Below are 72,089 nucleotides of genomic sequence, written 5' to 3' on the forward strand. Positions count from 1 at the left end.
CTTCTCCTGATTTCTGTACTCTGATGTCCTTTCGGATCAGGATAAGGTCGTTGGTGGCAAAGCTCCTCTTGATCACCTATTGATTGAATCATAGAGCCATCTTCTGCTTTAGGGCTTCCTCCTTAATCCGAGATCTTTCTCATGCTTGAGGGAGAAGGTCGAGCTCTTCTTTCTGTGCCTAGACATTGGCTTTTCCATTGTAGAATATGACCATAGGTGATTCTTCATCTACCTCTATAGGGATCATTGCTTATATCCCCTAAGTAAGTCAAAAAGGTGACTCCCCCGTTGTGGAGTGCGGGGTCGTCTGATATACCCACAGGACTTGAGGAAGCTCGTCAGCCTAAGCCCTCTTTGCGTCTTGTAGTCGGCTTTTCAACTCGGCCAGTATGACTTTATTGGCACTTGTCCGTTGGTAATAAACCCCATTTTTAGGGTTTATCTTGTGATGAATTTAGAGAATTTTATCAACTTTTGCTACATTTATTTAATGAAATAGCATGGTTATGTAAATTCTTCCTAATTTGTGCTTAAGAGTGAAAACATGCTTTATTTAGGCCTTTAATTAGCTAATTTTAATTCACTTTAATTCCATTCGATGCCTTTATATGTTTGTTGAGTTTGTTGAGTGATTTTAGATTCATAAGGCAAGGATTGGATGGAAGAAGTTATGAGAAAAGCATGCAACGTGGAGAATTCATGAAGAAATGAGGATTTGCTGAATTCATGGCGACGCGTACGTGTGAGGAGGAAATCTGCCAGGCGATGCGCATGGGTCACCCATGCGCACGCGTCACCCATGCGCACGCATGACATTGATCACGTGACCGCATTAAAGTGAATACGCTGGGGGCGATTTCTAAGTCATCCAGACCCAAATCCAACTCATTTTTGAAGCTATTTGATGCAAAATTCAAGAGGAAACAAGGGGGAGCAATTAGAGTAGCTTAGAACCATGTTATAGGATAGTTTTCTAGACATCTTCTCTCTAGAATCAAGGTAGATTTAGGTCAAACTCTCTTAGATTTAGGCTTTAATTCTTGCTTCATCTAATTTCTTTTACCTTTTCTTGTTCCTTTGCCTTAATTTCTTTAGTTTATCTTGTTAATTTCTCTTTTGAGCTACTTTTTATGTTGATGAACTTTTGTTAATTTCAATTTCCTTTAATGCAATTTGATGTTTTATGTTTGTTTGATGTTTATTTGAATTATTGTGGTTATTTTCTTGCATTAGGTAGTTGTAGATTTTATTATTATTGCAATTTATGATGCTTTTCTTTTATGCACACCAAGTGTTTGATAAAATGCTTGGCTTAAGTTTAGAGTAGATTTTGAGCATTATTGGCTTAGAAAGAGAAATTAGGTAATCTTGAGTCATTACTATCCAATTTAGATTGGTGATCTAGAGTGATTAGTTAATCTTGTTTCTATTAACATTACGTATAGATTGGGATTAACTAGGCTTATTTGACTTTCTCCTAATGTTAGAGATAACGAAATAGGATTAGCTCTTGTTAATTATTGTGTCATGATTAATGACTAGGATAGAAAACCTAGATTCTCAATACTTGCCATGAATGCCTCTTTGTTATTATTATCTTTAGTTGTATGATTTACTTTTATTGTCATTTAAATTTCTTTACTTTATTATCATTTAGGTTATTATCATCTTATCTGCAAACCACCCATGAATTTCATAACCAATAACACGCATACCTCATTGCAATTCCTTTCAGAGATGACCCGAGATCTAATACTCTCAGTTATTATTATTGGTTTGCACTTCTGACAAACACAATTAAACTTTGATTGAAGGTTGTCTGTCGATTTGGAACTATACTAGCAACGAAGTGATTTCTTTTATTGAGAAGAAATTCTAAACCGACATAAACCCTTACATCAGTTTGCCTGTGAGTGTTCTACCGATATAAACTAGTGTTTCATTTTAAGGTCGGCCACCAAGTTTCTGAAGGTCGAGTCTGTAAATTGAGTCCCATTATCTGTGATGATGGAGTGGGAGACTGGAAACCTTGTGACAATATTCTTATACAAGAATTTCCGACTTCTCTAGGCGGTGATTGATGAGCGGATAATTTATACGCTTTTTGGCTTTGTTTTTAGGTAGTTTTTAGTGTGTTTTAGTTACTTTTTAGTATATTTTTATTAGTTTTTATGCAAAAATCACATTTCTGGACTTTACTATGAGTTTGTGTATTTTTCTGTTATTTCAGGTATTTTTTTGCTGAAATTGAGGGACCTGAGCAAAAATCTGATTCAGAGGCTGAGAAAGGACTGCAGATGTTGTTGGATTCTGACCTCCCTGCACTCGAAGTGGATTTTCTGGAGCTACAGAAGCCCAATTCGCGTGTTCTTAATTGCGATGGAAAGTAGACATCTTGGGCTTTCCAGTAATATATAATAGTCAATACTTTGCCTGAGATCTAATGGCCCAAACTGGTGCCCAAACGCCCACCAAAGACCCTACCAGAACTAGAGTTAAATGCCCAAACTAGCATCCAAGCTGGCGTTTAACTCCAAGGATGGCCTATGCACGTGAAAGCTTCAATGCTCAACCTAAACACACACCAAGTGGATCCCGAAAGTGGATTTCTGCACTATCTGCACTTAGTTACTCATTTTTCTGTAAACCCTAGTAACTAGTTTAGTATATATAGCACTTTTTACTATTGTATTAGAGGTCTTTGAACCCTTTTATCGTTTATCATGCCATTATGAATGGCCAGCCTAGACCATTTGTTCTTATGTATTTTCCAACTGTGGAGTTTCTACACCTCATAGATTAAGGTGAGGAGCTCTGCTGTTCCTCATGAATTAATGCAATTACTATTGTTTTTCTTTCAATTCATGCCTACTTCTTCTCCAAGATATACTCTCGTACTTAATTCAGTTAAGTCAGAATGAAGGGGGTGACCCGTGACAATCACCCACTATCTTCGTTACTCGCTTAACCAAGATCCGCGTGTCTGACAACCACAAAGCGGTCTACATGATGCTCAACATAGTCATTGGACGACAGCCGAAGTATATTCCCTTGGGTCTCTTATCCACGGATTTGCATCGCCTCTCCTGACAACAGAGCATCCAAATTCGTGATTAGAACCTTCCTGGTATAGGCTAGAACCAATAGACAGCATTCCTGAGATCCGGAAAGTCTAAACCTTGTCTGTGGTATTCCGAGTAGGATCTGGAAAGGGATGACTGTGACGAGCTTCAAACTCACGACTGTTGAGCGCAGTGATAGTGCACAAAAGGATCAAGGGATCCTATTCTGGCACAAGTGAGAACCGACAGATGATTAGCCATGCGGTAGTTGTGATTGGAATTTTTCATCCGAGACGAGAAATCCGCAATTGATTAGCCGTACAGAAACCGTAGCCGGACCATTTTCACTAAGAGGATCATACAGCTTGCCATGGAAGGGAAGTCGCATGATTAGATGAAGACAATAGGAAAGCAGTGGTTCAGAAGCAACGAAGCATCTCCAAATGCTTATCTGAAATTCCCACCAATGAATTACATAAGTATCTCTATGTTAATTTCTGTTTTGTTTATCTTTTAATCATCAATATCTCATAAACATTTGAATCCGCCTGACTGAGATTTACAAGATGACCATAGCTTGCTTCAAGCCGGCAATCTTCGTGGGATCGACCCTTACTCACATAAGGTATTACTTGGACGACCCAGTGCACTTGCTGGTTAGTTGTGCGGAGTTGTGAAAAGTGTGATCACAATTTCATGCACCAGTGATAATTGTTAAGGGCTCTGCCTCGATCCATTTAGTGAAGTATTTAATCCCTACTATGAGATATTTGACTTGTCCTGGTGCTTGTCGGAATGGTCTGAGCAGGTCGAGACCCCATTTTGAAAATGCCCATAGTGAGGTAACGCAGATAAGCTCCTTAGGTGGCGCTACGTGGAAGTTGGCATGTTTCTAACAAGGTGGGCACTTCTTAAAAAATTTGGCTACTTCCCTTTGTAAGGCTGGCCAGAAGAAGCCAGCTCAAATCACCTTTTTGGCCAGTGACTGACCTTCTAAGTGATTTTTACATATGCCATTGTGTACGTCCTCTAAGACTTCCTTTGTATTAGAGGTCGAGACACATTTCAAGAGGAGTGTTGAAATCCATCTTTTGTATAGAATATTGTAAATTTTGTGCTTCTTTAATAAGCCTTCTGGCTTCTTTTTTATCCTCGGGAAGGACATCAAATCTGAGGTAGTTGACTATAGGAGTCATCCATCCTAAATTTTGGTTGGATATGGTTAATACCTCTTAATTGCTCTCCTCTGTTGATATTGATGGTGTCTACAGAGTCTCCTAGATGAAACTTCTATTGTTGCCCCCTGACTTGGTGTTGGCTAAATTGGAGAGGGCATCAGCTCGAGCATTGGATTCTTGGGCTATATGTCGGATTTCTCCTTCAAAAAAGTATGTCAATTACTCTCGCGCTTCATCCAAGTACTTCTTCATAGTGGGGTCTTTGGCTTGATATGTGTCGTTAATTTGCAAAGTTATTACTTGCGAATCACTGAACACTATCAACCTTTCTGCCCCCACTTCTTTGGCCAGCTTCAAGCCAGCAGGTAAGGCTTCGTACTCTGCTTGATTGTTAGAAGCAGGGAACTCAAACCTTAGGGAGAGTTCTATCGTTGTTCCTTGGTCGCTTTCTAAAATGACACTTGTCCCACTTCTGGCTTTGTTTGATGACCCATCAACGTATAGGCTCTATGTAGTTGGATCTCCTGGGCATTCGGTGTATTCAATGATAAAGTCGGCAAGATATTGTTATTTAATTGCTATCTGAGCTTCGTATTTTAGGTCAAACTCGGATAGTTCTACATCCCATTGTAGCATTCGTCCTGCCAAGTCCGTCTTTTGTAAAATATGTTTCATTGGTTGATTAGTACGAAATTTGATGGTATGAGCCTAGAGTAAGGTCGGAGTCTCCGAGATGTAAAGATAAGGGCATAAGCAAACTTTTCTATCTTTTGATAGTTTAACTCTACCTTTTGTAGGGCTTTGCTAATGAAATAGATAGGTTGCTACCCTTTTCATCTTCTCGAATGAGGGATGAGGCTGCAGCTCAGTTTCTAACTACCAGGTATAGCACGAGCTCTTCCCCCTTGAAAGGTCGGGTAAGTATGGGAGGCTATCCCAGAAATGCTTTGAAGTCTTGAAAGGATTGCTTGCATTCTAGGATCAACTCGAATTTCTTCTCTTTTCTTAATATTGAGTATAAGGGAAGTGATTTCAGAGCTGATCCGGCTAGGAATCTGGATAGAGCTACCAACCTTCTATTTAATTGTTAAACCTCTTTACACAAGTCGGGCTCTTCATGTTGAGTATGGCCTGGCATTCGTCCGGTTTTGCTTTTATTCCTCTTTGGGTTAGCATGAAGCCTAAGAACTTTCCTGCTTCTACTGCGAAGGTGTATTTGGAAGGGTTTAGCCTCATCTTCTACTTCCTTATTGTGGAGAACACCTTTGAGAGATTGGACTATAAGGTGGAGTTCTCTTTGGTTTTGACAAACATATCATCTACATACACCTCCATGAGTTTTCCTAAGTGAGAAGAAAATACTTTATTCATTAGTCGCTGGTATATAGCCCCCGCATTTTTTAACCCGAAAGGTATTACTATATAGCAATAGTTAACCTTCTGAGTTATGAACGAGGTCTTTTCCTGATCTGACTTGTACATCAAGATTTGGTTATATCCCAAGTAGGCATCCATAAAAGATAGGTATTGATATCCTAAGACTGAGTTGACTAGAACATCAATGCTCAGGAGAGGATAAGGATCTTTAGGACAAGCTTTGTTGAGGTCGGTGTAATCGACACACATCCTCCACTTTTCTTTTTGTTTCTTAACAAAAATAATGTTAGCTAGCCACAATAGGTATTTTACTTCCCTTATGAACCTTGCTTCCAGTAAGGCTTGTACTTGTTCCTCTGTGACCTGTATCCTTTCTAGTCCAAGCTTCTGACGCCTTTGTTGAACAGGTCGGGAACTCGAGTACACTGCGAGTTTATGGAACACAGGTCAGGATCTATGTTAGGTACGTCAGAGGCCTTCCAGGCAAAGATGTTAGAATTCTTCCTGAGTAATTCGACGAGCTGTTTCTTTAGGTTTTACTCCAGATTAGCACTGACATTTGTTGTTTTGTCAGGGTGGTCACTAATTTGCACTTCCTCTACCCTGCCTCTAGGTTGGGGGTGCAATTCTTCTCGAGTTCAGACTCCACCCAGTTCAGTCGTATTGGCCTCTTTGCTCTCAAGGCTACCTTTTAAATTAAGGCTTTTGTTGTAGCACTTACGTGTTAGCTTCTGGTCCCCTCTAATGGTGACAATTCCTTCTACTGTGGAGAACTTCATGCAGAGGTGGGGTGTTGAGACGACAGCTGCAAGTCGGTTCAAGGTTGTCCAACCTATTAAGGCATTGTACGCCAAATTTACATCAACCACAATGTAATCAATGCTTAGTGTCTTTGCACCCTTTCCAAAAGTGGTGTATAAGGAGATGTACCCAAGGGGTCGGATTGGCATATCCCCCAGTCTGAATAGGTTGTCTAGGTATGCCTTTAAATCCTTTTCTTCCAACCCGACCTTGTCGAAAGCGAGTTTGAACAGGATGTTTGCCGAGCTGTCTTGATCTATTAGGGTCCTATGGAGGTTGGCATTTCGGAGGATCATTGTTATCACCACGGGATTATCGTGCCCAGGTTTTATCCCTTGGGGTCTTCTTTAGTGAACGAGATAGTAGGCAAGTCGAGTATTCTGGTCTTCTCCCCGACTTGGTATACCTCTTTGAGATGCCTTTTCCATGATGATTTTGACATTCCTCCTCCTGTAAACCCCATTGATCATGTGTGTATGTGTCGTTCTGGGGTCTGAGGTAGACGCTCTTGTCATCCTTCTTCTTCATCCCTTCTTCTCTTTCTCAGGTTGCCCGATCTGTCTGCCAAGTATCTGTCTAGTCGGCCTTCTCTGACCAACTTTTCTATGACATTCTTCAAGTCGTAATATCCATTGGTGGGATGTTGATAGAGCTTATGGTACTCTGGTGCACGAAATTGTGATCAATACTTTTCACAAATCATATAATCCCCGGTAATGAATCCAAAAACTTGGTGTTCAATACCATGGCATAAACACAACTTTGCACAACTAACCAGCAAGTGTACTGGGTCGTCCAAGTAATAAACCTTACGCGAGTAAGGGTCGATCCCATAGAGATTGTTGGTATGAAGCAAGCTATGGTCACCTTGTAAATCTTAGTCAGGCAAACTCAAATGGATATAGGTGATATACGAATAAAACATAAAGATAAAGATAGAGATACTTATGCAGTTCATTGGTGGGAATTTCAAATAAGCGCATGAAGATGCTAGTCCCTTCCGTCTCTTTGCTTTCCTACTGTCTTCATCCAATCCTTCTTACTCCTTTCCATGGCAAGTTCAAGCAAGGGTTTCACCGTTGTCAATGGCTACCTCCCATCCTCTCAGTGGAAATGTTCAACGCACCCTGTCACGGCACGGCTATCCATCTGTCGGTTCTCGATCAGGCCGGAATAGAATCCGGTGATTCTTTTGCGTCTGTCACTAACGCCCCGCCTTCAGGAGTTTGAAGCACGTCACAGTCATTCAATCATTGAATCCTACTCAGAATACCACAGACAAGGTTAGACCTTCCGGATTCTCTTGAATGCCGCCATCAGTTCTAGCCTATACCATGAAAACTCTGATCTCACGGAATGGCTGGCTCGGTTGTCAGGCGAGCACTCGGTTGTCAGGCGATCAACCATGCATCGTGTATCAGGAATCCAAGAGATATTCACCTAATCGAAGGTAGAACGGAGGTGGTTGTCAGTCACACGTTCATAGGTGAGAATGATGATGAGTGTCACGGATCATCACATTCATCAAGTTGAAGAACAAGTGATATCTTAGAACAAGAACAAGCGGAATTGAATAGAAGAACAATAGTAATTGCATTAATTACTCGAGGTACAGCAGAGCTCCACACCTTAATCTATGGTGTGTAGAAACTCCACCGTTGAAAATACATAAGAACAAGGTCTAGGCATGGCCAAATGGCTAGCCTCCCAATGATCAAAAGATCTAAAGATCAAAAGATTCCAAAGATCAGAAGATGAAAATACAATAGTAAAAGGTCCTACTTATAGAGAACTAGTAGCCTAGGGTGTACAGAGATGAGTAAATAACATAAAAATCCACTTCCGGGCCCACTTGGTGTGTGCTTGGGCTGAGCAATGAAGTATTTTCGTGTAGAGACTCTTCTTGGAGTTAAACGCCAGCTTTTATGCCAGTTTGGGCGTTTAACTCCCACTTTAGTGCCAGTTCCGGCGTTTAACGCTGAGAATTCTGAGGGTGACTTTGACCGCCGGTTTGGGCCATCAAATCTTGGGCAAAGTATGGACTATCATATATTGCTGGAAAGCCCAGATGTCTACTTTCCAACGCCGTTGAGAGCGTGCCTATTGGGCTTCTGTAGCTCCAGAAAATCCACTTCGAGTGCAGGGAGGTCAGAATCCAACAGCATCTGCAGTCCTTTTTAGTCTCTGAATCAGATTTTTGCTCAGGTCCCTCAATTTCAGCCAGAAAATACCTAAAATCACAGAAAAACACACAAACTCATAGTAAAGTCCAGAAAAGTGAATTTTAACTAAAAACTAATAAAAATATACTAAAAACTAACTAGATCATACTAAAAACATACTAAAAACAATGCCAAAAAGCGTACAAATTATCCGCTCATCATACTCACAGTATTCTGTCCGACTTCTTGCCTTCTTATGTTTGATTGGGCAAGGAGGTAGAAGTTTTTTTGTGTGGCAGATCTCTCTGTAGACATCCACTAGAGAAACTCAAAGGGGAGTATAGTTGTGATATCTTAGGGGATTTTTCAAGTTTTGTTCGTTCTTCTTCTTGGGATCTTTTTCTTTTTTTCGAGTTTTTCTCTATGTTGATGTATTTTTCTGCCCTTTCTTGGACTTCATTCAGGGAAACTGGGTACCGCTTAGATATGGATTGAGAGAATGGCCCTTCTTTAAGGCCATTGACTAATCCCATGATCACGGCTTCAGTTGGCAGATTCTGAATCTCCAAGCATGCTTTGTTAAACCTTTTCATGTAGTCTCTAAGGGTTTCTCTGACCTATTGTTTAACTCCTAATAAGCTCAGGGCGTGCTTAGTTTTGTCATTTTGGATAGAAAACCTGGTCAGAAACTTCCTTGCCAGGTCATCGAAGCTGGTTATCGACCTGGAGGGCAAGTTATCAAACCACTTCATTGCCGTTTTAGTCAGGGTGGTCGTGAAGGCTTTGCAACGAATGGCATTAAAGGCGTCAATCAGATACATCCTGCTTTTGAAGTTGTTAAGATGGTGCCTCGGGTCGGTCGTCCAGTCATAGGGGTCCATGTCAAGAGTTTTAAACTTTCTGGGCACTTTGGCCCACATGATCTCATCTATGAACGGATCTTCCCTTCTTAGGGGCTCTCTTCCCGGTCTGATCGATTATTCTGACTATGAAAGTCAGCTTCTAGTTTTAGGAGCTTTTCTTCTAGCTCCCTTTGTCGTCTTACTTCTCTCCGCATTTTTCGCTCTGCTTCTCGTTGTCTTTCAGCCTCATGTTCCAACTGTTCTAGTCGCTCCCGTTGACCATCGACTAGGCCTAGTATGTCCGCTATTTGGGGAAGCTCCTTGTCTTCAGAATGGTGAATCTCTGAATGAATCCGCCTTGGACAGGGATTTCCTTATGGCCCTTTTCCATGGGGTTCATGCATTTGGTGTGGTAGAGGTAATATAAGAGCATTGCCCTCTAGTTGGGGCTCAGCTTCAAATTTAGACGCCGTATGGCCATCTTCATACTGGTTATCCACCATTGTTGTGGGGTGAATTCCAGGTCCCTGGCAATGGTACCAATATTTCGAGGGTTACCTGAAACGTTGATTTGGGTATGGACGTGAGGTCCAGATCCTTTTGTATGCCAGCATCCGACTTATTGATGTCGAGGTGCCGCCTGTCTGAGTTCCTCGTGAGGAGGTGGGGGTGATACCTCCAAGAAACTCCGATACTTAAGTTAGCAAGGGCTTTAGGCAAATTTTTAGTATATTAGACGTGAAGGTGTAACCACTTTTGTTGGAGTAGTTCTATCTTTTCTAATGGATAATTGTTCCCTTTTATTTTGGGAGTTTGTTGGGATTTATATTTTTAGCAATGTTTTGAAAACTGGACCGGACCGTCCGATTCGACTGGATTAACCAAAACCTGGTCGTCTAGCCTGTTCGGTTGATCTACAAAATCATTCTGCAAAAAATCGTTTAAAAAATGGTCAAACCGGCAGTTAACCGGTGAACTGGCCAAACCGATTGGGTTTTTTTTAAATCCGATTTTGTGACTTGCATTAAAAATTGTGTCATTTTGACGTTAGGAAGAAGAAAAAAATGCTAACTAACACCCAGTCCAAGTTCCCTTTCAACCCATTAGCACCCAGTACCAATTCCTTCACTAGGCAAACCCTATCAGAGCAAACACCATGATAAATCCCAATTTTATGGTTTATCTTGTGTTTAATTTAGGAGATTTTATCAACTTACCTCACATTATTCAATGAAATAGCATGGTTTTGTAATTCACCCTAAATTTGTGCTTAAGAGTGAAAACATGCTTTTTATGCCCTTAAATTGGTAATTTTAATTCACTTAAATTCCATTCGATGCCTTGATGTGTTTGTTGAGTAATTTCAAGCTCATAGGACAAGTATTGGATGGAAGAAGTGAAGAAAAAAGCATGCAAAGTGGAGAATTCATGGAAAAACAAGATTTGGAGTACTTAGAATGACGCACACGCGTGATAGACGCGCACGCGTGAGGAGGTACATCGTCGAAGGCGATGCGTACGAGTGAGAAGAAAATGCCAGACGACGCGTACGCGTGGCCCATGTATACACGTCACAGCAGGCACGTTACCTCATTAAAGTGAAAACGTTGGGGGCGATTTCTGAGCTTCCCAAACCCAAATCCAACTTATTTCAAAGACTATTTCATGCAAAATTCAAGATGGGTCAAAGGGAGAGCAATTAGTTTTAGGTTAGCATCATGTAGTTTAATTTTCTAGAGAGCGAAGCTCCCTCTTCTCTCTAGAATTAGGGTTCTTAGGTTAATTTTCATCTTAAATCTAGGTTTAATTCCTTATTTTAATCTTGTTTCCTTTACAATTTCTTGTTCCTACATCTTCATTCTCTTAGTTTGAAGTGTTAATTTCCCTTTTATGTCACTTTTATGTTTATGAATACTCTTGTTGGATTTAGATTTCCTTTAATGCAATTTGAGGTATTTCATGTTTAATGTTGTTTTCTTGAGTTGTTATTGTTGATTCCTTGTATTGGGTAGTTGTTAGATTTTATATTTTTTGCGATTTAATATGCTTTCCTTTTATGCCTTCCAAGTGTTTGACAAAATGCTTGGTTGGATGTTAGAGTAGCTTTTTTGAGCATTCTTGGTTTGGAAGGAGAAATTAGGTGCTCTTGAGTCATTAATACCCAATTTAGATTGGTGATCTAGAGTTGTTAGTTAATATTATTTCCATTCACTCTAATCTCTTGCTAATTTAATTAGTAAGTTGATTAGGACTTTTGGATTGAGATTAACTAGTCTTATTTGACTTTCTCTTGTCTGAAGTTAACATTATACCTTCTTCCATTGTTAGAGATGATGAAATAGGAAAAATTCTTGTTAATTATTGTTATGATTAGTGACTAGGATAGAAAGCCTATATTCTCAATTCTTGCTATGAATGTCTCTCTTTATTAATTGCTTTCTTTAGTTGCTTGCTTTACTTACTTGCCATTAATTTTCTTTCCTCTTTTACCAAATTAAACCCCCCTTGTTCCTCGATAGCCAATAGTTGATCACTTCATTGTAATTCCTTGTGAGACGACCCGAGATTTGAATACTTCGGTTAATTTTTATTGGGGTTTGTACTTATGACAACCAATCATTAAAATTTGATTTGAGAGTTATTAGTTGGTTTGGAGCTATGCTTATAATGAGGTTCTTATTTCTACAAGAGAAATTCTAGATCGACAATAATTCTCACTTTCAAATTTTTGGTGCCGTTGTCGGGGAATTGCAATGGTGTTATGTTATTGGCTATTGTATATATGTGAATATTGTGAATATGTTTGCCTTTTGCTTCTTTGTTAGTTGTTGCTAGTTGTAGGACTTTGCTTTCTTTGTTTCTTGTTAGTTTTTGTTCTTGTTTTCTCTTTCACTATGAATTCACACCACTTTGGCTATGAGTTCGGTTCAAACTATGTTGTAGAAAATGGAAGCTTTAATTAGGATTTGCATCAACGATTTGGAGATCAAAGGTGGGAGGAGCCTCAAGCTTATGGACAACCTTCATGGAAATAACCTCCTTTGGCTTCTTATAGGTACCATCCAACTCTTGATGCAAATCAATCTAATATGTGTGATGACCCTTATTGTGGTTGTCAAACACAATCATCATATGCATATAACCCAATCCCTCAACATAGTCCTCAACAACCATACTCACAAGCCTCATACCACTAGTCACCTCTATATGATCCTAACTCATATCCACCATACCAACCACCATATGAACCATATCTAGAGCCACCACCATTCCAACACCAATACTCCCATGAACCATAAATTCCATGTACACCACCTCAAGACTTTCATCAATATGAACCACCTTCCAACTATAATACCTTTCCCTCAAACAATGAACCCTCTCTTCTACCACCGCCCTCAATGGATGAAGATCTCCATGCCCTCATGCTAGAAAAAAGTGAGCTTAGCTCTTATATCCAAAGGCAACAAGAGGAGACAGAAAAGGAGTTCAAGAAGCTAGAAGCCAAGATTTCTACCATGGCAGAAGCCGTTAGCAACATGGTCTTATCCCACCAACGCTTACGCGATCAAGGCACTCCCATTGTTGAATGTGGAGAAGCAACCAAGGAGCATCGTGAGGGAGTGAACTTGAAGCTTCAAGGTGAAGAAGAGGAGTTGAGACAAGAAGTGCAACAAGAGGAGGATGTAGAGATTATTGAACAAGAGGAAGTAGTGGTTGAAAATTTAGAAGATGTTGAGTGCAAAGAGGAATCCCAAGTTGAAGAGCCTTCTTTCATGGTGTTTGAAGTTGGTGTTGAGGAAGATAGTGCACAACCTCCTAGGCATAATGTGAGTGAATAATTGAAAGAAATGAGGCATGCACCAAGTTCCCCTATCTATGATGATTCTGCATCAATATATGATCCTTTTGAGTTTGATGAATCCTTCCCCATTGAACTTGGAATTGACATTGAGGTAGATTTCACTAAACCTCCTATTTATGATTTAAGTGATGGGGAAGAGCTAGAAGAATTTGGTGAAGAAGAATGTCAACTTGAGGAAGCTTGGCAAGAGGTAGAGCTTGAAGAGCCTTGCTAATTAGTGGAAGCCTCTAGAAGAGGATGGATAGGAGTCGAACATGCTTTATCAAGACCGTTGGGAACTCCTCTACCTAAGTTGGCATCTAATCCTTCATTTGAGTGGGTAAAACTTCTAACTCTTAGCTTTATTATCCCACTTGAATTTGGTTTACTTGAAACGGATGGCCAACTTAGGGCGCTTTGTGGAATGAAGCATGAGAGAAGGATGTTTAGTGGTTGGCGTTGTAAATCTAGGCTCATTATGGTTGAAGCTTCAAGGAGTGGATACAAAGGTTGGTGTAGTTCTCAATTGAATACGTCTAGGAGGATAGTTTGGTGCCTTAGTGAGAATTCAGCTTTTCTACCACCCGGAGGGAATCATCGTGATCAACTTGAAGACAGGTGTCAAAATGAAGTATGGGATCCCGGATTACAAGATGTGGATCAACTTTGGGAGCTCATAGTTTGTGAAGAACTCCATTAAAGCTTGGAGCTATTAACTTTGAATGATGGATCTTATTGGAAGTCCAAACATTGGTGGATGTTCAAGGATGGATTCAAGCACAAGCCACCTTGATGAGAGCTCCCCATAAGTCCAACTTAAGGACAATAAACAAAAGGGCTAGGTGGGAGACACTCCACCATGGTAACATCTTTTCATTTTTCTCTTTTGTACATATTAGTAAAATTAATATGATTCATGTTTTATTTAGTTAGTTAAGTTTATTTGGGAGTCTAGTATGTTAAATAAGGTTTTATGGTGTTTTGGTAGCTGTTTGGATGTTTGAAATGCTTGGTTTGGTGCAAGAACCCTTGGAAAAATTTTGAAAAACATAGCACAATGCCACTCGTATGCGTCACCCACGCGTACGCGTGACCCCAAGAATTTCGACCACCCACGCGTACGCCTTACCCACGTGTATGCGTGGACCCAAAATTTTCACCTCCCATACAAATTCCAAGAGTTGCGCGCATTTTGGGCTAGAATTGTGCCTTTAGCACAAAACCCACCAACGCGTACACGTCGCCTCTCTGATTTGTCCATCATGCATACGCGTGATCCACGCGTAAGCGTTACACCCATTTTACCTCACCACACTTACTTTGTTTCACCCACTTCTTTTCTTCTCCTTTTTCCATTTCTTTCGTTCTTCTCCCTTCTTCTCTTTTCTTTCCACCCTTCAACCATCATCCAACACTACCAAGCACCATTTATCACCATTTCTTTTAGTTGGTTAATTAGTTAGTTATTTAGTTAGTTTAATTTTTGTTTAATTTCTGTTTTTCATTATAAGTGTTGGATTATTAATCTTGTTTGCTGTCTATTGCTGCTGATTACTGATAAGATGTTAGTTTAATATCATTTTTGTTAACATTCATTGTTGGATTCTTTGTTGAGGTTATATTTTGATACTTGGTTTTGAGTTTTTCATGTTTAACATTTGTGAATACCAAGTACATGTGACATTGCCTTCAAGCTTTCTAAATATTTTGAATTGCATGTTTTGGCCACCATGCATTCATCATCCATTGTTAAGCAATTGTACATTATCAATGCATTTTTTTAGGTGATGCTTGTTTATGATTGACCCTTATTCACATCACCGATTTCATGCATTGAGATTTTGGAATTGTGAAATTCGATCGTAGGCTTACCTAGTGACATATTTTTTAGCTTTGTAAAGCTTTGTGGACCATGCTTGCTATGTGATTGATTTTAATTCTTCTATCTTCTTTTTCCTAAGTTGCATAGCACCCATGTGTTCTACTTCTATATCACTTGGGTGTTGCAAACAACTTTAATATGTATCATTGTTTTATGTGTGAGCTTTACATTTCATTTGGTTCATTAAGTTTCCTTGCACATCAATCAACACACATGCATTATCCAATTTCACAATTGCTTGACCTTGCTTGAATGCTTTTATGTTTCTTCATTGCTTATTTGGTTGACTTGACCTACAAGTTTTCTTTAGAGTATCTCAAGTACACTAGAATGATTGAAGTGTATGCTTTCTTTTGTATACTTGTGACATAGTTTTTATGCTAGTGTGTGTGTGTTCTAAACTACACGCAATCTTAGAATTCACACACCTATTTTTCTTCAATTTCACACTAATTCACTCACTTCATTCTAGTGATCATCACCTCATCCCAACAATGTATGCTTCCCTACTTTTGCATTTAATTGTCTTCTTATCTTGTTTTTTATTCTCAGGAGGATGCATCATAAGCAAAAACGGAAGCGGAAGAAAGAACACACAGCACCGATTGACCTACCAGTTGAAGGTAGCAATTTGGAGAGTCGCCGTACCCCCTTGCTCATCTTTAAGTGCACTGAGGACGGTGTAAACTTTTAAGTGTGGGGAGGTCGTCCGACCAATCAGCATTTTTGGGTGACAAGTTTCTAATCCCAACACTTTTGCATTTCATTTTTAGGTCTTTTAGGATTTTTAGTTGCATCTTCTTATTTTGTATGTATGTATAATAAGCTTAGTCAAAATAATGAAATTTTCCAAGGAATTTGTCTATATTGATTTGAAAAAAAAAATTTAGAACTTGCTTGAATTACATATATCGTGGATCATGTTTTTGAGCTAAGAATGCAAGCATGTGAGTTTTGAGCCTAATTATGTGGTTACATCATATAACCACTTATTTCTATTCTTGTGTGCATTGTTCTCTTTCTATGATTGTAATCTTTGATTTGATTGATTCTATATGTTCATTCTTTTATGTATGAATGCACTTATATGATTGAGGCCATTGTTTCGATTAGCTCACTTACTCAAATAGCCTTACCTTTTATCTTCCATTGTTAGCCAACTTTGAGCCTATGAAAAACCCATTTGTTCTTAATTTTAGCACATTACAAGCCTTAAAGTGAAAAATAATAAATGTTTCTTATTTGGATCTTTGATTAGCTTAGTCTAGTGAGAGTGTTTATCATTCAATTGTGGGAGAATTGGGAACATTGGCTGGGATAAAAGAGTATTTTTGTATTTTTGTTAAAATTTTGAGAATTGGGTACATACTCATGTATTAATTGAATGTTAAACCATATGCATTGATGATCTTGTATATATATTTTAGTTGAAAAAAATGAGGAAAAGAAAAATAAAAAAAGAAAAGGAAAAAGAAAAAATAATATAAAAAGAAAAAGAAAAGCAATAAAAAGGGGTCAAAATATTCCAAAGTAAAGTTCAATAAAAATCAATGCATATGTGTGGTGATCAAAAAGAAATGCATGAGTGTGTGAAAAAGTAAAGAATGGATAGTTAGGTTTGTTTAGAATTGTATAGGTTGTCATATAGGTTAGGTGGAAAGTTTAAGTTAATCAAATATTCAAATTTCAAGCTCACTTGACCATATGCATCCTTACCTTGACCCTAGTCCCATTACAACCTATGGATAAGTCCTCATGATATTTGTATGCATGCATGAACTAATTGTTGATTGTTAGATGAAAAACAAATCTTGAAAAGCATGATTAGGGGAGAATTGAGTGAATCAACCCTATACACTTGAGTGACTAGAGCGGATACACATCCAGTGAGGGTTCGATTGCTCAATTACATATTTTCACCTATGATCATATCTTTTTGCAAGTTTGAAAAATCTTTTAAAAACTCAATTCAATTGTGGGTATGATTTGATTGCTATTGCTTTAACCCTTGAACTTATAGATGTATTGTTGGAAATTGATTTATTTTGACCAAGAAATTACATTCATTTAGATAGATTGCATGTAGGTAGATTGCATATAGTTTATTTGCATTGAATAAATGTTGATACCCTTTGTTTCCTTCTTGAGTTTAGCATGAGGACATGCTTAGTTTAAGTGTGGGGAGGTTTGATAAATCCCAATTTTGTGGTTTATCTTGTGCTTAATTTAGGGGATTTTATCAACTTATCTCACGTTTATTCAATGAAATAGCATGGTTTTGTAATTCTCCATAAATTTGTGCTTAAGAGTGAAAACATGCTTTTTATGCCCTTAAATTGGTAATTTTAATTCACTTTAATTCCATTCGATGTCTTGATGTGTTTGTTAAGTAATTTCAGGCTCATAAGGCAAGTATTGGATGGAAGAAGTGAAGAGAAAAGCATGCAAAGTGGAGAATTCATGGAAAAACAAGGATTTTGAGTGCTTAGAGCGACATGCACACATGACGGACGCGCACGGGTGAGGAGGTACATCGTCGAAGGCGACGCGTACGCGTGACATGACACATACTCGTGAGAAGAAAACCCAGACGATGTGTACGCGTGGCCCATGCGTATGCGTCACAACAGGCACGTGACCTCATTAAAGTGAAAACGTTGGGGGCGAATTCTGAGCTTCCCAGGCCCAAATCCAACTGATTCTAGAAACTATTTCATCAGAATTTAAGATGGGTCAAAGGGGGAGCAATTAGTTTTAGGTTAGCATCATGTAGTGTAGTTTTCTAGAGAGAGAAGCTCCCTCTTCTCTCTAGAATTAAGGTTCTTAGGTTAATTTCCATCTTAGATCTAGGTTTAATTCCTTATTTTCATCTTGTTTCCTTTACAATTTTTTGTTCCTACATCTTCATTCTCTTAGTTTGTAGTGTTAATTTCCCTTTTATGTCACTTTTATGTTTATGAATCCTCTTGTTGGATTTGGATTTCCTTTAATGCAATTTGAGGTATTTCATGTTTAATGTTGTTTTCTTGAGTTGTTATTGTTGATTCCTTGTATTGGGTAGTTGTTAGATTTTATATTTTTTGCAATTTAATATGATTTCTTTTTATGCCTTCTAAATGTTTGACAAAATGCTTAGTTAGATGTTAGAGTAGCTTTTTGGGCATTCTTGGCTTGGAAGGAGAAATTAGGTGCTCTTGAGTCATTAATACCCAATTTAGATTGGTGATCTAGAGTTGTTAGTTAATATTGTTTCCATTCACTCTAATCTCTTGCTAATTCAATTAGTAAGTTGATTAGGACTTTTGGATTGAGATTAACTAGTCTTATTTGACTTTCTCTCGTGTGAAGATAACATTATACCTTCTTCTATTGTTAGAGATTACAAAATAGGATAAATTCTTGTTAATTATTGTTATGATTAGTGACTAGGATAGAAAGCCTATATTCTCAATCCTTGCCATGAATGTCTCTCTTTATTAATTGCTTTCTTTAGTTGCTTGCTTTACTTACTTGCCATTAATTTTCTTGCCCCTTTTACCAAATCAAACCCCCCTTGTTCCTCCATAGCCAATAATTGATTACTTCATTGCAATTCCTTGTAAGACAACCCGAGGTTTGAATACTTCGGTTAATTTTCATTGGGGTTTATACTTGTGACAACCAATCATTAAAATTTGATTTGAGAGTTATTAGTTGGTTTGGAGCTATGCTTACAATGAAGTTCTTATTTCTACAAGATAAATTCTAGACCGACAATAATTCTCACTTTCACTGCCACTGTCAGCCCCTAGTATCACCAGCCACGGTCAGCCCCCCAGCCGCCGCCACTCTTTTCTTCATCACCTTCTCTGTGCTCGTCGCGAAGCCGCCGCTACTCTTCTCCTCCTCACCGTATATGTGCTCGTTGTGAAGCCCGCCTTTGTGATCGTCGGCGGCGGCAATGACAGAGGGTGCCATCAACGGTCTTGTTCTTGTCGCTATCCTGGATGTCTCTGCTTGGCTTCTCTCTCTTCAAGCTCGCTCTCTCTCCCTCTCAGATCTCACTCTGTCTCACGTGAAACACAAACGTCTCTGCTCACTTGTCCTCCTCGTCGTCACCTCCGTGTAACTACTCGGCCATCACCTCCTCGCGGACGTCTTTGTTACTCGGCTACCTTGTCTTCTCCAGTGAGCACTCCTCCATTGGTTCTTCAGTCCTAATTTTTTTCTGAAATTAATTATGATTAATCTATACTTCTGAGTTAATTATTCTTGTTAAGTTGTATGGTTTTTGATAAAAAATTTTCTAAGGTTTTTTTAAAATAATTTTGTTGATTGTTGATGGTAATTGTTAATTCTATGTTCTAAGTTTTCTGAGTTCTGTAATTATTAATTTTGTATTCTGAAGCTGTATGTATCATTGGATTGTTGCTGATGTGAATAGAAATTGTGTAAATTTGTGTTCAATAATGAGTTCTGAGTTTTTTGAGTTCTGTAATTGTTAATTTTGTATTCTAAAGCTGTATGTATCATTGGATTGTTGCTGATGTGAATAGAAATTGTATAAATCTGTGTTTAATAATCAACACTTGGTTATTGGCTATATGTAATTTGTGTAAGTTTAGATTCAATAATTAGAAATTTGTATAAGTAGTGTTTAAACTTAGTTTGTTCTTTTAGTGGTGGAATATAATGTGTTTGTTAATTATATGTCTTTTGATTGTCTGTAGTGGTAAATTTTAATGTTTGAATTTGTGAATTTTGAATTTTCAATGATAAATTATAGACATTTTAAATTTTAATATTTAAAATTTTGAATTTTGAATTTTATTAATTTTAAAGTCATTAAATTTAAATATTTAAAATTTTATAGTGAATTTTAATAATTTTATTTTATATTTATTTAAATCGGTTTAACCACGATTCGATCCCGATTGAACCATTAAACTATTGAACCAGTCCCTTGATCGGTTTAATGACCGGTCCAGTTCTCGTAACCTTAATTTTTAATGAAGATAAAGATTGTAAGCGAGAATTAGAGAGGCAGTTACTTGCTTTTAGACAAGTAGAAGTTAGCTCCTTTGTCAGTGTCCAATCTCTTTAAAATCATCCGGCATGTCGTAAAAACCACCCTTTTTGCTAAACTTATTGTTTTATTGACCCTACTTTATTTATTGAATTAATATATGAACAGGTCCTATTTAATTATCCTTACAGAAAATTAAGGATGGTGGATACGTGTTGGTATCATGGGTATTATCTTTAACATTTTAAAAGAAAATTAACACAAATCATATCACAATCTTTCAAGAATTTACAAAGTTTAACATAAGATAACACAGTTCAAAGTTCCAAACACAATTTAATATAATCCAATACAAATATTAAATATCTAACTTGAGGAAATGACAAACTTATAACTTTATATATAGATAGAGGTATTTTAGCTTTTAGCTTTTATTTTATATATAGATAGAAGTATTTTAGTAAATTCCTCCATTACGGGGATTTCGCGAGTCCCCGTTAAACAGATACCTCTATTTCCGTTCCGATTCCATTGCGGGTAATCCTCACGTGTATCCGCTTCCATGGGTATTTTTGTCGTCCCTATTTCACAGCAAGTATACTATTGGACGAAAAATAATACTACTTTATCACATGAACATGGACATGGACAGACTTTTTAAATTTGCAGAACTGTGTAAGTGATTATATTTGATATTAAAAATAATCAGGAGTACCTAAACTCAGATTCATTAAAAAATATTACATGCTCTAGATCATCATCATATGATTCATTCACTACCCTTAAATTAAAATGAAACAGATACACAACTTTAAGTAAATGTAAGAGAGAGAGGGAAAGGGAGAAACCATGAGTTTAACTAAACGTACATTTTCTGAAAATTTCAGAGCTCTCAAAACGGGGTAACAGTTCCACTTCTTGTTTCTGTAGGGCTGTACAATGCAGACCTGTTCCTTGGTCTGTTCTCCTCCAACTGCCTCACAACTTCTTCCATGCTCGGCCTAACTGCCGCCACCGGTGCGCAGCATCCCATCGCCAGCTTCAGTGCCTGCACCATGCCATCTTCCATCGGACTTCTTATTCCTTTCAAGAGCTCCACATCGAACACTTCCATTGTTGTCTCTTCCAAAACCGCCACTTTCACCATCGCAGGCAAGTCAACAAACTCTCCATTTCTTCCGTTTTTCCCTGGCTTCTTCCCAATCAAAATCTCCAGCAGCAGTATACCAAATGCATAAACATCAGTCCTGGAATTGCATTTCTTCATTTTTTGAAGTTCCGGAGCCTTGTAGCCGTCTGCTCGAGCAAGTGCTACCATTTCGTCGGCTATGGAAGGAACCATCAGCTTATCAAGGCCAAAATCAGTGACCCTCGCAACAAAGAAGTCGTCCACTAGCACATTTTTGGATCTTACGTTCGCATGAGTGATCGGTACATCAAGTCCTGTATGAAGATAGGCCAGCCCTCTCGCTATTCCCAATGCGATCTTGTGTCGCCTAGCCCAGTTCAGCACTGGTTTTCCTGCTTTAGTTTCTGTAGAAAAGCAAAATTACAGCAAAATGGTCAACACTCAATTCCAAGCAACAACATAACTATTGATATCACCAAAGCCCGTTTAAGTTTACTTCTTTTTTTTCATCTCAACTTTCACTTAAACTCCCATCTGATGTAGAAGAACTGGAATCATCAAGAATCATCCTGGCGATGACGAGAGTGATCCTACTGATAGGCATTATGAACTATCTTATTTGAGGTACAGGACATAGAATAAGCATAAACTATTTTATGATATTAATCCAGTTTATTAGGATATGACAAACATTACCTTAAGAAAATTGTTATTACAAGAATATTATTAGATCAAGAATGACATACAGAAGTCACAAAGTTATGCACAAGACATAAATACAGGCTCTTGATTCTCTCTATGTTTTAAGCTGAATAGAAAAGCTAGTAAATGATTTAACTGTCGTCCAAGTTAAAAGTCTTACATGTCATTGATTTGAGAAATTAACAGGATAATTTCTCTTCTCTTTTCAAGGCTGAGAAATCGTATGTAATTTTATTCTAGCACTGGAACACTCCGAAGGGTTATATATATATTTCAGTTTGAACCAATCCAATCAAATTAGATACAAACTATGAAAAAGATTTTAGTATGACGAGGATTTTAACTGTGTAAACTTGAGAGTGAAGTGGCAGTGCAATATGAAACATCATTTATGCAAGTGTTTATGTATATAGTCCTTACCATGAAGAAGCTCATGAAGGGTTCTAAGAGGAAAATAGTCATAAATAAGGAGCTTCTCGCCTCTCTTCCCCTGATAGAAGGCTCTCAAAGGAATCAAGTTCTCATGACGAATCTTGCCCAACTGCTTTATAACTGGCAAGCACGAGTTCCTATCCTTGCAGCTACCTTCCCTCAACAACCTCAAAGCAATGGTGCTCCCATCAGCAAGCTTCGCCTTATAAGCAGTCCCATAACATGTCTTCTCCATGACTTGTCCAGTCGCATTCAACACATCATCCAACGTCAAATTCTCGCCGCCGCTGAATATCATAAGCTTCCCTTCCCCCCCATCACCATCACCAGCCCCACCACCACCACCATTCTCATCATCTTCCTCTTCGTCATTCAACTCATCTTCACTCTCTCCGCTACCCTTCCTCTTCTTGTTCTGCATATAACCAATCAACAAAGAAGCCAAAACAACTGCACTAGTCATAAGACTAATAACTATGCCAGCAACTGCACCAGAACTCAGTGCAGAGTTTCTGGTGCAACTTCTCAAAGGTGGTCCACACAAGTCAGGACTATTCCCTTCAAACACATCAACCCCAAATTTGTTCTGCCCAAAAAATGGCAAAACCCCGCTGAAGTTATTATGAGAAAGGTTCAATTTTTCAAGCTTTAGCCCAAATAAGCTCTGAGGAATTGAACCAACAAACATATTGTTCCCTAAATCAAGCTGCTTCAACCCACCAAACTTCGTAACAAACTCAGGAAACTCCCCAGAGAACCTGTTATCACCCAAATCAAGAAACTGAAGACTCTTACAAGAAGAAGAGTTAGGCAATGCAGGTTCTGGAACATTCCCAGAGAAGGAGTTTCCATGAACCCTAAGAGAAACAAGTCTATCACAAAGATTCCAAATTGAAGCAGGAATCTGCCCAGTCAAAAGATTATCACCAAAATCAATGTCAGATAATGAGGTACTGTAACCAATTTCAAGAGGAACCGTTCCTTTCAAGGAGTTAATGTTAAGGTAGAGGCTTTGAAGCAATGGAAATTCACCAAGCTCTCTGGGGAGAGAACCAGATAGATTTGCAGAAGGAAGCTGAAGGGATTGTAAGTGAAGAGAAGGGTCTTTGTGGAGTGAGAGATTGGTCCATTGTGGTGATGAGAGATCAGTGCATGACAAAGGTGTGCCGCTGGAGAAGATCCATTTGAGACCTCTCCATTGACATAGTGGAACTGAAGAGTTCCATGAAGATAAGACAAGGTTTTCTTCTCCATTGGTGTTTCCTTGGAGTGAAGACTTGATTTTGAACAATAGGAGTTCAACATCAGTGGAAGAAACCACAGGTTGGGGAAGAGGCTCACTGGAAATGGAAACAACAAAAGTGACGAAAACCAAGAAGAAGAAGGAAAGAGAGAAAGCGTTCAGAACCGCCATGAGATAGGGAAAGGTGGGAGTGTGGGGATGGTGGCTGTGGGGAGTAACAAAGGAAAAAAAGAAAAGATTGAAAGAAAGAAAAACTCTCTCTTTTCTGGGAAAGCTGACACACTGTTTGACTATGATGAGTGGTGTAATAATGTGTAGTAACGAGCAAGCTCCCTTTTTTTTTTTTATTTCTTTTCTCTCACATTCTTCAGGGGAATTCAACGGCTATGATTATTCCAATTTCGTTTTCATTTCCCACACTAGCTCATGCAATCTATTTGCAACAAAATCAAAATTGTTGTAAAATAAATAACTAATGAAGATATAATAAATATAAAGTAAATAAATATAAATATAAAATTCTAGTATTAATGTTTATTAATATAATTATTATGATATAATAAAAGTAACTTATATATTACTAATATAAGTAGTATTGTATGTAAAGAGAGAGAAGAGTATCAAAAAAAGAGAGAGAATATTATATTGATTGTTTATTGTTATTATTGTTATATAAACTTAAGCGAGGCTTCACCTATTTATATAGGTGATAGACCTTAATTTTCAACTTTCATTAACTTCCAATATGCTTTGAAAAGTTATTCCTTCAATTTAGCAAAGGTTAGTCGCCCAATCTCATAAATGGGCATTCAATTTGTTGTTATCACAACACTCCCCATTGGATACCCATTTAGGATTATTACCTCGTTAAAACCTTACTAAAGAAAAACCCAACAGAAAAAAACCTTAGTGAAAGAAAAAGAGTACAATATCCTTTAGTGATAGGGACTGCCTCATTAAAAACCTTGTTAAGAAAAACCCAATGGGAAAAAACCTGATCAAGGAAAAAAGAGTACAGTCTCCCCCTCTTATCGACATCATTTAATGTCTCGAAACCGGTGCATCCCAATCTCATGTACCGATTTTTCAAAGGAAGATTTTGGGAGTGACTTTGTGAATAAATCTGCCAGATTGTCACTTGAGCGGATCTGTTGAACATCAATTGTCCCTTGATTTTGAAGATCATGAGTGAAGAAGAATTTGGGAGAAATATGCTTTGTTCTATCACCTATAATGTATCCACCTTTAAGTTGAGCAATGCATGCTGTATTATCTTCAAACAGAACAATTGGAGCTATCTTATGATCAATCATTCCACATGATGACAGAATATATTGGATCAAACTCTTGAGCCAAAAACACTCGCGACTAGCTTCATGTATCGCGAGTATTCCAGCATGATTAGAGGAGGTTGCAGCAATCGTCTGTTTTGTGGACCTTCATGATATAGCTATACCACCATATGTGAATAGGTATCCTATTTAAGATCTCCCTTTATGTGGATCAGATAAGTATCCGGCATTTGCATAGCCAACTAGTTGTGACTTGGATCCATAGGGATAAAACAATCCCATATCAACCATTCCATGAAGATATCAAAAGATTTGCTTGATTCCACTCCAATGTCTTTTGGTTGGAGATGAACTATACCTTGCTAGTAAGTTCACAGCAAATGATATATCGGGTCGTGTATTATTAGCAAGATACATTAGTGCTCCAATGGCACTAAGATATGGTACTTCAGGACCAAGGATATCTTCATTCTCTTCTTTAGAGCGGACTTGATCCTTTTTCACATCCAAAGATCTTACGATCATTGGGGTACTTAATGGATGTGACTTATCCATATAAAATCTCTTCAAGATCTTTTCTGTGTATATTATTTGATGAATAAAGATCCCATCTTTTGTATGCTCGATCTGCAGGCCGAGACAAAACTTAGTCTTTCCAAGATCTTTCATCTCAAACTCTTCTTTTAGAGTTTTTATAATTGTTGGAATCTCTTCAGGAGTCCCAATGATATTTAAATCATCAACGTACACAGCAATTATAATGAACCAGATGCAGTTTTCTTTATGAAAACACACGGGCATATATCATCATTCTTGAAACCATTTTTGGCCAGATACTTAGTAAGACGATTATACCACATTCGTCCAGATTGCTTTAGACCATATAAAGATCTTTACAATTTGACTGAGTATAACCCTTACAAATATTCATTGGATGGTTTAGATATCTTTAGTCCTTCAGGAACTTTCATATAGATATCCCGATCTAATGAGCCGTATAAATAGGTTGTCGCCACATCCATTAAATGCATATGCAATTTATGATATGCAGATAAACTGATCAAATAATACAATGTTATCGCATCCACTACAGGGGAATACGTTTCTTCATAATCTATACTAGGCCTTTGTGAAAAACCTTGTGCCACAAGTCGGGTAGTGTGCGTGAATTGTGATCATCAACAATGGCGCCAAAGACTTGGAGCTCTCAAACGTGAATCACACTTTTTCACAACTTTGCACAACTAACCAGCAAGTGTACCGGGTCGTCCAAGTAATACCTTACGTGAGTAAGGGTCGATCCCACGGAGATTGTTGGTATGAAGCAAGCTATGGTCATCTTGTAAATCTCAGTCAGGCGGATTTAAATGGTTATAATGGTTTTCGAATATAATGATAAATAAAGCATAAAATAAAGATAGAGATACTTATGTAATTCATTGGTGGGAATTTCAGATAAGTGTATGGAGATGCTTTGTCCCTTCTGAATCTCTGTTTTCCTATTGCCTTCCTCCAATCCTTCATACTCATTTCCATTGCAAGCTATATGTAGGGCGTCACCGTTGTCAATGGCTACTTCCCATCCTCTCAGTGAGAATGGTCCAAATGCTCTGTCACAGCACGGCTAATCAAATGTCGGTTCTCGATCATGTCAGAATAAAATCCAGTGATTCTTTTGCGTCTGTCACTACGCCCAACACTCGCGAGTTTGAAGCTCGTCACAGTCATTCAATCCTTGAATTCTACTCGGAATACCACAGACAAGGTTTAGACTTTCCGGATTCTCAAGAATGCTGCCAATGGATTCTAGCTTATACCACGAAGATTCTGATTAAGAAATCCAAGAGATATGCACTCGATCTAAGGTAGAACGGGAATGGTTGTCAGGCACGCGTTCATATGTGAGAATGATGATGAGTGTCACAGATCATCACATTCATCATGTTGAAGTGTAGCGAATATCTTAGAATGAGAATAAGCTGAATTGAATAGAAAATAGTAGTAATTTGCATTAATACTCGAGGTACAGCAGAGCTCCACACCTTAATCTATGCTGTGTAGAAACTCCATCATTGAAAATACATAAGTGATCAAGGTCTAGGCGTGGCCAAATGGCCAGCCTCCCCAAATAGCATGTGAAATCGAAAATAAAGGAAAAGACCCCTCGTACAATAGTAAAAAGTTCTATTTATACTAAACTAGTTACTAGGGTTTACAGAAATAATTCTAAATGCAGAAATCCACTTTTTGGGGCCCACTTTGATGTGTGTTTGGGCTGAGCTTGAGCTTTATACGTGCAGAGGCTTCTTTTGGAGTTAAACGCCAAGTTGTAACGTGTTTTTGGCGTTTAACAATGGTTTATTATGTGTTTTTGGCATTTTACTCCAGAATGAAGCATGAAACTAGCGTTAGATGCCAGTTTGTGTCATCTAAACTCGAACAAAGTATAAACTATTATATATTGCTGGAATTTTCTGGATGTCTACTTTCCAACGCAATTGAGAGCGTGCCATTTGGAGTTCTGTAGCTCCAGAAAATCCATTTCGAGTGCAGAGAGGTCAGAATCCAACAACATCAGCAGTCCTTTTTCAGCCTGAATCAGATTTTTGCTCAGGTCCCTCAATTTCAGCCAGAAAATATCTGAAATCACAGAAAAACACACAAACTCATAGTAAAGTCTAGAAATGTGAATTTTGCATAAAAACTAATGAAAACATCCCTAAAAGTAACTAGATCCTACTAAAAACTACCTAAAAACAATGCCAAAAAGCATATAAATTATCCGCTCATCATCGGACTTTGTAGCGCACAACTTCATTTTTCTCATTTTGTTTTCTCACAAATACCCATCGGTATCCAACAGGTTTTACATCTTCAGGTGTACGGACTACAGGTCCAAAGACTTCACGTTTCACAAGTGAGTCTAATTCAACCTTCATGGCTTCTTTCCATTTTGGCCAATCATTCCTTTGTGGACATTCTTCGACTGATCTTGGCTCAAGATCCTTATTTTCATGCATGATATTCAATGCCACATTATATGCAAATATTTCTTTGACAATTGTCTTTTTTCGGCCCCATTTCTCTCCTGTAAAGACATAATTTATCGAGATCTCGTCATTTTCACAATTTTCAGGTACCTGAACATCTTCTGGCATTAAAATTATATCAGAATTTTGGACAACTGCAGGTGTCTCTACTATGTCTTTTTCAACAGGAATATTATTTACCTCTTTTCTCTTTCGAGGATTTTTGTCTTTGGAACCGACAGGCCTGCCACGCTTCTGGCGTGAATTTGTTTCGGTGGCTACTTGTCCTACTGGGACATCAATTCGAATTAGGGAATTTTCTGCTGGTATATAAGATTTAGTTATCCTCTTTGTATCGGAAAATGCATCAGGCAATTCATTTGCTATTCTTTGTAAATGTATAATCTTTTGAACTTCCAATTCACATTGCCCTGATCGAGGATCTAAATGCATCAACGATGATGCATTCCAGTTAAGTTCCTTTTCAGGAAGCTTATTCTCTCCCCCTAATGTTGGAAATTGTGATTCATCAAAATGACAATCCGCAAACCGGGCTTTAAATACATCTCCAGTTTGTATTTCAAGATACCTCACTATAGAGGGAAAATCATATCCAACATATATCCCCAATTTTCTTTGGGGTCCCATTTTGGTGCAATTAGGTGGTGCAATGGGAACATATATTGCACACCCAAATTTTCTTAAATGGGAGACATTTGGCTGCTGGCCAAAAGCTAATTGCATAGGAGAGAACTGATGGTAACTCGTTGGCCTCAAATGAATAAGTGCTGCAGCATGTAAAATAGCATGCCCCCAAACCGATATTGGAAGATTTGTTCTCATAAGTAAGGGTCTAGCAATTAATTGGAGGCATTTAATAGGTAATTCTGCTAACCCATTTTGTGTGTGAACATGAGCTACTGGATGTTCAACACTTATACCATTAGCCATACAATAAGCATCAAAAGCTTGGGAAGTAAATTCACCAGCATTATCAAGACGAATTGCTTTGATTGGATTCTTTGGAAATTGTGCTTTTAATCGAATAATTTGAACCAGTAATCTCGCAAACGCCAGGTTGCGAGAAGATAATAAGCACACATATGACCATCTCAAAGATGCGTCTATTATGACAATAAAATATCTAAAAGATCCACATGGTGGATGAATAGGTCCACATATATCACCTTGAATCCTTTCTAGGAATTCAGGGGACTCAAATCCAATCTTTACTGGTGATGGCCTTAAATTAACTTTCTATGAGAACATGCAGCACAACAAAATTCACTAGTTTTAAGAATCTTCTGGTTCTTTAGTAAATGTCCATGAGAGTTTTCAATAATTCTCCTCATCATGGTTGTTCTTGGATGACCCAATCGGTCGTGCCAACTTATGAAATCATTTGGGCTAGTAAACTTCTGGTTTACAATGGCATATGATTCAATTGCACTAATCTTGGTATAATATAACCCAGATGAAAGTGAGGGTAATTTTTCTAATATAACTTTCTTATTTGAATCATGAGTTGTGATACATAAATATTCATGATTTCCCTCATTCATAGTCTCAATATGATATCCATTTCAACGAATATCTTTAAAGCTCAACAAGTTTCTTCGAGACTTGGTAGACAACAGTGCATTATTTATTATGAATTTTGTTCCTCCGGGAAATAAAATTATAGCTCTTTTGGAGCCTTCAATCACGTTGCCTGAGCCAATAATAGTATTAACACATTCTTCTTTTGGCACAAGATGGGTAAAATATATATCACTTTTGAGAATAGTGTGCGAACTTGCACTATCCGCAAGGCATACATCTTCATTACATATCCTTGCCATTCTCTTCAAAGACAAATAATAATAAAATGAGTAGTATGCATAGTTAAATTGAATACTTGATCGGAATTATTTTTTTAAGAAATACTGTACATAAAAATAATGTCATATACTAAAATTTTATTTTAAAACATGACATATTTAAGAATTTCAAAATTCATAAACATTAATATTTCATTATTTATATACATCATATTTGAAACTTAAATATATAGAAAATAAAACTTAACAATATTATTTATTTACATGAATGCTTAACAATATCACACATTAAACTATTCTATCATTGATCAAATGACTAATATTTCCTTCAGGATCCTCAAAGAAATCAGATACATCATAATGAGTGGTAGAATTTTCAGCATCATTTGAAACAAAATTCGACTCTTTTTCCTTGTCGTCCTTTTTCAAAGATGCCTGGTAAAGATCGACTAAGTGCCTTGGGTTACGACAGGTATGTGACCAATGGCCCTTTCCACCACAACGGAAACACTTATCCTCTGTTGATTTATTCTGCCCGATATTTCTTTCTTTATCCCACTTCTGGTGAGATCCTCTCTTTTGAATATAATTCTTTTTCCTTCCATAATTTTTCTTATTATTAAAACCTTGCCATTTACCTCTCCTGAGGTAATGATTTGCCGCATTTACTTCAGGAAATGGGGCGGCGCCAGCTGGACGTGCTTCACGATTTTTTAAAAGTAATTCGTTATTACGTTCAGAAACAAGAAGGCAAGAAATTAATTCAGAATATTTTTTAAATCCTTTTCTCGATACTGCTGCTGCAGGAGCACATTCGAGGCGTGGAAGGTTGAGAAAGTTTTCTCCAACATATCATGGTCAGTTATCTTTTCCTCACATAATTTTATTCGTGAGGTGATACGAAACATTGCAGAATTATATTCATTTATGGATTTAAAATCTTGTAAACGCAAGTGCGTCCATTCATATCGGGCTTGAGAAAGTATCACCGTTTTCTGATGATTATACATTTCTTCAAGGTCTTTCCAAAGATCTGCAGGATCTTTTAATGTGAGATATTCATTTTTCAATCTCTCGTCAAGATGACGACGAAGAAAAATCATGACTTTGGCTTTATCCTTCTGGGATGCATTATTTTCAGCCTTAATGATATCTCCAAGATCCATTGAATCAAGATGGGTTTCAGCATCTAATATCCATGATAAATAATTGTTTCTAAATATATCAAGAGCATTGAATTCAAGATGAGAGAGTTTCGACATAATAAAAATTTGTTACCTGAGTCTTCCTAAAAATTTGATAAGAGTCTCGTGCTAATAACGTGTTGTAAAATAAATAACTAATGAAGATATAATAAATATAAAGTAAATAAATATAAATATAAAACTCTAGTATTAATGTTCACTAATATAATTATTATGGTATAATAAAAGTAACTTATATATTACTAATATAAGTAGTATTGTATGTAAAGAGAGAGAAGAGTATCAAAGAAGGAGAGAGAATATTATATTGATTGTTTATTGTTATTATTGTTATATAAACTCAAGCGAGGCTTCACCTATTTATACAGGTAATAGGCCTGATGAGCGGATAATTTGTACGCTTTTTGGCATTGTTTTTAGTATGTTTTTAGTATGATCTAGTTAGTTTTTAGTATATTTTTATTATTTTTTAGTTAAAATTCACTTTTCTGGACTTTACTATGAGTTTGTGTGTTTTTCTGTGATTTCAGGTATTTTCTGGCTGAAATTGAGGGACCTGAGCAAAAATCTGATTCAGAGACTAAAAAGGACTGCAGATGCTGTTGAATTCTGACCTCCCTGCACTCGAAGTGAATTTTCTGGAGCTACAGAAGCCCAATTTGCGCGCTCCCAACGGCGTTGGAAAGTAGACATCCTGGGCTTTCCAGCAATATATGATAGTCCATACTTTGCCCAAGATTTGATGGCTTAAACCGGCGTTCAAAGTCACCCTCAGAATTCCCAGCGTTAAACGCCGGAACTGGCACAAGAATGGGAGTTAAACGCCCAAACTGGCACCAAAGCTGGCGTTTAACTCCAAGAGGAGTCTCTACACGAAAATGCTTCATTGCTCAGCCCAAGCACACACCAAGTGGGCCCGGAAGTGGATTTTTATGTCATTTACTCATCTCTGTAAACCTTAGGTTACTAGTTCTCTATAAGTAGGACCTTTTGCTATTGTATTTGGGGCTTCTAATCTTCGGATCTTTGGAATCTCTTTCTTTAGATCTTAGATCATTGGGAGGCTGGCCATTCGGCCATGCCTAGACCTTGTTCTTATGTATTTTCAACGGTGGAGTTTCTACACACCATAGATTAAGGTGTGGAGCTCTGCTGTACCTCGAGTATTAATGCAATTACTATTGTTCTTCTATTCAATTCCGCTTGTTCTTGTTCTAAGATATCACTTGTTCTTCAACTTGATGAATGTGATGAACCGTGACACTCATCATCATTCTCACCTATGAACGTGTGACTGACAACCACCTCCCTTCTACCTTCGATTGGGTGAATATCTCTTGGATTCCTGATACACGATGCATGGTTGATCGCCTGACAACCGAGCCAGCCATTCCGTGAGATCAGAGTCTTCGTGGTATAGGCTAGAACTGATGGCGACATTCAAGAGAATCCGGAAGGTCTAACCTTGTCTGTGGTATTCTGAGTAGGATTCAATGATTGAATGACTGTGACGTGCTTCAAACTCCTGAGGGCGGGGCGTTAGTGACAGACGGAAAAGAATCACTGGATTCTATTCCAGCCTGATCGAGAACCGACAGATGGATAGCCGTACCGTGACAGGGTGCGTTGAACATTTCCACTGAGAGGATGGGAGGTAGCCATTGACAACGGTGAAACCCTTGCTTGAGCTTGCCATGGAAAGGAGTAAGAAGGATTGGATGAAGACAGTAGGAAAGCAGAGAGACGGAAGGAACCAGCATCTTCATACTCTTATCTGAAATTCCTACCAATGAATTACATAAGTATCTCTATCTTTATCTTTATGTTTTATTCGTATATCACCATACCCACATGAGTTTGCCTGACTAAGATTTACAAGGTGACCATAGCTTGCTTCATACCAACAATCTCTGTGGGATCGACCCTTACTCGCGTAAGGTTTATTACTTGGACGACCCAGTACACTTGCTGGTTAGTTGTGCGAAGTTGTGTTTATGCCATGGTATTGAACACCAAGTTTTTGGATTCATTACCGGGGATTATTTGAGTTGTGAAAAGTATTGATCACAATTTCGCGCACCAAGTTTTTGGCGCCGTTGCCGGGTATTGTTGAGTTTGGACAACTGAAGGTTCATCTTGTTGCTTAGATTAGGTATTTTTTTTTCAGAATTCTTAAGAATGAATTCTAGAGTTTCATGATGATCTGTTGAAATCTGGCTGGCTTTGAAGCCATGTCTAATTTCATTGGACCGAGGTTTCAACTTATCGTCACAAGAGCTTGTTGATTTCTATCAATCTTGCTTTTGGAGCAGTGATCTGCTAAAGCTTGGCTGGCCTTTGGCCATGTCTAGTGTTTTGGACCGAAGCTTTCTTTGAAAGTTTGGCTGGCTGTAAAGCCATGTCTAATTCCTGGACCGGAGTCTTAGACTACCATTGCACTGATTCCTGGAATTCTCATTAAGAACTTTGATATTTTTGTTTTCTTTTCCACTTAATTTTCGAAAAAAAAACACATAAAAAATTTTACAAAATCATAAAATCCAAAAATATTTCTTGTTTGAGTCTAGTGTCTCATGTTAAGTTTGGTGTCAATTGCATGCATTCATTCATGTGTCTTAAGGATCTTCAAGTAATTCTTGATGATTTCTTACTTTGATCTTTAAATTCTCTTGACTTGAGTGTTTATGTGTCCCATATGCATTCTCATTAATGTCAGTAGTATACAAACTGGTAAGTTTGGGTCTTGCATGCATTGTTATTTGATTTTAGTTGCATTTTGATTATTCCTTACTATTAAAAATCCAAAAATATTTTTAATTTGTGTCTTTTCAAGTCAATAAAACAGAGAATTGAAGATTCAGAACATACAGCAGAGGAAATGCACAGAAAAAGCTGGGCGTTCAAAACGCCTAGTGAAGAAGGACAGACTGGCGTTTAAACGCCAGCCAGGGTACCTGGTTGGGCGTTTAACGCCCAAAAGGGTAGCATTTTGGGCGTTAAACGCCAGAATGTGCACCATTCTGGGCGTTTAACGCCAGGATGGCACAAGAGGGAAGATTTTGTTTTCAAATCAATTTTTTTTCAAGTTTTCCAAATTTTTCAAAATCAAATCTTTTTCAAATCAATCTTTTCAATCAAATCTTTTTAAAAATTAATTTCTTTCCATTTTTAAAGATACTTGCTATCAATTAATAATTTGATTCAACATTCCAAGTATGTTGCCTTTTCTGTTGAGAAAGGTTTAATGTTTGAATCATATCTTTTCTTGATAGCCAAGTCATTAATTTTCAAAATCAAATCTTTTTCAAATCATATCTTCTCAATCACATTTTTTAAAACTAATCATATCTTCTTAACCACATCTTTTTCAAAATAGTTTTCAATCAAATCTTTTTGATTTCTAATTTCAAAACCTTTGTCAAAAATCACTTGATTTCTTTCCCACTCTTATTTTCGAAAATCAATTAGTGTTTTTCAAAATATTTTCAAAATCTTTTACTTAATTTTCGAAAATTACTTCCCTTTCTTCTCACATCCTTCTATTATTGGACTAACACTATTCCTTAATGCACAATTCGAACTCCATCTTCTTTGATAAGTTCGAATTATTCTACTTCTGCCTTCTTTTTTTCTTTTCCTCTGACACCTCAAGGAATCTCTATACTGTGACATAGAGGATTCCACATTATCTTGTTCTCTTCTCTTTCTTATGAGCAGGAGCAAGGATAAAAGCATTCTTGTTGAGGCTGATCCTGAACCTGAAAGGACCTTGAAGAGAAGGCTAAGAGAAACCAAGGCACAAATCTCTGTAGAGGACCTAACAGAAATCTTCAAAGAAGAAGAACCCATGGCAGCCGAAAACAACAACAATGCCAACAATGCAAGGAAGGTGCTGGGTGACTTTACTGCACCTACTCCCGATTTCTATGGGAGAAGCATCTCTATCCCTGCCATTGGAGCAAACAACTTTGAGCTTAAGCCTCAATTAGTTTCTCTAATGCAACAGAATTGCAAGTTCCATGGACTTCCATTGGAAGATCCTCATCAGTTCTTAGCTGAATTCTTGCAAATCTGTGACACTGTTAAGACTAATGGGGTTGACCCTGAGGTCTACAGACTTATGCTATTCCCTTTTGCTGTAAGAGACAGAGCTAGGACATGGTTGGACTCTCAACCTAAAGAAAGCCTGGACTCTTGGGAAAAGCTAGTCAATGCCTTCTTGGCAAAGTTCTTTCCACCTCAAAAATTGAGTAAGCTTAGAGTGGAAGTCCAAACCTTCAGACAGAAGGAAGGAGAATCCCTCTATGAAGCTTGGGAAAGATACAAACAATTAATCAAAAAGTGTCCCTCTGACATGCTTTCTGAATGGAGCATCATAGGTATTTTCTATGATGGTCTTTCTGAACTGTCCAAGATGTCTTTGGATAGCTCTGCTGGAGGATCTCTTCATCTGAAGAAGACGCCTATAGAAGCTCAAGAGCTGATTGAAATGGTTGCAAATAACCAATTCATGTACACTTCTGAAAGGAATCCTGTGCACAATGGGACTAGTCAGAAGAAAGGAGTTCTTGAGATTGACACTCTGAATGCCATATTGGCTCAGAACAAAATATTGACTCAACAAGTCAATATGATTTCTCAAAGTCTGTCTGGAATGCAAAATGCACCAAGCAGTACTAAGGAAGCTTCATCTGAAGAAGAAGCTTATGATCCTGAGAACCCTTCAATGGAAGAGGTGAATTACATGGGAGAACCCTATGGAAACACCTATAATCCTTCATGGAGAAATCATCCAAATCTCTCATGGAAGGATCAACAGAGACCTCAACAAGGTTTCAACAACAATAATGGTGGAAGAAACAGGTTTAGCAATAGCAAGCCTTTTCCATCATCTTCTCAGCAACAGACAGAGAGTTCTAAGCAGAATACCTCTGACTTAGCAACCATGGTCTCTGATCTAATCAAAACCACTCAAAGTTTCATGACTGAAACAAGGTCCTCCATCAGAAACTTGGAGGCACAAGTGGGTCAGCTGAGCAAGAAAATTACTGAACTCCCTCCTAGTACTCTCCCAAGCAATACAGAAGAAAATCCAAAAGGAGAGTGCAAGGCCATCAACATGGCCGAATTTGGAGAGGAGGAAGAGGCAGTGAACGCCACTGAGGAAGACCTCAATGGACGTCCACTGACTTCCAATGAGTTCCCCAATGAGGAACCATGGGAATCTGAGGCTTAAAATGAGACCATAGAGATTCCATTGGACTTACTTCTGCCATTCATGAGCTCTGATGAGTATTCTTCCTCTGAAGAGGATGAGTATGTCACTGAAGAGCAAGTTGCTAAATACCTTGGAGCAATCATGAAGCTAAATGACAAGTTATTTGGAAATGAGACTTGGGAGGATGAACCCCCTTTGCTCACCAAAGAACTGGGTGACTTGTCTAGGCAGAAACTACCTCAAAAGAGACAGGATCCTGGGAAGTTTTCAATACCTTGTACCATAGGCACCATGACCTTCAAAAAGGCCTTGTGTGACTTAGGGTCAAGTGTAAACCTCATGCCTCTCTCTGTAATGGAGAAGCTAGGGATCTTTGAGGTGCAAGCTGCAAAAATCTCACTAGAGATGGTAGACAACTCAAGAAAACAAGCTTATGGACTTGTAGAGGATGTTCTGGTGAAAGTTGAAGACCATTACATCCCTGCTGATTTCATAGTCCTTGAGACTGGGAAGTGCATGGATGAATCCATCATCCTTGGCAGACCCTTCCTAGCCACAGCAAAGGCTGTGATTGATGTTGATAGATGAGAGTTGATCATTCAAGTGAATGAAGAATCCTTGGTGTTTAAGGCTCAAGGATATCCCTCTGTCACCATGGAGAGGAAGCATGAAGAGCTCCTCTCAACACAGAGCCAAACAGAGCCCCCACAGTCAAACTCTAAGTTTGGTGTTGGGAGGCCACAATCAAATTCTAAGTTTGGTGTTGAACCCCCACATTCAAACTCTAAGTTTGGTGTTGGGAGGTTCCAACATTGCTCTGAGTATCTGTGAGGCTCCATGAGAGTCCCCTGTCAAGCTACTGACATTAAAGAAGCGCTTGTTGGGAGGCAACCCAATGTTATGTTTTTATCTATTTTTCTTTGTTATTTTATATTTTTTGTAGGTTGATGATCATGAGAAGTCACAAAATCAATGAAAAAAGCAAAAACATAATGAAAAGCAGAAAGAAAAACAGCACACCCTGGAGGAGAATGTGCTGGCGTTTAAACGCCAGTAAGGCTAGCTGTTGGGCGTTTAACGCCCAGTCTGGCACCATTCTGGGCGTTTAACGCCAGAAAGGGGCACCAGACTGGCGTTAAACGCCAGAAAAGGGCAAGAAGCTGGCGTTAAACGCCAGAAATGGGCACCAGCCCGGTGTTTAACGCCAGAATTGGCTAAAAACGCAATTTTGCTTGCCTTTTGGTGCAGGGATGACTTTTCCTTGACACCTCAAGATCTGTGGACCCCACAGGATCCCCACCTACCCTACCACTCTCTCTCTCTTCTTCACCCATTCACCAATCACCTCAATACCTCTTCCCCAAAAAACCCTTCACCTATCAAATCCCATCTTTCTCTTCACCACTCACATCCATCCTTCATAAAACCCCACCATTCAAATTCAAACCACTTTCCCACCCAAACCCACCCATACATGGCCGAACATCACCCTTCCCCCTCTCCTATATAAACCCATCTTCACTCCTTCATTTTCACACAACCTAAACACTACTTCTCCCCCTTCTTGGCCAAACACAAAAGCCATTCCCTTCTTTCTCATTTCTTCTTCTTCTACTCTCTTCTTTCTTATTTTGCTCGAGGACGAGCAAACCCTTTAAGTTTGGTGTGGTAAAAGCATTGCTTTTTGTTTTTCCATAACCATTTATGGCATCCAAGGCCGGAGAAACCTCTAGAAAGAGGAAAGGGAAGGCAAAAGCTTCCATCTCCGAGTCATGGGAGATGAAGAGATTCATCTCAAGGGTACATCAAGACCACTTCTATGAAGTTGGGGCCTTGAAGAAGGTGATCCCCGAGGTCCCTTTTTCACTCAAAAAGAGTGAATATCCGGAGATCCGACATGAGATCCGAAGAAGAGGTTGGGAAGTTCTTACCAACCCCATTCAACAAGTCGGAATCTTAATGGTTCAAGAGTTCTATGCCAATGCATGGATCACCAAGAACCATGATCAAAGTATGAACCCGGATCCAAAGAATTACCTTACTATGGTTCGGGGGAAATACTTGGATTTTAGTCCGGAAAGTATAAGGTTGGCATTCAACTTGCCCATGATACAAGGAGATGAACATCCTTACACTAGAAGGGTTAACTTTGATCAAAGGTTGGACCAAGTCCTCACAGTCATATGTGAAGAGGGCGCCCAATGGAAGAGAGATTCAAGAGGGAAGCCGGTTCAATTGAGAAGGCATGACCTCAAACCCGTGGCTAGGGGATGGTTGGAGTTTATCCAACGCTCAATCATTCCCACTAGCAACCGGTCCGAAGTTACCATAGACCGGGCTATCAAGATTCATAGCATCATGATTGGAGAAGAAATAGAAGTTCATGAGGTTATATCTCAAGAGCTTTATAAGGTGGCAGACAAGTCCTCTACCTTGGCAAGGTTAGCCTTCCCTCATCTCATTTGTCACCTCTGTTATTCGGTTGGAGTTGACATAGAGGGAGACATCCCTATTGATGAGGACAAGCCCATCACTAAGAAGAGGATGGAGCACACAAGAGACCCCACTCATCATGAGATCCTTGAGATGCCTCAAGGGATGCACTTTCCTCCACAAAACTATTGGGAGCAACTAAACACCTCCCTAGGAGAATTGAGTTCCAACATGGGACAACTAAGGGTGGAGCATCAAGAACACTCCATCATCCTCCATGAAATTAGAGAAGATCAAAGAATCATGAGAGAGGAGCAACAAAGACAAGGAAGAGACATTGAGGAGCTCAAGCACTCCATAGGATCTTCAAGAGGAAGAAAGAGCCGCCATCACTAAGGTGGACCCGTTCTTTAATTTCCTTGTTCTTTATTTTTCTGTTTTTCGAATTTTTTTTAGTGCTTATGTTTATCTATGTTGTGTCTTGTGATCATTAGTGTCTTAGTGTCCATGCCTTAAAGTTATGAATGTCCTATGAATCCATCACCTTTCTTAAATGAAAAATGTTCTTAATTGAAAAAGAAAAGAATTGCATGAATTTTGAATTTTATAACAGTTTAATTATTTTGATGTGGTGGCAATATTTTTGTTCTCTGAATGTATGCTTAAACAGTGCATATGTCTTTTGAATTTGTGGTTCATGAATGTTGGCTCTTGAAAGAATGATGAAAAAGGAGACATGTTACTGAGAATCTGAAAAATCATAAAAATGATTCTTGAAGCAAGAAAAGGCAGTGAATACAAAAAAAAGGGAGAAAAACGAAAAAGAGGAGAAAAGAAAACGAAAAAAAAAGAGAGAAAAAAGAAAAAGAAAGAAATAAAGTTGTGATCCAAGGCAAAAAGAGTGTGCTTAAGAACCCTGGACACCTCTAGTTGGGGACTCTAGCAAAGCTAAGTCACAATCTGAAAAGGTTCACCCAATTATGTGTCTGTGGCATGTATGTATCCGGTGGTAATACTGGAAGACAGAGTGCTTTGGGCCACAGCCAAGACTCAATAAGTAGCTATGTTCAAGAATCATCATACTTTACTAGGAGAATCAATAACACTATCTGGATTCTGAGTTCCTAAAGAAGCCAATCATTCTGAATTTCAAAGGATAGAGTGAGATGCCAAAACTGTTCAGAGGCAAAAAGCTAAAAGCCCCGCTCATCTAATTAATACTGATCTTCATAGATGTTTTTGGAATTCATTGCATATTCTCTTCTTTTTATTTGATTTTCAGTTGCTTGAGGACAAGCAACAATTTAAGTTTGGTGTTGTGATGAGCGGATAATTTGTACGCTTTTTGGCATTGTTTTTAGTATGTTTTTAGTATCATCTAGTTAGTTTTTAGTATATTTTTATTAGTTTTTAGTTAAAATTCACTTTTCTGGACTTTACTATGAGTTTGTGTGTTTTTCTGTGATTTCAGATATTTTCTGGCTGAAATTGAGGGACCTGAGCAAAAATCTGATTCAGAGACTAAAAAGGACTGCAGATGCTGTTGGATTCTGACCTCCCTGCACTCGAAGTGGATTTTCTGGAGCTACAGATACCCAATTGGTGCGCTCTCAACGACGTTGGAAAGTAGACATCCTGGGCTTTCCAGCAATATATGATAGTCCATACTTTGCCCAAGATTTAATGGCCCAAACCGGCGTTCAAAGTCACCCTCAGAATTCCCAGCGTTAAACGCCGGAACTGGCACAAGAATGGGAGTTAAACGTCCAAACTGGCACCAAAGCTGGCGTTTAACTCCAAGAGGAGTCTCTACACAAAAATGCTTCATTGCTCAGCCCAAGCACACACCAAGTGGGCCCGGAAGTGGATTTTTATGTCATTTACTCATCTCTGTAAACCTTAGGTTACTAGTTCTCTATAAGTAGGACCTTTTGCTATTGTATTTGGGGCTTCTAATCTTCGGATCTTTGGAATCTCTTTCTTTAGATCTTAGATCATTGGGAGGCTGGCCATTCGGCCATGCCTAGACCTTGTTCTTATGTATTTTCAACGGTGGAGTTTCTACACACCATAGATTAAGGTGTGGAGCTCTGCTGTACCTCGAGTATTAATGCAATTACTATTGTTCTTCTATTCAATTCCGCTTGTTCTTGTTCTAAGATATCACTTGTTCTTCAACTTGATGAATGTGATGAACCGTGACACTCATCATCATTCTCACTATGAACGTGTGACTGACAACCACCTCCGTTCTACCTTCGATTGGGTGAATATCTCTTGGATTCCTGATACACGATGCATGGTTGATCGCCCGACAACCGAGTGCTCGCCTGACAACCGAGCCAGCCATTCCGTGAGATCAGAGTCTTCGTGGTATAGGCTAGAACTAATGGCGGCATTCAAGAGAATCCGGAAGGTCTAACCTTGTCTGTGGTATTCTGAGTAGGATTCAATGATTGAATGACTGTGACGTGCTTCAAACTCCTGAGGGCGGGGCGTTAGTGACAGACGCAAAAGAATCACTAGATTCTATTCCGGCCTGATCGAGAACCGACAGATGGATAGCCATGCCGTGACAGGGTGCGTTGAACATTTCCACTGAGAGGATGGGAGGTAGCCATTGACAACGGTGAAACCCTTGCTTGAGCTTGCCATGGAAAGGAGTAAGAAAGATTGGATGAAGACAGTAGGAAAGCAGAGAGACGGAAGGAACCAGCATCTTCATACTCTTATCTGAAATTCCTACCAATGAATTACATAAGTATCTCTATCTTTATCTTTATGTTTTATTCGTATATCACCATACCCACATGAGTTTGCCTGACTAAGATTTACAAGGTGACCATAGCTTGCTTCATACCAACAATCTCTGTGGGATCGACCCTTACTCGCGTAAGGTTTATTACTTGGACGACCCAGTACACTTGCTGGTTAGTTGTGCGAAGTTGTGTTTATGCCATGGTATTGAACACCAAGTTTTTGGATTCATTACCGGGGATTATTTGAGTTGTGAAAAGTATTGATCACAATTTCGCACACCAAGACCTTAATTTTCAACCTTCATTAATTACCAATATGCTTTAAAAAGCTATTCCTTCAGTTTAGAAAAGGTTAACCGCCCAATCTCATAAATGGGCATTCAATTTGTTGTTATCACAACAAAAATCATGCATTATGCTGCTCAAGTTTTAAAAAATATGTAATTTGTTTTTATTATTTTCGTGCATGTTAATTACATTGTTAAAAAAAATTTGCTTTTTATAAGATGTCAACAATATTTTGTGTTGGTATGATAAAAAATATAAAATTAATTATAAAAACAATGATAGTATTGTATTCAAAATACATTAAAATAAATAGAAGTAGAGTTGTTCTTCATTTTGAGAGGAATTTATTATATATATTGAGAGAGTTAAAAAATTTATAAATGAATATAATGAATGTATAAAATACAGCGTTATACAAAATTTGTTGACATTTTGTAAAAAATTTCACTTATTATAAAATGTCAATAATATTTTGTGGTGGTACAAATAAAAAATATATAATTAATTATAAAAAGAATGATAGTATTGTGTTGAAAACACATTGAAATAAATAGAAGTAGAGTTACTCTTTATTTTGAGAGAGATTTATTCTATATATTGAGTATTTTAGGGCATAAATTTCTCAATTTTTTCTATCTCTCCGCACACATTTTGTCTCTTTCTCCTCGCATCTGGTTTTTGTGGTGGCTCGATGGTAGCTCGATGGCGTCAGAACAACAATGGCAATGGGTGACTAGTGGGTGACTCAATGGTGGTAGAAGGGTCCAGCTCCGACTGCAACACTGTTTTCCTCCTCCACGTGCAATAGCTTCAGTCTCCCTCTCGCGCACGACATGACAGTACTAAAAGCTAACAGCGACAGCGATGGTCGAAGCTATAGCGACAAGCCCAGCAACGACGAGGCATGGCGGCGACGGCACAGGCAGGATGCGACGCTTCTCTCTCTTCTCGACCCTTGTTCGACGATGCGCTCCCTCTCCTCTAGGTGCAACATAACGGCGCGGCGACAATGATGTCCATCGTCGCCGTCCTTCCTCTTCTCTTTCCTCTCTTTTTCTTCCTCCTCTATTGGTTCTCCCTCTTTCTTCTCTCTTTTTCATGTGTGCGTGTGTGGTGTTGTGTGTGTCTGTGTGTGGTGTTGTGTGTGTCTGTTGAGTGGGAGAAAATGGTTGGTGGCTAGAGTTTGGGTAAAGGAGGAAAGTGTGTGTTTTAGTGTAGTGAAAATTAGAATTTTAGTAAAAATTAGGTATAAAAGTAGTTTGATAATTTCAATAAAATTAGGAGTAATATAATAATTAATAACTAATTTTAATTCAACACAATTATTTTTAAAAAAATTATTTATTCATAAATTTACAAATTATTTTTTAAAGAAATATTCTAATTCAAGAATTAGAGATAATTAAATCAATTTTCTTTAAAATCACAAATAAAATTCAAAATTTAAATATTTAAATTAAAGCATATAAAATCTTCATTATTTCTCTATTATTAAATCTTTAAATCAATAATAAAAAATATCTAATTAATATAAAAATCTCTAAAAATAATATCTTGAATAAATAAAATAAGTCATAAATAATTTATTATTTACTTTTTAAAAATCTAAAATCTTACAACATTATCGTTGTTTTAGTATGAAAAACATTGTCGAATTGTAAGCCATCCGCTGCTATTAGCTACAACGACGTATTATATGTCTTAACCATAATTTTTGAGAATTACACTACTTTCAACCTAATATTAAAAAGAAATAGTTTTTCATTATGCACCACCCTTTATAGAAAAATTTTGCTTCTTATATTATCAAAAAGGCTAACTGAAATAAAGTTTATATTTCAAATAAAAATAATTTGAAAAATATAAATAAAAGATAAAATGTTAAATTTTTTAAAATCTAAAACGATAATTAAATATTAAATTATTCAAAAATATTAAATATCAAATTTTGTTTAAATTTTTGCAAAAATAATAAAAATTAAAACCTTTTCATCTTTAAAAATTAATAATTTATACCAAAAATGTTTTAAAAATGAAAATAAAATGTTGAAATGGAATTTTGTTTTTGAATTTTTCATGAATTTTATAAATAATTTTTTAAATATTTTTATAAATATTCGAATCAAATGTATATAGTTTATTCATTCGAATACATTAAAATCTATTTGTTACTGAATAGAAAAATATTTTTTATTATTATTTTTGTCGTTTTTTAAATTTTTAAAAATTATTTATTATTTGTATCTTTAAAATTATTTTTTAAAAAAATACTAAGTGGACAAATTATTTTTGCAATTAAATTCATTCAAATTTTTTTTTGTGTCTTTTTTTCTTCTCTTCATTCTTTTTTAACTAAAATTTTTAGTAATTATTTTTCACATATAAGTCTTTTACACATACAAATTTATACAAATTATTTATATTTACACGCCCTGCACGTTCTTTTTTTTTCTCTTCTCCTCCTGACACTGTCTTTTTCTTCTTCTTTTCCTTTTTTTGTTATTTTTCTTTTTGTTATCATCGTCACCAATACCACCACCACCACCACCTCCTCCTCCTTCTCCTCTTCCTTTTCTCATTGGACTTTTTTCTCCTTTTTTTTCCTCCTTCTCCTCCATCATGTTCATCATCATGATCATCATCGTTATAGCATCGTCGTCTTCTTATACGTATCGTCATTATCGTTATTTTCGATATTGTTATCGTTATCGTAGAAATTTTGCCGTATTGATGATGTTGCCTGATCCAAAATTTTTGCTATAGAATTTTCTCAATTTATGTAGTTCTAGCATATTTTGGACTAAAACTAAGACATTTAGGTGTATTGTTTAAAAATTTTTGATGAATTTATATTGATAAATTCTGCATAATTTAAAACTCTTCATTTTCCTTCTCCTAATTTTCCGTTGCTTCTTCTTCTTTTTCTTTTTTTTTTTTATCATCATCACCACCTTTTTTTTCTTATTCATCTTTGCTTTCTTATTTTATCTTCTCATGTTCCTTCTTGTTTTACTCCTTTTTAACAAGAATAAAAACAAAAAAATCAAACAAAGAAGAAGAAGAAACACATAATACTGCAAAATTATTTAGAAGATGATGAACTTACATTCATTCAATGCAACTAAAAGAAAGAAAAAATAAGAAAAAAAGAAGAAAAAAATGCAGCATTAGAGAAAATATTTTTGTATAGTTGCAACAAATTTCGAGATAAAACTAAGACATTTAGGTGTATTGTTTAAGAATTTTTGGTGGATTTGTACTGATAAATTCTGCATAATTCAAAACTCTTCCTCTTCCTCCACCTCATCTTCTGCTGTTTCTTCTTCTTCTTCTTTTTATCATCATCACCATCTTCTTTTTTTTTCTTATTCATCTTTTCTTTCATGTTTTACCTTTTCAAATTTCTTCTTATTTTAATATTTCTTAACAAGAATAAAAACAAAAAATTAAACAAAGAAGAAGAATAAATACATATTGCTACAAAATTACCTGAAAGAGGATGAACCTACATTCATTCAACTAAAAGAAAGAAAGAAATAAGGAAAAAAAAAAAGAAGAAAAAAACTGCAGCACTAGAGAAAAATATTTTTGTGTAATTGAAGCGAATTTTGGGGTAAAACTAAGACATTTAGGTGTATTGTTTAAGATTTTTTGATGGATTTATATTGATAAAATATGTATAATTTAAAATTTTTCCTCTTTCTCCTCCTCATCTTCTGTTGCTTCTTCTTGTTTTTCTTTTATCATCATCACTATCTTCTTCTTCTTTTTTTATTCATCTTTCCTTTCTTGTTTTACCTTTTCAAATTTCTTCTTGTCTTACTATTTCTTAACAAGAATAAAAACAAAAAAATCAAATAAAGAAGAAGAAGAAATACATAATGCTGTAAAATTACTTGGAAGATGATAAACTTACATTCATTCAACTAAAAGAAATAAGAAAAAAAGAAGAAAAAAATTGCAGTTTTACAGAAAATATTTTTGTGTAGTTGTAGCAAATTTTGGGGTAAAACTAAAACATTTAAGTGTATTATTTAAGATTTTTTGATGGATTTATGCTGACAAATTAAATTTTATATAATTCAAAGTTCTTCCTCTTTTTCCTCTTCCTCATCTTCTGCTGCTTCTTCTTATTTTTCTTTTATCATCATCACCATCTTCTTCTTTTTTTTTCTTATTCATCTTTTCTTTCTTGTTTTACCTTCTCAAGTTTTTTCTTGTTTTACTCTTTTTTAATAAGAATAAAAAAAATCAAACAAAGAAGAAGAAGAAGAAATACATAATACTGCAAAATTACTTAGAAGATAATGAACCTACATTCATTCAACTAAAAGAAAGAAAGAAATAAAGAAAAAAAGAAGAAAAAAATGCAGCATTAGAGAAACATTTTTGTGTAATTGCAGCAAATTTCGAGATAAAACTAAGATATTTAAGTGTATTGTTTAAGAATTTTCGTTAAATTTGTACTGATAAAGTCTAAATAATTCAAAACTTTTTCTCTTTCTCCTCCTCATCTTCTGCTGTATTTTATTCATCTTTTTTTTTCTTGTTTTACCTTCTAAAAAATATACATAGTATTGCAAAATCAATAGAAAGTGGAGGAGGAAAAAAGTGCAACAACAACAGTAGCAATAAAAAAACGACGAAGAGGATGAAATATGCGAAGAAGAAGGAGGAATGCAAAGAAAAAGGAGAAAAAACGTAAAGAAAAAGGAAAAGAAAAAGGAGGAGAAGGAAGAACGCGAGATACAAACGAGATACAAACATTTGAGGAAGAATATCGTAATTTCACGTGCGCATTATGAAAATAAATTTTATTGGATTAGAGTTAACTTATATAAATTTATATGTCAAAAAAATTTATATGTATAACATGTCTCAATTTTTAGTTATAGAGTCTTAAATTATTGAACTGACTTAATTTAATTTAATTTTTAAAATAATTTGGCTACGTAATATTACCGTATTTGTTCAGCTATATAAATTCTAATGCTAATGCTGGATTTACGTTTAGGGTTATTTAATTTTAATTTATCATTAAGAAAGTTCGTCGTGTCTATCACTGTGTATGTGTTGCACTCATGCATGCTTTATTTTTGGCTTCATTATTCAAGTAGAAATAGTTTCACTGTCAAAAAACGTGAATCATGCTTGATCTTTAATATTTTATTATTATGAAGTATTGTATTAACCATGGTCTAAAAATCGAACCGGTTTAGTCGGTTCAATTGGAAAAATCAGGAATCGATCACCTAATTGATCTGGATAACGTCGAAAACCAACTGGCAAAGAACCGATAAAAAATCGGTCAAATCGGCGATTAACCGACAAATCGAAAGAACCATTCGATTTTTTGGCGGTTGTATGATTTGCAACTTGAGATGCCAAACGACGTCGTTTTGGCTTTAAAAAAAAAAAAAAAGAGAAAGGCATACGCGTTACCCACTAGGCCACTAACACTAATCTCCCCTTTCCCCTTTCCAAGTGCATTCAGCGGCCATTCACCCACCAAGGCCACCATTGCCACCAAGTTCCAGATTTCAGAAACCACCAAGCCACCCACAGCCATCCACAGCAGCCGCGACCATCACCGCGTTCTGCTTCTCGCTGAGCCCGCCTCTTCGTCGCCGAGCTTGCCGAGCCCGCCTCTTCATTCGCCACCCACAGCCATCCACAGAAGCCGTGACCACCACCGCGTTCTGCTTCTCACTGAGCCCGCCTCCTCGTCGCCGAACGTCGCCGAGCTCGCTGAGCCTGCCTCCTCATTCACCGGTAAAACTCTGTTCTTGTCTTCTTGATTTATTTGCTGCCTTCTGGGCTTCTGGGTTCTGATCTTGATTTATGAGCTCACCTGCTCAATGCTTGAACTTGCTTCCTTCTGAATTCTGATAATGATTTATGAGTTCTATGCTTCTTGATTTTGATTTTCTGAGGTTCTGATCTTGATTTATGAGTTCGCCTGTTCTATGCTGCCTTCTTGATTTTTGTTTTTGATTTTCTGAGGTTATTTTGATTGCTGTTTCATTATTTTTATGATTGTTGTTTTTGATTTTGAATATGTTTTGCTACTTCTGTTTGCTGCTTCATGATGAATATTTTTTGCTGCTTCAGAATATGTTTGCTGTTTTATTATTTTCATGATTGCTATGTTTTTATTTTGAATATGTTTTGCTGCTTCTGTTTGCTGCTTCATGATGAATATTTTTTGTTGCTTCTGAATATATTTGCTGTTTCATTATTTTCATCATTGCTGTTTTTTATTTTGAATATGTTTTGCTGCTTCTATTTGCTGCTTCATGATGAATATTTTTTGTTGCTTCTGAATATGTTTGCTGTTTCATTATTTTCATGGTTTAGTGAAGTTATTTTCTGGTCTTTGATTTTCTGATTGTTAATTTGTTATAGATGGAACAATCACAAAGTAACCCACAGCCACAAGATAATGCTGTTCAAGATTCTCAAACTGGTTCATCCAGAGGTAAATCTGATCCAGCTTGGCAGTATTTTACAGTGAAGTATGACAAAAATAACAAGGCTCAATATACATGTGTTTTCTGCTTGAATACTTATAATGGAGGGGGGATATATAGAATGAAATATCATCTTACAAAAATTCCTGGACAAATTAAAGTTTGTAACAAAGTAACTAAAGATGTTGAACTTCAATTCAAAAGGCTTTTGGAGGAAAACAAAAAAATAAGGCAGAAAAAAGAAAATTTACAGCTGATTGTTATGATATGGAAAGTAAAACACAAGCGGAAGAAGAGGGTGAAGTGCCTAATCCTGTACAACCTCCGGCTCTTGCAACAATGGGAGACAAAGGAAAGAGAAGAGCGATTACTGCTACTTCAATTGGAAGTTATTTTAAGGAACGGACTACGACAGGCTCTCAACCAACTTTGAAAAGTGTCTTGGCCAGTAAACAAGTTGTGCACAAGGTTAAGTTGGGGCTTGCAAGATGGATCATTGATGCACGGATTTCATTCAATGCAATTCAATTACCTTACTTTCAACCTGCCTTGGACGGCGTTGCTGCAATTGGACCTGGTTTCAAGGGACCGTCGTATGATGAAATGAGAGTTCATTTGCTGGCCGATCTTAAGAAGGAGTGTCAGTTGCTTGTTGAAGGTTATAGGAGCTCGTGGAAAAGGATTGGTTGTACACTGATGGCAGATGGCTGGACTGATCAAAGGCAGCATACGTTAATTAATTTTCTAGTTTATTATCCTGCTGGTATGTCATTTGTTAAGTCTGTTGATGCTTCTGATATGATAAAACTGCCGATATCTTGTTTAAATTGTTTGCTGAGGTTATTGAGTGGGTTGGGTCTAGTAACATTGTGCATGTTGGTTACTGATAATGCTGCAAATTATGTATCTGCTGGAAAACTCATTCATGAAAAGTATCCAAACATTTTTTGGTCTCCTTGTGCTGCTCATTGCATCAATCTTATCTTGAAAGACATAGCAAGTCTTCCTCACATAGCTGACCTTGCCTCTCGTACTTCAAAAGTGACTGTTTTTGTTTACAATCATATGATTTTCTTGTCATGGCTTAGAAAAAGAAAAGAGTGGAAAGAAAATGTTCGACCATGAGTAACATGTTTTGCTACTATTTTTATTACTTTGAAAAGTATATATGATCATAAAGAAGACTTGCAATCATTGGTGGTGGACAAATATTTCACTTCTCATAAATTATCCAAGAGTGTCAATGGGAAGATGGTTAGTTCAATTATCTTGGATAGTAAGTTTTGGGAGGATTGTTTTACTACTGTTATGCTTGTTGGTCCTCTTATGAAGTTATTGAGGCTTGTTGATGCTGATGAGAAACCTTCTCTGGGTATCGTGTATGAGGGCATGCAAAGAGCCAAAATTGCTATCAAGACAATGTTTAGAAATAGGAAATCTACATACACACCTTATACAAGTATCTTGAAAATGCGGTGGGATAAGCATTTGAAGCGTGACCTCTATGCAGTAGCATACTTTTTGAATCCAGATTTCTTCTATAGTGAGGGGTTTATTGAGAAGGCAAATATCTTGAGGTCTTTGCTTGATTTATTTGATATTGAAACTCTTTGCGATAACTCAGTTGCCGCAATGCAAGAGATACAGTTGTATCAAGATCGAAAAGGAAGTTTTGGAAGGGAAAGTGCATTGAAAGCAATTAAGAGACTTGAACCTGGTAAGTTATTATATTTCTATGTTCAATTTACTTTGAATATTTTTTAAATATTGAATGAGAATTGATGGCTGACTTTCATATTCTGGTAGGTGAATAGTGGAGGCTACACGGTGGGAGTGCTCCTAACTTGCAAAAAATGGCAATTCGTCTTCTTTATCAAACATCTTTATCATCCGGCTGTGAGAAGAACTGGAGCCTCTTTGAACAAATCCATTCAAAGAGGAGGAACCGATTAGAGCATCAAAGGCTAAGTGACATTGTTTATATCACTTATAATCTACGCCTTCAATCTAGAATGCATCGCAAGAAGAAGAATTATGATCCAATTGACATTCAAAGCATTGACACAGTAGATTTTTGGGTAATGCCGGATGAAGATGATCCTGAATTTACTAATGGAGACATCGAAGGCATTGAAAATTTAATTTATACGGATAATGCTATGCCTTCATATCCTAAAGGTGATTGAAATAGTAAAACTTGTTTCATTTCCTCTCAATATCTGATGTAAAGTTGTAACTTTAATTTTTTTTTGTTTTCTATTTTATTTTATTAGATGGAGGAGATGTGGAACTTGATGTGGATTTGTCTAATGTTGCTGATTCTTCAAATACAGCTTCTTTTGGTGGTACTTCTGATGATGGTGGTTTTGAATTACCTGTTTATGATAGAGATGTTGGAACACTTAATGATAATTATGATTTTTGATGAGTTGCACCTTTGATTAGTTGAAAACTTGCTAGTAATTGTTTCTTTTGAATGTAGAACATTATGGGTTTGTCATTATGTACGTTATTTTTATTTAGTTATAAACTTTGATTTTTGAAGTTATTTGTGAACTTCTAATATTAAGTAATGGATAATTTATTATGTGAAATATTAAATTTTATTAAGTTAGAAATTATTGAATTTATATACTTAAGATTATTTTAAATTTTTTAATAATTTTATTTAATATTTAATTAAATCGGTTGAACCCTAATCGAACCAGTGAACCATTGAACCAGTGACCTCATCGGTTTATTGACAAGTCCGATTCTCGCAACCTTCATGATAACTAATAAAAATTTATATTTTAATATTAAAATGATAATTATATATTAAAAGGATAATTAGATAATAAATTAGAACTCTCATCATTATTCTTAAAAATAATAAAATATAGTTTTATAGATTATATATGATAAATAGTATTTAAAAAAAAATTATAGAAAAATATTACTCATATCTTCACTATGTTCCTTTTAAGTTTTAACTTTTATATTATAAAAAATTAAATATATATTTAGATAATTTTTTTGTCTTAGATATATTAACTTTTGGTTCAATTATCTGTTGATTTTACTAAATTTTTAATTAGGTTTTTATATTTTTTAATTAAATTTTTATATTATTTTTAATTTTGTAATTAGATCTTTTTTAATTTAAAAATATTAGAATTAACTAAATATTTTTCTGTAAATTGAATATATCTATAATTAAATAATTAAATTTTTAATTATATATTTTTTAAGAAAAATATGCTAATAATTTTAATATTTTTTACATGAAAAAGATTTAATTATAAAATTAAAAGTAATATAGTTAGATATCCAATTAAAAAAAATTATAAAACTTAATTATAAATTTGGTAAAACTATAAATACTAATAGAATAATTAAACCCTACTTTTTTTAACGAATCTAAAAAATGAAAACGTAATTTAATAACTTAATTTGGGATCTGACCTAATTCAACATAGAACTAGGAATGTAATTTGAAGTGTTGTCAATTAATACTCAAATTGAAGTGTAATTTTATATCATTATATCATTATATATAAAATTAGGATATATTTTTTCTCGATTTAATAGTCAAAATTATTTCTGAAAGATATTTCAATTTTTATTTTGGTCTTCAAAAGATAAAATTAATTGAAATCGTCCTCGAAAGATACACGATTTAGTCACGTTAGTCTTTTCGTCAGTTGGATGATGACGTGTCACGTTAAGTGCCACGTGGCATGATGACGTCGTGGGTTAATGTCACGTGTCACAAGATGATTGGTTGACATGTCAAAAAAAATTAAAAAAATTATATAAGGACTAATTTGATTAATTTTTAAAGTTTTAGAGATGAAAATGACTTACGTTTAAACTTTCAAGAATTATTTTAATTATAAATAACTTTTTTACATGTCAAGTGACACATGGTTCTGACATGTCAACCAATCATCTTGTGACACGTGGTAATAACCCACCATGTCATCATGCCACGTGGTACTTAACATGACACATCATTATCCAACTTACGGAATGACTAACATGACCAAATCATGTATCTTTTGACAACAATTTCAATTAATTTTTTCTATCAACGATCAAAATAAAGATTAAAATATCTTTTAGAACAATTTTACCTATTAACTTTTTTTTTTCAAAATAATAATCTAGATATGAGGTACCGGTAGTCTGGTCTACGACCAATTAAAGTATGACCGTAGAAGCCGGAGTTATTCTTAAATGATGCAAATGGGTATTATTTTTTGAACTTCTTAATTATAATATTCTAACCATGCAGAAATTAAGGAATCTCTTATCAACTATGCGACATACACTCCGAGGAAAAAATTAAAAATATCCTCCTCGACCATTTTTAGGCTAATTTTTTTTTTTATGGAAATAGAAGTGGTGATATATTTTAACATTGTAATTTTTGGTATTTTTAAAATTGTGGAAGTACATAAATCGGATGGTCCGATTTCTGTATCTCAAATTTTTTAATTTTTTTAACACAAATCGGATGGTTCGATTTGTGTACCTCTCACAAATTGGACGATCCGATTTCTGTACCTCTATAAATTGGACAGTTCGACTTGTGTACTTCTAAAAATCAGACGGTCTAATTTCTCTACGTGTAATAAATCGGACGATCCGATTTCTGTTTTTCTAGTTAAACGACTCCACATTTGAGTATAACACCTCAACAATTCACATTTTAAAAAAACACCACTATCACTCCAATATTAAAAATAAAAAATTTCCATTTTTAAGATCTTTAAAAATGATGTTTTTTGACACTCGGAATATTCAATGATTTTTGGTTTTGTTAACTTTTGCTTTTTCCATGCCTTCTCTACACTATTTTATTTGTTCCTGCACGCTTAGCTTTTTTATAAGAAACTAAAAATTGGCCTACCAGTTAAATATTGCACATTTTGCACTCTGAGGGCATGGTTTTCTTTTCTATGCAATGCCCTTACCTCTTTTGTCTTCCTTGTCATTTCAAGGTAGAGAGAGTTCTTCGACCAGCAAACACCACCATCATTTCCTGTGAGGACTGTGTGTTGATCACCGTACACGTGTCCAATATGGTTCGTGATTGAACTTGAGCCTTGATCCTGTGAGTAGAAGAGATGGGTGTGTTTTGGAGATTATGCTGATTACGTGCAGGCTACGCACAAAGGAAATGGGAAAATGGAGGACCCATGTGGTTGTGGGGCCAGAGCAAGAAATGAAACTATTAAAGAAAAGAAGGGACAATGATAACGAAGATGGATTTTTTACTGTTATAAAATAAAAAAATCTATATTATTTTCAAATAAAATTATTTTTATTTTACTTTTGAAGATTCATTCTTTTTGGCGTTAGGGGCAAGTTTGCTATTTTTTTCGGCAAACCTTGTCATGTTTCCGTCGGTAAATTTTAAGTAGCTTCCTAAATAAAATTTTATCGAAATTAATTGGAACCAAAATTATTATTAGTAACTCATTTTTTTTATTTTAATTTTTTGTTCATTCTATATAATGTCTGAAATTTTATTATTTTCCATTTATTATAATAGTAAAATAGTTTGTGATTAAAAGGGATCTATCGTATTTAGTTCTGCTCAACCAATATTTGTGTATATGTCATCTGAAATCGAAAGTCTAACAATATTAAAAAAAATTGATATTGCATGCCAACAATATACGAAAAGAGTGAAAAAAAATCTATTACAGATATCCATCCGTAGAAGACAACACTTTATTTTATAAAAGGTATATCATATATTATAATTGTTATTATTATTTTATTTTTTTTTATTTGATGATGGTTTTGATAAGATTTTATGTTTTTTGTGAATTAGGTATCAATTATGTGGTGACGATGACATACGTCTTATTAGGGTCTGGCATAATAGTTGGACAAATATCCATCTGTTGGAATTATTTATTTTTCTAGTCGACTTTGGTAAAGGAACTTCTGCGAATATTGTTGATGATACCCTTTTAAGTGAGGGCAACTAGAAGAAATATTAGAAGGACGATGGTTGACCTAAATATGCCACCTGAAAGTAGTCAAGAAGGGTCAAATGTCAAAGATTCTAATAATAGTATGATACAAGTTGATGCTAAAAGTCATGAGGGTTCTGGTATTAGAGACACAACGATGGATTCCTATCAAGTTAACCTTGACGACAGTGAAGATACTGAGGCTGAACCAACGAAAATTCTGGATGAAGAGGAGAAATAGATGAACTACTACAGTAATACACAAATCGTACCACATTCTGCCATTTTTCGACCATATGATCAGTTGAATCACTTTTCACATTGAATCTCGAGGCAATGATTTCAGATTATTTATTTAGTCAAAGAGGCTTCAAGGATAATCCCACCAATAAGTTTGAAATTGGATTACAGTGTGAAAACAAGGAGGAAATTATTATGGTAATTAAAGTATGTTGTACAGTACATCCAATTTAGGTCTGGTTGTCAATGGAACATACACATATCTTATTACCAAAAGTAAAAAAAATGGGAGATGAGGAGATACAGTGATCCTCATTCTTTCATACAAAGATCAATGGGTCAGGACCATGTAAAGTTAAACTCAAAGGTAATTGTTCAACATATATTCACAATGGTTAAAGTAAAAAAAATCTTAACGAAGATAGAAGAGGAAAATAAAATAAAGATAATAGAAAGTTTCCAAAATCCCTTATATGACTTATGAATGACATTGTAAAAATTTAAGATGGCAAATGGCTGGTTCGACCTATTTAATTGGCTCATCTAAGTCTGTGAATTTAAATAGATTTTTTATTAGATAAGTCAATTATCACAATTAGAAAATGGCTTAATACAGACATAGTTACAAATAGATTTGGTCTATATTATAGACAATTTTTGGTTACCGATGAAATTACCGACAGATTTTGTCGCTCTGTAAAAACCTCGTCAGAAACTATTTACCGACGAATTTTTTTCCGTCAGAAAATTACAGACAAATTTTTACCAATTACCGATAGATTTTTTTTCGGTAAATTCTCCCCCTCCATTTCCCTGAAACGTCGAACTTTTCGACAAATTTTTCGTCGGTAATTAGAGACATTTTTCGACGAATTTTCTGTCAGTAATTAGAGCCATATGTTCGACCGATTTTATGTCGGTAATTTGAGCCTTGGAATACCATCCTAAATTCTGAATACAGATAGAAAATCTGTCTGTAAATCTGTTAGTAAGATAAAATAGATTTTTTTAGATTTTTTTATTGCAAAATAAACCCGTTTTCATAAAAAATAAATATAAATTTAAACAAGTTAATCGTATTATCAAATTAAAAGAAAAATACTATAAACAAGCAAGTCAATATAATTCAAAACATAAACAAAGTATATTGATACATCAACTATAATAATAAGTAACCATACATCAACAAAGTGTATTGATACATCAATTATGATTCAAGATATAAACTCAGTGTATTGTTTAACTATACTACATCGAAAACAAAAGAAGATTCTATTTTTCAATGTTCCGCAGCTCATTGGCAGCATGCAGAAATCTTACAACTGATTCAATATAGTACAAGAGCTTATATTATGCAGAATAGACCCTACAAGATGGTTGTTGGCAATATTCTTGAACATAAGAAACAGGAGAAACTTAATACAACTGACACACAAAGAAGTGATTCTTTTTTTTCTTTTGAAATAAGAATGAATCATATTCACAATTCAAAAAGGTGTTCAAGTTTTTCAATCTCATTAGGAATTCTAACCACCAGTTGATTGTCATTTAATTGCTTACAATAACAAATTAGTTTTAAATAATTACATGTAGTGAAAAGAGGACCAAGATTATACAATCAGAAATAGACTCACAGGTAGCTCAATTTCGACATGTTGCCAAGTTCTGTAGGTATTGGACCAGTAAACTTGTTTCCATGAAGGTACCTGTATAGTTAACGTGCTCATGATAGAACAAATAGTGAAGCAATTTCAATCTTCTTTTAAAACTATGAATTTTGATAACATCTTTCCTTTTATTATAATGAAAATCTAGTTTGATTACATAATCTTTAAGAAATTTAGTTATAAGTGTGAATTGGGTTTGATTATATTATTTATAAATGTTGATTATATTGGCTGACTATGTGTGCATAGAAAAGATATAATAGTGCGTTGACAGAGAAACCAGTTGCTATCCAATAAATAGCGTATAGTTAACCTATATCACAATCCAAGTTAAACTGCCATCTACTAGATACAAAGTTCTAGCACACTAAGCCAATTGATGAATACTATCCTCAAAAAGTAATCACGAATTAAGCAATTAGGGAAATCAAACAATTAATAGTGTTCAAAGGCACTTACTACTTCCACACAGGTGGGAGTTTCTTGGTCTTCTTGTAGTAACGAGCAATATTTAAAGTAAGTTAGTAACTAATGTCCATTTTAATTCAAATTTACTCAAAAGCAGTAAGTAAACAACAATTCAGATTGTCACTACCTTAGGGACAGGGGGTGGTTTGGTGCTGCATGCTTTAGTAGGGTCTTTGCAGAGATATTTGTACAACGAATCGGTATCAGGTTTTGAATTATATAAATATTCAGCAACATCTGTATCCAAATACCCTATAACCTGAAAATTTGAAAACAATAATTCATAATATAATTTTCCATTTTAGAACCAAAAGAAACCATGGTGTGCAATCTATTTGCGACAATCAAATGCACCGAGCAAAAATCACACAAAGTTCTATACCTCCTGACACACTTGCTCGATTGTCTTGCACTTAGAATTGCATTGTCCTTCAGAGTCATGCTTAACTAACTGTAAACAATAAAAGAAAGTTTCAAAATCATCAAATAAAGTAGTACCATAGAATCATCAAAAGCAATAGCTACATCATCTACATTTACATCTTCTTCCTCTGTAAAAGTATTATTTTGTCTCTAAATATCTTGCTATTTGTTGCAATCCATAGACACCAAATTGATGCAAAAATATAATTCTCCATACCTCACTTGTGCTATTAGAACTTTTGAGGCCCATCTAAGATTGACACCTAACCTATACAGGGTACTCTTCTTCTTGTGTTAATTGGTCAGTGCTTCTCATAACTGCAACAATCACAAACAATTGCAACATCAATTTAAAAAACACTTTTTAAAATGTCATTTACAAAAGAGATAGTAGTATCAGCATTAAAGCAAGCTTATACAAACAAAATCACTTGTAATTAAAATGCGAATAATGAAAATTTAATCTAAGAATAAAAATATCCGCCAAGTTACTTTACCTTCACAATAGATCAAAATGCAAATCCCATTTCTCCTCATTCATTTTGTTCTAATGCGTCAGAAATTCTAATTATAGTATCCACTATTCAGATAGGCCAAAAAGAGGTGTTGGAGATGCAAACTAGACATATGATTGCTTTCCACCATTAAGGTTCTAATTATTAGGAAGATAAGTATAAAGGAGACATCTTAAAGTTTGCCAATCTAATATCAGTACTGAAAGATAAATAAACCTTATAAGGGATGTGTCTATATAATATCCACTAAGGAAAAAAGCTTGTACTTACAAAGGATTGATTAAGGTTATGAAGTACTAAACAAGTATACTATATATGCTGCATTATTCTATATGGTCCATGTATATTAAAAAAATGGTTATCACTTACCATAACACACCTTATCAGAAAATAGGTGAAACAAATAGCTGTGATAGATCCAAACTGCAATATAATGTCACAACTAAATTGATATGAAAAAATTCTTCTGAGATTCACTTATTAAATGAGTAATTTATATATCACAAATTAAGGCTTAAGCCTTAATTTGTTGTGATTTAAGAAATAATTACAAGTATTCAAATGAGACAAGTATTCAAATAAGACAATGCAGAAACCTTACCTTCCTCCATATAGCAAGAAGCCTAATGCATTAATAAATGACACAATCGAGGAAAAGAAAAATCTCACTTTAAAAAATGTATATGCATAAACCAACCAACCATTCATACAAAAAGCTAACCTGCAATAAATATCTTTCCAATGAATATCACAAGTGTTATCATCTATTCAAAGGTATATCTAAATACAAACCTGAACACACAATCACATTTTAGTATACATTTCTTTTAACACAAAAATTGAAAAAGTATTTTACTAGCTTCAAATAATTATGCGAAAAATACTTGAAAATAATAGAATGAGATAGGTACCTACTTGAATAAAATACAAGGCACTATTTATTGAAATATAAACTATCTTGAGCTAGGAAAGATAGATGTATGGATGGCTAAGAAATCTTTTGTGTGGTGTTTGCCAAAACTGTGACCAAAAGATGGATGGTAACAATAAGAAACTTTTATCTTTGTCCATATGTATAGCTTCAAGTTTTGTTCTTTCTTCTTATGGACATACATAATGGCATTGAGACACATATAGAGTAGTAGTAAATAGCACTAACTTGTTACCAAAAGAAGCATGCAACTTAGTGATGATGGCTTCCTCTTCAATAGAGATGTTTTCTCTTTTAAGATCAGCTCTCAAATAGTTAATCCATCTCAATTTGCGACCCTCATGAAGAAGAAGAAAAAGAATAAGAGTCTGATGATGAAACAAATGAAAAAAATAATAGAGATAGAAGCATGCATACTAGCATTCTTAGGCAAAGCCCTTTAAGAACCTTCTCCATTGGCTTGAATGTAGTTGGTCAAGATTTGATCCTCCTCTTTTGTCCAGCAGCCTTTCTTGAGTCCCAGCTTGTCACAACAAGAGCCCTTCCCATCTTTCTATGGCTCCTGCAACTACAATAATAATATAATGAAATTGAAATTATACCAATTGAGGATAGGGAGAATAGCTAAATCGGAAATAAGTAACAACAAATAATGTGGTGGCTAAGGTTTAAAACATAAAAAATGTGAAAAATGTTGGATTTTATTATTATTAAAATTGGATTTTACAATTTTCAAAACGGTACACCTGGACCCTAAAATAGAAACATAGATAAAAATAATGTTATTTGAAACATTAGAAAATATTATTTAATTTGAAACACAATTACAAATTTTTTAATTATATGAACTTATTTGAAAATTGAGTAAAGTGTAATCAAATCAAATATTATTCTATCGTATATATGCAGGAGGATTTAAGTAGAGACAAGTTTGCTTTGGTTAGCTTTATCATCAGTAACAAAATTTGCCTTTCTTCTAATGGTTTTATCATCAATAGAAAAATTGCAGGTGATTCATTAGTAAGACATATGGAATAGAAGAATTGCAGCTAATAGAGCTCTAAGCAGATCACTAAGTTCAACTCTTGTAAAGCATAATCCATAATCGTATTCTCTTAGAAGGATCACTATCACATTACAGCAAGAAGCAGCAGCAAAAGAAAAAAGATAGTGCAGTGAAAGGAAACACCAAAAATTAAAAGACCATGAGGAAAAAAGTTTCAACAATAAATTTTAAATTAAACTAATTATTAAAATCAGAAAAAATCTAACTAAACCTAATCTAATCAAAACCTAAAAATCCACTCATCAGAAAATAAATCTAACTAAACTAATTACTAAAATCAAACTAACTAAACAAAATTAATTAAACTTAAAAAAATTAAAAGAATTTAAAAACCAAAACCTGGAAGCATTGAATGGAGGATATGATGGCTACGGCGTTGAGAAGATGTGCGAGCCAAAACTGAGTGGGGATAAATGGAGAGAAAGAGAGGCGCGGCGGCGGTGGGGACAGATGCTGCTACAGGTGGCGCCGGTGTGCTGGAGCTCACCTAAGACGAAGAGAACATGAACTTTAGCTTGATTTGTGCTGTGAACGAGAAAGAACAAGAGAGACAGGGGTTGTGTTCTACTGGTTCAGTGTTTAAATGAGAGGAGAAGAAGGAGAAGGTAGCTGCAGCGATTAGGGTGGCCGGCGGTGGAGCTGTGAGTGAGGAAAGGAGAAGAAGAAGCTCGTGCGACGGAGAAGCTCATTGAAGGAGAGAGGAACAAGTCCTTTGATTTGGGACTTTTTGTGTGTGTGAAAGGAGCTTGATAGGGTGGGGTGAAGTAGGTTTAAATTAAAATTTTTCAACGGAATATTTTATATTACAGACAGATTTTTTGTTTGTAATAATTTAATAAAACGTAGTGTTTTTATCCATTTAATTACAGACAGATTTTCTATCGGTAATCATTTCCCACAAAAAAAAGTTAAATTTTTTGACAGAATTATCGACGGATTCTCTTTTTCGTTTGTAATTTATGCTAATTCATTTTTTTTGTTTTCGACAAAAACTTTCTCGCAAATTCTATCTGTATTTCCGTGGAATAAAATCCATCGGAAATATTCGTCTATAATAACTAATTTTCTAGTAGTATATATATTTAATATATGAAAAAGTGATATTTTTTTCTATTCTATTTATAAAATATATATTTTTTTCGTGTAAGAGTCAAATAACATGTGTTTTAATTTATTTAATTAAAATACTTTTTAATATATTTTTATATATAAATTAGTGATAATTATTTTGTTCTAGAAAAAGAAATAATAATATAAAATATATACTTGTTATTAGTGTAATATTTTCTATTTTTAATATTTTAACTTGTTATAAAAATATTTAATTCAAAATTTTTTATATTGAGCAATAAAAAATATTAAAAATAATTAAAACTTATTACATTAATAGTACTATATATTTATATTATTAATATTATTATAGTAGTAAAAATAATAATATAAAATAAATTTATTCATATAATATATTTTATTTATTTTTAATTTTTTATCATTAATCATGAACTACATAAAAAATTTAGATTAAATGTTTTTATAAAAAGTTAAAATATTTTATATTATGTAGTAGTAATAATAATAATAATAATAATAATAATAATAATAATAATAAATATTTATTGTTAAAGTAATAAGTTTTATTTCTTTTTAAAATTTTATCATTAAACATGAAATATATAAAAAATTTTAAATTAAATATGAGTAAAGTATCGTTTTTCTCCCCAACGTTTGGGGTAAGTTCTAAAGTTGTCCCTAACGTTTCAATCGTCTTATTTAAGTCTTTACATTTTAAAATTGACTCAATGTTGTCCTGCCGTTAGGATCCGTTAACAGAATTGACGACGGGACAAAATTATGACGATTTTGAAACGTTAGGGACTTAGATAGGACAAAAATATTTGGGACAAAAACGATACATAAAAATAAATTTTAATTTAATTTTATCTTTCAATAATATTAATTTTTTTCTGTACATAGTATTTAATTATTTTTTAATTACATCTAAATAAATTATATTTAATTACATTACTTTTATTTTAAATAAATTTATTTTTTTATAATTTTAAAGAATTTTTATATATTAGAGACAAAAGGTATAATTTATATTTTATATATATATATATATATATAAGTTTATATACTAATCATTCTACAAACATTTCATGATAACTAAAAATCTTTAAGAGTAAAATTATAAAAAAATTTTAATTTATTTAAAATGAAAGTAATATGATTAAGTATAATTTATTTAGATGCGATTAAAAAATAATTGAATACTACGTATAGTAAAAATTTGATATTATTGAAGGATAAAATTAAAATTTATTTCTATGTATCATTTTTGTCTCCAACGTTTTCATCCTATTTAAGTCCCTAACGTTTCAAAATCGTCTCAATTTTGTCCTGCCGTCAATTCTGTTAATGGATCCCTAATGGCAGGACAACATTGAGTCAGTTTTGAAACGTTAGGGACTTAAATAGGATGATTGAAATGTTAGGAATAACTTTAGAGCTTATCCCAAACATTAGGAGCAAAAACGATACTTTACTCTATTAAATATTTTGTAACAAGTTAAAATATTAAAATAAATTAAATTTATTATAGTAATAATAAATATTATATATATATATATATATATATATATAATTGTAATAATTATTAAAGAGTATTTTAGTCAAATGGACTAAAGTGTATGTTATTTAATTATTACAAGTGTACATTTTAAAAATAAAGAGGAGAAAAATATCATTTACATATCATGCAGTAGAGGAAAATACTCCCCTCTATATAAGTATATATTTTATACTATTATTTCTTTTTTTTTAAAATAATAAAATAATTATTACTAATTTATATATAAAAATAATTATTAAAGAGTATTTTAATTGAATTGATTAAAATGTATTGTTATTTAATTTTTGTAACAGAGAAAAATATATATTTTATAAATAAAAATGAGTGGAATGTCATTTAGACATTTTATAAAAAAAGAATTTTTTTCAAATATATATAGACTTTTAAAGTAAAAGTTTGAGACTAAAATGACCTATTATGTTTATTTTTTATCTTTTTTTATCTAAATAGGTCATTTTAACTAAAAAAAATTAATTTTGAATTAAAATATTAACTTTAGGCTAAATTTTTTTATCTTTTTAATAGTTTATTGGATGAAAAGTTGAGATATTTTTGTTAGTATTTAATATATTTGAAATTAAATTGTTAAAAAAATTGTTAAAATCACTTAAAAAAATTAAACAGGCTAAACAATTAGGGATGACTATGAGTAAGTTAGAGTAGGATTTGGAGTAGGGGTGTAATCGGCTCGGTTTGGTTCGGTTTTGGACCGAAAACTAACCGAACTGACCTGATCGGTTTTGGAGTCAATTCTAATTCTACTCGTAAATTGGAATTTTTATATAAATTCAATCCTAACCTACCTGCTAGTTGACATTTTTAGATATCTCATTTTTATAGGTTTGCTTTTAAAATTAAATATCCATTATTTAAATAGTTAAATGGACTAATTTGATGAACTCAGTACATTTTAACAGTCCTATTAACGTGTAACTAGCATAATTTGCAAATGATATTTTTGTTTTGCTTAAATAAATTAAAACAACTTAATATTTCCCAAATCAAATTAAACAAACATTATGTGTAGGAGAAGAATCAGGTAAATTTATTATAATTAAAAAAAAAACATAGGGTGGATCTCCCCGATTTATGTGATAATCAGGTGAATTTTCTCCAATTTTATTTCTAACCGTTCCTGCCGCACTTGATTTTTGTACCCCTCTCACTATAAAAACCATTTGATGCATTCAACAATTTTACTCACCAAATTTCTCCATTTTTATCTTATTTTCATTTCTACTATCTTGTCATTGTTATGAGTAAAGCAAAATGTCTCAAGTACTGTTTATGTTAATTCATTACAAGGGAGAAAATTTAAGATGTTAAAAAAGATCTATCATATTTAATCTATTGAACCAATGTTTGTATTTCTTCCAATTAAAATGTATTGCTTAACAAGTTTGAAAATTTTCTTTCAACATACAATAAGTTAACAAAATGTGAAATAAGTGAAAATTTTTTTACTATAAATATTTCATGAAAATTAATGACAATTAATTTTATTTGTTTTTATTTTAAAACACATTAAGAACAGACAGAATTCAATTGATCTAATTCAAAATTATCCGAAAATTTTTTATCTTATTAATTTTAGGGATATCACAAAAAAAAAAATCGATTAGGTCTTTGGTTTAGTTAAGGCTTTCGAGGAGCTGTAAGAGGAGAATAAAAGATTGTTAAATTTTTCTATTAAAATAAAACAAAATATTTATTATTATATTTTTGTTCTGGGCCTGATCTTCGGGTCCTTTCTCGGAATGGTCATCAAACTCGGCAATTCGAAGATTGGGTCATCCTCATGGCCCAAAAACGGATCAATAACTTTCAATATCTTAACCCAACATTCGAATTCAAATACTTCCCTTATCTTAGTCAGATAAGATAAGATAAGATGATGACAGCCCAAACCGATTCTATAATCTCTAACCAACATTTGAGTTCGAATATCTCCCTTATCTTAGCCAGATAAGATAAGATGGGATAACTACCACTAGTTATATAAAGAGGAGCCAGAGGCCCCCTCAGGTACGTCATTCCTCCCACACATTTTATACCTCTCAGATCCATTTTGACTTGATCGTCGGAGTGTCTTTGCAGGTAACACCCCCCATTGCTCCGAAACGAAAACCTATAAACCCACCGCAATGGAGTGACCGGACTCGGAGACAACTTCCTTAAACCAGATGGTTCCATAGTATTACCACTAACCATTGGAATCAAAAGCTAGAGGAAGACCATCCTCTCTGAATTCGTGGCCCTCAAGGACTCTACTGCCTACAACAACATCCTCGAAAGAAAGACGATCAATGACCTATCCACCGTCATCTTCACCATGTTCCTAATCATGAAATTCCAGGCCAATAATGACACCATTGAAATGATACACTGGGACTGGAAAGTCGCGGTAGAGTGCGACAACACCAGCTTCGCTCTCCGCAAGAGATCTCGAGACCCGGCAGGCATCTTCCTCGCCGACCTCGATACATGCCAAGACCCCAACCTGCTCAGAACTATGGGAGGAAATGACAAAGAAGTAGAGCAAGATCTTGTAGATGAGGTCAGGAGCATAGCATCCGTACGGGAGCTAGCCCTAAAACAAAGAATAAGCCAAAGGTACAATTGCAGCACGGTACCTACCAAATCAAGACGATAATCGAAAAAGGAGTCTATAGGTTCAAAAGACTAGATGGGACCGAACTCCTGAGATCTGGAATGCCACCAACTTACGGTGCTATTATATGTAGAAACATCTTTCCAAAGCAACAAGATCGAGGTCGTTTAAAACTATCTCTTTACCCTTTATTTTTTGCCTTTTTCACTTTCATTTATTGCTTAAGTTGTTTAATCATATATTTTCTTACCGGGCACTCTTTCTGACCAACATCGGGAGGTTTTTATGAGGCTCAATGATGAGCAGATAATTTATATGCTTTTTGGCATTATTTTTAGGTAGTTTTTAGTAGGATTTAGCTACATTTAGGGATGTTTTTATCAGTTTTTATGCAAAATTCACATTTCTGGACTTTACTATGAGTTTGTGTATTTTTTGTGATTTCAAGTATTTTCTGGCTGAAATTGAGGGACCTGAGCAAAAATCTGATTCAGGCTGAAAAAAAACTGCTGATGCTATTGGATTCTGACATCCCTACACTCAAAATGGATTTTCTGGAGTTACGGAACTCCAAATGGAGTGCTCTCAACTGCGTTGGAAAGTACACATTCAGGGCTTTTCAGCAATATATAATAGTCCATACTTTGTTCGAGTTTAGATGACGCAAACTGGCATTCAACGCCAGTTCCATGCTGCATTCTGGAGTAAAATGCCAGAAACACGTCACAAACCAGAGTTAAACGCCAAAAACATGTTACAACTTGGCATTTAACCCCAAGAGAAGCCTCTGCACGTGTAAAGCTCAAGCTCAACCCAAGCACATACCAAAGTGGGCCTCGGAAGTGGATTTCTGCACTAAGACTTATTTCTGTAAACCCTAGTAACTAGTTTAATATAAATAAAACTTTTTACTATTGTATTAGAGATCTTGGTATGCGATTTTAGACCTTAATGGGGGCTGGCCATTCGGCCATGCCTGGACCATCACTTATGTATTTTCAACGGTGGAGTTTTTACACACCATAGATTAAGGTGTGGAGCTCTGCTGTTCCTCGAGTATTAATGCAATTACTATTATTCTTCTATTCAATTCAACTTATTCTTATTCTAAGATATTCGCCGCACTTCAACATGATAAATGTGATGATCTATCACACTCATCATCATTCTCACCCATAAACGCGTGCCTGACAACCACTTCCATTCTACCTTAAATCGAGCGCGTATCTCTTGGATTCCTTAATCAGAATCTTCGTGGTATAAGCTAAAATTATTGGCAGCTATTCCTAAGATCCGGAAAGTCTAAACCTTGTCTGTGGTATTCAGAGTAGGATCTGAGATGGGATGACTGTGACGAGCTTCAAACTCGCGAGTGTTGGGCGTAGTGACAGACGCAAAAGAATCACTGGATTCTATTCCAATATGATCGAGAACCGACAGATGATTAGCCCTACTGTGACAGAGCATTTGGACCATTTTCACTGAGAGGATGGGAAGTAGCCATTGACAACGGTGACGCCCTACATATAGCTTGCCATAGAAAGGAGTAAGAATGATTGGATGAAAGCAGTAGGAAAGCAGAGATTCAGAAAGAACAAAGCATCTCCGTACACTTATCTGAAATTCCCATCAATGATTTACATAAGTATCCCTATCTCTATTTTATGCTTTATTTATCTTTATATTTGAAAACCATCATAACCATTAGAATCCGCCTAACTGAGATTTACATGATGACCATAGCTTTCTTCATACCAACAAGCTCCGTAGGATCGACCCTTACTCACGTAAGGTATTACTTGGACGACCCAGTGCACTTGTTGTTTAGTTGTGCGAAGTTGTGACAAAGTGTGATTCACGTTTGAGAGCTCCAAGTCTTTGGTGCCATTGTTGATGATTATAAGTCTTATTTTCTTCTACTCACATAAAGGAATCTTTATACTGTGACATGGAGGATTCCTCTTCCTTTTCTGTTCTCTTCTTTTTAATATGAGCAGGAGCAAGGACAAGGACATTCTTGTTGAAGCAAATTCTGAACCTGAAAAGACCCTGAAGAAGAAGCTAAGAGAAGCTAAAGCATAACAATTCAGAGAAAACCTTACAGAGAATCTCGAAAAAGAAGAAGACATGGCCGAACCCAATAACAATGGTGGAGGCGCAAGGAGGTTGCTTGGTGATTATACTACTCCTACTTCCAACTTTTATGGAAGAAGCATCTCAATCCCTGCTATTGGAGCAAACAATTTTGAGCTGAAGCCTCAACTAGTTGCTCTAATGCAACAGAACTGCAAGTTTCATGGACTTCCATCAGAAGATCCCTATCAATTTTTAACTAAATTCTTGTAGATCTGTGATACTGTTAAGACTAATGGAGTAGATCCTGAAGTCTACAGGCTCATGCTTTTCCCTTTTACTGTAAAAGACAGGACTAGAACATGGTTGGACTCACAACCTAAAGATAGCCTGGACTCTTGGGATAAGCTGGTCACGACCTTCTTGGCCAAGTTCTTTCCTCCTCAAAAGCTGAGCAAGCTTAGAGTGGATGTTCAGACCTTCAAGTAAAAAGATGGTGAATCCCTCGATGAAGCTTGGGAAAGATACAAGCAGTTGACCAAAAAGTGTCCTTCTGGCATGCTTTCAGAGTGGACCATTTTAGATATATTCTATGATGGTCTATCTTAGCTTTCTAAGATGTCACTGGACCATTCTGCAGGTGGATCCATTCACCGGAGAAAACGCCTGCAGAAGCTCAAGAACTCATTGATATGGTTGCAAATAACCAATTCATGAACACCTCTGAGAGAAATCCTGTGAGTAATAGGACACCTCAGAAAAGGGAAATTCTTGAAATTGATGCTTTGAATGCCATATTGGCTCAGAACAAAATGTTGACTCAGCAAGTCAACATGATTTCTCAGAGTCTGAATGGATGGCAAAATGCATCCAACAGTACTAAAGAGGCATCTTCTGAAGAGGAAGCTTATGATCCTGAGAACCTTGCAATGGCAGAGGTGAATTATATGGGTGAACCCTATGGGAACACCTATAATTCCTCATGGAGAAATCATCCAAATTTCTCATAGAAGGATCAACAAAAGCCTCAAAAAGGCTTTAATAATGGTGGAAGAAATAGGCTTAGCAATAGCAAGCCTTTTTCATCATCTTCTCAGCAACAGACAGAGAACTCTGAGCAGAGCCTCTCTAGCTTAGCAAACATAGTCTCTGATCTATCTAAGGCCACTTTAAGTTTCATGAGTAAAACAAGGTCCTCCATTAGAAATTTGGAGGCACACGTGGGTTAGCTGAGTAAGAAAATCCTTGAAACTCCTCCTAGTACTCTCCCAAGCAATACAGAAGAGAATTCAAAAAGAGAGTGCAAGGCCATTGATATTATCAATATGGCCGAATCCAAAGAGGAAGGGGAGGACGTGAATCCCAATGAGGAAGACCTCATGGGATGTCCTCCAGACAGAAGGGAGTTCCCTATTGGGGACCTAAAGGAATCTGAGGCTTATATAGAGACCATAGAGATTACATCAAACTTCCTTCTGCCATTCATGAGCTCTGAGAACTATTCTTCCTCTGAAGAGGATGAAGATGTAACTAAAGAGCAAGTTGCTCAATATCTAGGAGCCATCATGAAGCTGAATGCCAAGTTGTTTGGTAATGAGACTTGGAAAGGTGAACCTCCCTTGCTCATTAGTAAACTAGATACATGGGTTCAGCAAACTCTACCTCAAAAGAAACAAGATCCTGGTAAATTCTTAATATTCTGTACCATAGACACCATGACCTTTGAGAAGGCTCTGTGTGACCTGAGGTCAGGTATAAATCTTATGCCACTCTCCGTAATGGAGAAGCTGGGGATCTTTGAGGTACAAGCTGTAAGAATCTCATTAGAGATGGCAGACAAGTCAATAAAACAAGCTTATGGATTGGTAGAGGACGTGTTAGTGAAGGTTAAAGGCCTTAACATCCCTGTTGATTTCATAATCTTAGACATTGGGAAGGATGAGAATGAATCCATCATTCTTAGAAGACCCTTCATAGCCACAACAAAAGCTGTGATTGATGTTGACAGAGGTGAACTAGTCCTTCAATTGAATGGGGACTACCTAGTGTTTAAAGCGTAAGGTTATCCTTCTGTAAACATGGAAAAGAGGCACGATAAGCTTCTCTCAATACAGAATCAAACGAAGCCCCCACAATCAAACTCTAAGTTTGGTGTTGGGAGGCGACAACCAAACTCTAAATTTGGTGTTGAACCCCCACATTCAAACTCTAAGTTTGGTGTTGGGAGGTCCCAACAATGCTCTGAACATATGTGAAGCTCCATGAGAGCTCACTGTCAAGCTATTGACATTAAAGAAGCACTTATTGGGAGGCAACCCAATTTTTATTTATCTATATTTCTATTGCTCTTTTATGTTTTATTAGGTCTATGATCATGTGGAGTCACAAAACAACAGCAAAAATTAAAAACAGAATCAAAAACAGTAGAAGAAACAGCACACCATGGAGGAAGAGCTTATTGGCGTTTAAACGCCAGTAAGGAGCATCTAGCTGGCATTTAACGCCAGAATAGAGCATGAAGCTGGCGTTGAACATCAGAAACAGGCAGCAGTCTGGCGTTTAAACGCCAGGATTGCACCTAGAGGAAAGCTGGCGTTAAACGCCAGAAACAAGCACCAAGCTGGCGTTTAACGCCAGAAACAAGCATCAGGCTGGCGTTAAACACCAGAAACAGGCTACATCTGGGCATTTAACGTCAGAAACAGGCAGCAGTCTGGCGTTAAATGCCAGGATTGCATACAGAGGGCATTTTACACACCTAAATGGTGCAGGGATGATTAATCCTTGACACCTCAAGATTTGTGGACCCCACAGGATCACCTCAGAATCTGTGGACCCCACAGGATCCCCACCTACCTTATCCCTCTCTGTCACACCTTTTCATAACATTCTTCCTCAAACATCATTCACTAATCACCTCAATCACTCTTCCCCATCACCTTTTCACCACTCACATCCATCCACTCTTCCCCATAAACCCCACCTACCTTCAAAATCAAAATCTCTTTTCCACCCAAACCCACCCTACATGACCGAACCATAAACCCCTCTCCCTCCACTATATAAACTCCTCCATCTCTTCTTCTTCATCATTTATTCTTTCTTCTTTTGCTCGAGGACGAGCAACTTTCTAAGTTTGGTGTGGTAAAAGCATAGCTTTTTTTTTGTTTTTCCATAACCATTAATGGCACCTAAGGCCGGAGAAACCTCTAGAAAGAGAAAAGGGAAGGAAAAAGTTTCCACTCCCGAGTCATGAGAGATGGAGAGATTCATCTCAAAAGCCCATCAAGATCACTTCTATTAAGTTGTGGCCAAGAAGAAGGTGATCCCTAAGGTCCCTTTCATGCTCAAGAAAAATGAGTATCCGGAGATCCGACATGAGATCCAAAGAAGAGGTTGGGAAGTTCTTACCAACCCCATTCAACAAGTCAGAATCTTAATGGTTCGAGAGTTCTATGCCAATGCATGGATCACTAGGAACCATGATCAAAGTATGAACCCGAATCCAAAGAATTATCTTACAATGGTTCAGGGGAAATGCTTAGATTTCAGTCCGGAAAATGTAAGGTTGGCATTCAACTTGCCTATGATTTAAGAAGACGCATGCCCCTACACTAGAAGGGTCAACTTTGATCAAAGGTTGGACCAAGTCCTCATGGACATATGTATGGAAGGAGCTCAATGGAAAAGAGACTCAAAAGGCAAGCCGATTCAATTAAGAAGACTAGACCTTAAGCCTGTGGCTAGAGGATGGTTGGAGTTCATCCAACGCTCCATTATTTCCACTAGCAACCGATTCGAAGTAACTGTAGATCGGGCCATCATGATCCATAGCATCATGATTGGAGAGGAAGTAGAAGTTCATGAAGTCATCTCTCTAGAACTCTACAAAGTAGCCAGAAAGCCATCCACCTTGGCAAGGCTAGCTTTTTCTCATCTCATTTGCCATCTATGCTACTTAGCTGGAGTTGTCATAGAAGGAGACATCCTCATTGAAGAGGACAAGCTCATCATTAAGAAGAGGATGGAGCAAACAAGAGAGCCCATTCATGGATCTCAAGAGACGCATGAGGAAGCTCATCATCAAGAAATTCCTGAGATGCCTCAAGGGATGCATTTTCCTTCAAACAACTATTGGGAACAACTCAACACTTCTCTAGAAGGATTGAGTCATGACATGAACCAATTAAGGGTGGAACACCAAGAGCACTCCATCATTCTCCATGAGATTAGAGAAGATCAAAGAGCTATGAGGGAGGAACAACAAAGGCAAGGAAGAGACATAGAGGAGCTTAAGAACACCATTGGTCCTTCAAGAAGAAGGCGCCACCATCACTAAGGTGGACTCATTCCTTAACTTCCTTGTTCTTATCTCTCTGTTTTTTTGGTTTTTGAACTTCATGTTTGCCTATGTTTGTGTCTTTACTACATGATTATTAGTGTCTAGTATTTATGTCTTAAGGCTATGAATAATTCCATGAATCCTTCACCTTTCTTAAATGAAAAGTGTTTCTAATACAAAAGAACAAGAAATACATGAGTTTCAAATTCATCCTTGAAATTAGTTTAATTATATTGATGTGGTGACAATACTTTTTGTTTTCTAAATGAATGCTTGAACAGTGCATATTTTTGATCTTGTTGTTTATGAATGTTAAAATTGTTGGCTCTTGAAAGAATGATGAAAAAGAGAAATGTTATTGATGATCTGAAAAATAAAAAAAAATTAATTCTTGAAGCAAGAAAAAGCAGTGAAGATCAAAGCTTGCAAAAAAAAAGAAAGAAAAAGAAAAAACAAGCAGAAAAAGCCAATGGCCCCTTAAAACCAAAAGGGAAAGGTAAAAAGGATCCAAGGCTTTGAGCATCAATGGATAGGGGGTCCAAGAAAATAAAATCCAGGTCTAAGCGGCTAAATCAAGCTATCCCTAACCATGTGCTTGTGGCATGCAGGTCCAAGTGAAAAGCTTGAGACTGAGTGGTTAAAGTCGTGATCCAAAGCAAAAAGAGTGTGCTTAAGAGCTCTGGACACCTCTAACTGGGGACTTTAGCAAAGCTGAGTCACAATCTGAAAATGTTCACCCAGTCATGTGTTTGTGGCATTTATGTATCCGGTGGTAATACTGGAAAACAAAGTGCTTAGGGCCACGACCAAGACTCATAAAAGTAGCTGTGTTCAAGAATCAACATACTTAACTAGGAGAATCAATAACGCTATCTGAACTCTGAGTTCCTATGGATGCCAATCATTCTAAACTTCAAAGGATAAAATGAGATGCCAAAACTGTTCAGAAGCAAAAAGCTACAAGTCCCGCTCATTTAAT

The 72,089-nt window shown here is 35.8% G+C and overlaps 4 protein-coding genes across 24 annotated transcripts; 2 read left to right on the top strand and 2 right to left on the bottom strand.

Annotated features, from left to right (window-relative positions):
* Nucleotides 1–20,807: 20,807 nt before the first annotated feature.
* LOC112796820 (putative kinase-like protein TMKL1) lies at nt 20,808–23,973 on the bottom strand. The gene is made up of 2 exons (XM_025839447.3): nt 22,405–23,973; nt 20,808–21,686 (listed from the first exon to the last, which is right to left on the bottom strand). The coding sequence occupies exons 1-2, from the start codon at nt 23,828–23,830 to the stop codon at nt 21,046–21,048; spliced, it is 2,067 nt and encodes a 688-aa protein (XP_025695232.1). The 5' UTR covers nt 23,831–23,973; the 3' UTR covers nt 20,808–21,045.
* Nucleotides 23,974–47,203: 23,230 nt separating this feature from the next.
* Nucleotides 47,204–50,730, top strand: LOC140184317 (uncharacterized). Its single transcript, XM_072234681.1, has 4 exons — nt 47,204–47,475; nt 48,109–49,890; nt 49,980–50,351; nt 50,447–50,730. Exons 3-4 carry the CDS (start codon nt 50,027–50,029, stop codon nt 50,596–50,598), a joined length of 477 nt encoding a protein of 158 aa, XP_072090782.1. The 5' UTR covers nt 47,204–47,475; nt 48,109–49,890; nt 49,980–50,026; the 3' UTR covers nt 50,599–50,730.
* LOC140184135 (uncharacterized) lies at nt 48,441–49,298 on the top strand. The gene has a single exon (XM_072234427.1). The coding sequence runs from the start codon at nt 48,441–48,443 to the stop codon at nt 49,296–49,298; it is 858 nt and encodes a 285-aa protein (XP_072090528.1).
* A 3,321-nt stretch (nt 50,731–54,051) lies between the features above and the next one.
* On the bottom strand, nt 54,052–60,196 carry LOC112796821 (uncharacterized). 21 transcript variants are annotated; one of them, XM_072235603.1, is made up of 9 exons: nt 60,021–60,196; nt 59,792–59,939; nt 58,622–58,954; nt 57,825–57,878; nt 57,158–57,258; nt 56,900–56,968; nt 56,645–56,776; nt 56,017–56,088; nt 55,248–55,364 (listed from the first exon to the last, which is right to left on the bottom strand). In XM_072235603.1, the coding sequence occupies exons 5-9, from the start codon at nt 57,188–57,190 to the stop codon at nt 55,263–55,265; spliced, it is 408 nt and encodes a 135-aa protein (XP_072091704.1). In that variant the 5' UTR covers nt 57,191–57,258; nt 57,825–57,878; nt 58,622–58,954; nt 59,792–59,939; nt 60,021–60,196; the 3' UTR covers nt 55,248–55,262. The 21 variants fall into 21 exon arrangements, with proteins under 21 accessions (XP_072091710.1, XP_072091709.1, XP_072091708.1 ...); XM_072235606.1 differs by having other exon boundaries at nt 57,835–57,878; nt 58,615–58,724; nt 58,804–58,948; nt 59,792–60,196; XM_072235604.1 differs by having other exon boundaries at nt 58,615–58,724; nt 58,804–58,948; nt 59,792–60,196.
* Between the last annotated feature and the right edge of the window lie 11,893 nt (nt 60,197–72,089).

This window comes from Arachis hypogaea, chromosome 4 (assembly GCF_003086295.3).
Source record: "Arachis hypogaea cultivar Tifrunner chromosome 4, arahy.Tifrunner.gnm2.J5K5, whole genome shotgun sequence".
NCBI lineage: Eukaryota > Viridiplantae > Streptophyta > Magnoliopsida > Fabales > Fabaceae > Arachis > Arachis hypogaea.

What these genes read in the sequence shown, in the direction of transcription:
- LOC112796820 (XM_025839447.3), bottom strand. Translation starts at nt 23,830, where the DNA reads ATGGCGGTTCTGAACGCTTTCTCTCTTTCCTTCTTCTTCTTGGTTTTC. An exon ending in CCTTCATGAGCTTCTTCATG is followed by an intron (nt 21,687 to 22,404) that starts GTAAGGACTATA and finishes GCTTTTCTACAG; the next exon opens with AAACTAAAGCAGGAAAACCA.
- LOC112796821 (XM_072235602.1), bottom strand. Translation starts at nt 57,190, where the DNA reads ATGGGCCTCAAAAGTTCTAATAGCACAAGTGAG. An exon ending in TCGAGCAAGTGTGTCAGGAG is followed by an intron (nt 56,777 to 56,899) that starts GTATAGAACTTT and finishes TCAAATTTTCAG; the next exon opens with GTTATAGGGTATTTGGATAC. An exon ending in ATGTCGAAATTGAGCTACCT is followed by an intron (nt 55,365 to 56,016) that starts GTGAGTCTATTT and finishes TCTTACTAACAG; the next exon opens with ATTTACAGACAGATTTTCTA.
- LOC140184135 (XM_072234427.1), top strand. Translation starts at nt 48,441, where the DNA reads ATGGAAAGTAAAACACAAGCGGAAGAAGAGGGTGAAGTGCCTAATCCT.
- LOC140184317 (XM_072234681.1), top strand. Translation starts at nt 50,027, where the DNA reads ATGGCAATTCGTCTTCTTTATCAAACATCTTTATCATCCGGCTGTGAG. An exon ending in TATGCCTTCATATCCTAAAG is followed by an intron (nt 50,352 to 50,446) that starts GTGATTGAAATA and finishes TTATTTTATTAG; the next exon opens with ATGGAGGAGATGTGGAACTT.